The sequence below is a fragment of the Ovis aries genome, chromosome X (assembly GCF_016772045.2).
Source record: "Ovis aries strain OAR_USU_Benz2616 breed Rambouillet chromosome X, ARS-UI_Ramb_v3.0, whole genome shotgun sequence".
Taxonomy (NCBI): Eukaryota; Metazoa; Chordata; class Mammalia; order Artiodactyla; family Bovidae; genus Ovis; species Ovis aries.
The window spans coordinates 29102786-29173962 of NC_056080.1; the positions used below are offsets into that span (position 1 = coordinate 29102786).

A 71177-nucleotide genomic window follows, 5' to 3' on the forward strand; every position below is an offset into this window, starting at 1 on the left:
CAATTCTGGTTTCCTCGCTGTATATACCCAGCAGTGGGATTGCTGGGTCATATGGAGTTCTATTTCCAGTTTTTTAAGGAATCTCCACACTCTTCTCCATAGTGGCTGTACTAGTTTGCATTCCCCCCAACAGTGTAATGGGGTTTCCTTTCTCTACACCCTCTCCAGCATTTGTTGCTTGTAGACATTTGGATTGCAACCACTCTGACTGGCATGACATGGCACCTCATTGTGGTTTTGATTTGCATTTCTCTGATAATGAGTGATGTTGAGCATCCTTGCATGTGTTTGTTAGCCATCTGTATGTCCTCTTTGGAGAAATGTCTGTTTCGTTCTTTGGCTGTTTTTTGATTGGGTCATTTATTTTTCTGGAATTGAGCTGCTGCAGGAATTGCTTGTATATTTTTGAGATTAATTCTTTGTCAGTTGCTTCATTTCCTATTATTTTCTCCCATTCTGAAGTCTATCTTTTCACCTTGCTTAAAATTTCCTTTGTTGTGCAAAAGCTTTTAAGTTTAATTAGGTCCCATTTGTTTATTTTTGCTTTAATTTCCAGTACTCTGGGAGGTGGGTCATAGAGGATCCTCCTGTGATTTATGTCGGAGAGTTTTTTGCCTATGTTTTCCTCTAGCAGTTTTATAGTTTCCAGTCTTATATTTAGACCTTTAATCCATTTTGAGTTTATTTTTGTGTATGGTGTTAGAAAGTGTTTTAGTTTCATTCTTTCACAAATGGTTGACCAGTTTTCCCAGCATTACTTGTTAAAGAGATTGTCTTTTCTCCATTGTATATTCTTGCCTCCTTTGTCAAAGATAAGGTGTCCATAGGTGCATGGATTTATCTCTGGACTTCCTATTTTGTTCCATTGATCTATATTTCTGTCTTTGTGCCAATACCATACTGTCTTGATGACTGTGGCTTTGTAGTAGAGCCCGAAGTCAGGCAGGTTGATTCCTCCAGTTCCATTCTTCTTTCTCAAGATTGCTTTGGCTATTCGAGGTTTTTTGTATTTCCATACAAATTGTGAAATTATTTGTTCTAGTTCTGTGAAAAATACAGTTGGTAGCTTGATAGGGATTGCATTGCCTCTATAGACTGCTTTGGGTAGTATAATCATCGTCACTATATTGATTCTTCCAATCCATGAACATGGTATATTTCTCCATCTGTGCATGTCCTGTTTGATTTCTTTCACCAGCATTTTATAGTTTTCTATCTATAGGTCTTTTGTTTCTTTAGGTAGATATATTCCTAAGTATTATTCTTTTCATTGCAATGGTGAATGGAATTGATTCCTTAATTTCTCTTTCTGTTTTCTCATTGTTAGTGTATAGGAATGCAAGGGATTTCTGTGTGTTAATTCTATATCCTGCATCTTTACTATATTCATTGATTAGCTCTAGTAATTTTCTGGTGGAGTCTTTAGGGTTATCTATGTAGAGGTCTCTTCAAAAAATTAGAGATACCAAGGAACATTTCATGCAAAGATGGGCTCAATAAAGGACAGAAATTGTATGGACCTAACAGAAGCAGAAGATATTAAGAAGAGGTGGCAAGAATACACAGAAGAACTGTACAAAAAAGATCTTCACGACCCAGATAATCATGATGGTGTGATCACTAATCTAGAGCCAGACATTCTGGAATGTGAAGTCAAGTGGGCCTTAGAAAGCATCACTATGAACAAAGCTAATGGAAGTGATGGAATTCCAGTGGAGCTGTTTCAAATCCTGAAAGATGATGCTGTGAAAGTGCTGCACTCAATATGCCAACAAATTTGGAAAACTCAGCAGTGGCCACAGGACTGGAAAAGGTCAGTTTTCATTCCAATCCCAAAGATAGGCAATGCCAAAGAATGCTCAAACTACCGCACAGTTGCACTCATCTCACATGCTAGTAAAGTAATGCTCAAAATTCTCCAAGCCAGCCTTCAGCAATACGTGAACTGTGACCTTCCTGATGTTCAAGCTGGTTTTAGAAAAGGCAGAGGAACCAGAGATCAAATTGCCAACATCTGCTGGATCATAGAAAAAGCAAGAGAGTTCCAGAAAACATTTATTTCTGTTTTATTGACTATGCCAAAGCCTTTGACTGTGTGGATCACAATAAACGGTGGAAAAGTCTGAAAGAGATGGGAATACCAGACCACCTGACCTGCCTCTTGAGAAATCTGTATTCAGGTCAGGAAGCAACAGTTAGAACTGGACATGGAACAACAGACTGGTTCCAGGTAGGAAAAGGAGTACGTCAAGGCTGTATATTGTCACCCAGCTTATTTAACTTCTATGCAGAGTACATCATGAGAAATGCTGGACTGGAAGAAACACAAGCTGGAATCAAGATTGCCAGGAGAAATCTCAATAACCTCAGATATGCAGATGACACCACCCTTATGACAGAATGTAAAGAGGAACTAGAAAGCCTCTTGATGAAAGTGAAAGAGGAGAGTGAAAAGTTGGCTTAAAGCTCAACATTCAGGAAATGAAGATCATGGCATCTGGTCCCATCACTTCATGGGAAATAGTTGGGAAAACAGTGGAAACAGTGTAAGACTTTATTTTTGGGGGCTCAAAAATCACTGCAGATTGTGATTGCAGCCATGAAATTAAAAGACACTTACTTCTTGGAAGAAAAGTTATGAGCAACCTAGATAGCATATTCAAAAGCAGAGACATTACTTTGCCGACTAAGGTCCATCTCGTCAAGGCTATGGTTTTTCCTGTGGTCATATATGGATGTGAGAGTTAGACTGTGAAGAAGGCAGAGCACCGAAGTATTGATGCGTTTGAACTGTGGTGTTGGAGAAGACTCTTGAGAGTCCCTTAGACTGCAAGGAGATCCAACCTGTCCATTCTGAAGGAGATGAGCCCTGAGATTTCTTTGGAAGGAATGATGCTAAAGCTGAAGCTCCAGTACTTTGGCCACCTCATGCAAAGAGTTGACTCATTGGAAAAGGCTCTGATGCTGAGAGGGATTGGGGGCAGGAGTACAAGGGGACAACAGAGGATGAGATGGCTGGATGGCATCACTGACTCGATGGACGTGAGTCTAAGTGAACTCCCAGAGTTGGTGATGGACAGGAGGCCTGGCGTGCTGCAATTCCTGGGGTCGCAAAGAGTCGGACACGACTGAGTGACTAAACTGAACTGATGTAGAAGATCATGTAATTTGCAAACAGTGAGAGTTTTACTTCTTCTTTCCCACTCTGGATTCCTTTGTTTCTTTTTCTGCTCTGATTGCTGTGGCCAAATCTTCTAATACTATGGTGAATAGTAGTGGTGAGAGTGGGCACCCTTCTCTTTCTTCTGACTTTAGGGGAAATGTTTCAATTTTTCGCCATTGAGGATAATGTTTGCTGTGGGTTTGTCATATATAGCTTTTATTATGTTGAGGTATGTTCCTTGTATTCCTGCTTTTTTACTATAAATGGATGTTGAATTTTGTCAAAGGCTTTCTCTGCATCTATTGAGATAATCATATGGCTTTTATCTTTCAATTTGTTAATGTGGTATATTACGTTGATTGATTTGTGGATATTGAAGAATCCTTGCATCCCTGGGATAAAACCCACTTGGTCATGATGTATAATCTTTTTAATATGTTGTTGGATTCTGATTGCTAGAATTTTGTTAAGGATTTTTGCATCTATGTTCATCAGTGATATTGGCCTGTAGTTTTCTTTTTCTGTGGCATCTCTGTCAGGTTTTGGTATTAGGGTGATGGTGGCCTCATAGAATGAGTTTGGAAGTTGACCTTCCTCTGCAATTTTCTGGAAGAGTTTCAGTAGGATAGGTGTTAGCCTTTCTCTAAATTTTTGGTAGATTTCACCTGTAAAGTGGTATGGTCCTGGGCTTTTGTTTGCGGGAAGATTTCTGATTACAGTTTCATTTTTCATGCTTGTGATGAGTCTATTAAGATTTTCTATTCCTTCCTGGTTCAGTTTTGGAAAGTTGTCCTTTTCTAAGAATTTGTCCATTTCTTCCAAGTTGTCCATTTTATTGGCATATAGTTGTTGATAGTAGTCTCTTTTGATCCTTTGTATTTCTGTGTTCTCTGTTGTGATCTCTACATTTTCATTTCTTTTTTTAAAATAAATTTATTCATTTTAATTGGAAGTTAAGTACTTTACAATATTATATTTGTTTCCATTTTCATATCTAATTATGTAGATTTGATTTTTTTCCTTTGTTTCTTGATGAGACTGGCTAATGGTTTGTCCATTTTATTTATCCTCTCAAAGAACCAGCTTTTGGCTTTGTTGATTTTTGCTATGGTCTCTTTTGTTTCTTTAGCATTTATTACTGCCCCAATTTTAAAGATTTCTTCCCTTCTACTAACCATGTGGTTCTTCATTTCTTCCTTTTCTAGTTGCTTTAGGTGTAGAGTTAGGTTATTTGACTTTTTTCTTGTTTCTTGAGGTAAGCATGTATTGCTGTGAACCTTCCCCTTAGCACTGCTTTTGCAGTGTCCCATAGGTTTTGGGGTCCTTGGTGGCTCAGAGATTAAAGCATCTGCCTGGAATGTGGGAGACCCAGGTTCGATCCCTGGGTCAGGAAGATCCCCTGGAGAAGGAAATGGTGGCAACCCACTTCAGTACTCTTGCCTGGAGAATCCCATGGGCTACAGTCCATGGGACATGACTGAGCCACTTCACTTCATTTCACTTCATAGGTTTGGGGTTGTTGTGTTTTCATTTCATTCATTTCTATGCATATTTTGATTTCTTCTGAGATTTTTTGGTTATTCAGCTGCGTGTTGTTCAGTCTCCATATGTTGGAAGTTTTAATAGTTTTTTTTTCCCTGTAATTGACATCTAATCTTATCATATTGTGGTCAGAAAACATGCTTGGAATTATTTCAATTTTTTTTGAATTTACTAAGGCTAGATTTATGGCCCAGTATGTGATCTGTCCTGGAGAAGTGTTCCAAGTGCACTTGAGAAAAAGGTGAAATTCATTGTTTTGGGGTGAAATGTCCTATAGATATCAATCAGGTCTAACTGGTCTATTGTATCCTTTAAAGTTTGTGTTTCCTTGTTAATTTTCTATTTAGTTGATCTATCCATAGGTGCGAGTGGGGTATTAAAGTCTCCCAGTATTACTGTGTTATTGTTAATTTCCCCTTTCATACTTGTTAGCATTTGTCTTACATATTGTGGTGCTCCTATGTTGGGTGCATATATATTTATAATTGTTATATCTTCTTCTTGGATTGATCCTTTGATCATTATATAGTGACCTTCTTTATGTCTTTTCACAGCCTTTATTTTAGTCTATTTTATCTGATATGAGTATTGCTACTCCTGCTTTCTTTTGGTCTCTATTTGTGTGGAATATCTTTTCCAGCCCTTCACTTTCAGTCTGTATGTGTTCCTTGTTTCGAGGTGGGCCTCTTGTAGACAACATATATAGGGGTCTTGTTTTTGTATTCATTCAGCCAGTCTTTGTCTTTTGGTTGGGGCATTCAACCCATTTACATTTAGGGTAATTGCTGATAAGTATGATCCCATTGCCATTTACTTTATTGTTTTGGGTTCGAGTTCATACACCTGTTCTGTGTTTCCTGCCTAGAGAAGATCCTTTAGCATTTGTTGGAGAGCTGATTTGGTGGTGCTTAATTCTCTCAGCTTTTGCTTGTCTGTAAAGCTTTTGATTTCTCCTTCATATTTGAATGAGATCCTTGCTGGGTACAGTAATCTGGGCTGTAGGTTTCTCACTTGCATCACTTTAAGTATGTCCTGCCATTCCCTTCTGGCCTAAAGAGTTTCTCTTGAAAGATCAGTTGTTATCCTTAATGGGAATCCCCTAGTGTGTTTATTTGTTGTTTTTCCCTTACTGCTTTTAATATTTATTCTTTGGGTTTGATCTTTGTTTATGTGATTAATATGTGTCTTGGGGTGTTTTGCCTTGGGTTTATCCTGTTTGGGACTCTCTGGCTTTCTTGGACATGGATGAGTATTTCCTTCCCCATTTTAGGGAAGTTTTCCACTATTTTCTCCTAAAGTATTTTCTTGTGGTCTCTCCTTTTGTCTTCTTCTTGTGGGACGCTTATGATTCGAATGTTGGGGCATTTAACATTGTCCTAGAGGTCTCTGAGGTTGTCCCTATTTCTTTTCATTCTTTTTTCTTTGTGTCTCTCTGTTTCGTTTATTTCTACCATTCTATCTTCTACCTCACTTATCCTATCTTCTGTTTCTGTTATTCTACTGCTGGTTCCCTACAGAGTGTTTTTTATCTCATTTATTGCATTTTGCATCATATATTGGCTCCTTTTTTTAAAAAATTTCTTCTATGTCCTTGTTAAACATTACTTGCATCTTCTCAATCCTTGTCTCCAGTCTATTTATCTATAACTGCATTTTGTTTTCAAACTCTTGGATCATTATCACTATCATTACTCAGAATTCTTTATTAGGGAGATTCTCTATCTCTTCCTATTTTGTTTGGTTTGGTGGGCATTCATCCTGTTCCTTTACCTGCTGAGTATTTCTCTGCTTTTTCATCTTGTTTATATTGCTGTGTTTGGGGTGGCCTTTCTGTATTCTGGCAGTTTGTGGTTCCTCTTTATTGTGGAGGTTCCTCTCTGTGGGTGGGGTTGGATGGGTGGCTTGTCAAGGTTTCCTGGTTAGGGAAGCTTGTGTTGGTGTTCTGGTGGGTGGAGCTGGATTTCTTCTCTCTGGAGTGCAATGAAGTGTCCAGTAGTGAGTTTTGAGATATCTCTGGGTTTAGTGTGACTTTGGGCAGCCTGTATATTGAAGCTCAGGGCTATGTTCGTGTGCTGCTGGAGAATTAGCATGCTATGTCTTGCTCTGGAATTGTTGGCCCTTGGGTGGTGCTCGGTTTCAGTGTAGTTATGGAGGCTTTTGATGAGCTCCTATCGATTAATGTTCCCTGGAGTCAGGAGTTCTCTGGTGTTCTCAGGCTTTGGATTTAAGCCTCCTGCCTCTGGTTTTCAGTCTTATTCTTACAGTAGCCTCAAGACTTCTCCATCTATATGGCACCAATGATAAAACATCTAGGTTAATGATGAAAAGTTTTTCCACAGTGAGGGACACCTGGAGAGGTACACAGAGTTACATGGAAAAGAGAAGAGGGAGGAGGAGATAGAGGTGACCAGGAGGAGAAGAGAAAGGGGAGAGAGCAAGCTAGCCAGTAATCACTTCCCTTTGTTCTCTTCACAGTCTGCAACACTCAGAGAGGTTCATGGAGTTACGCAGAAAAGAGAAGAGGGAGGAAGGAGACAGAGGTGGCCAGGAGGATAAAATGGGGAATCAAACTGAGAGAGACAGATCCAGCCAGTAATCAGCTCTCTTAAGTGTTCTCCACAGCCCAGAACACTCAAAGAGATTCACCTAGTTGGGTAGAGAAGAAAAGGCGGAGAGCGGAGATAGAGGTGACTGGTAGAGAAAAAGGAGAGTCCAAAGGGGCAGAGAGCAGTCAAGCCAGTATTCTCACTCCCAAGTAAACATGGGTTCTGAAGATTGGGTTCTTAAAGGTACAAAATTGATAACAAATACCAAAAAGCCAAGATTAAAAATCTAGAGTAGAAGGTAGAGTCTCAAAACTACAGTATTTAAAAAACAAAACAAAGTCAGAAAAATTATAAAAAATACATATATGTGAAGTTTGTTTTAAAAAGAAGGTCTTTTTGCAAGGTAATTATAGGTTATAAAAATGAAAATTAAAGGAGTAATTGAGGACTTAAAATTTTTTTTAATTAATTGAAAAATTATAATAGTGAAAATATATCTAGGACTTTCTGTCCAGCTTTTGTGGACAGTGTGGAGTCAGTTCATTTTCAGATAGTTCCTTGATCCAGCTTATACTTCTCAAGATCTAAAGGCCCCTTCCTATGTAGTCAGTGCTAACTACAGGGTTTTAATCTGTTGCACCTCTCACTTCCAAAACAGTCCCCTCTGTTTAATTTAGCTTCTTCTGTTCGCTGGTCTCTTCAGTGTCTAATTTCCACAAGACACAAGCGGGCGGTGGTGGTCACTATTTAGGCTCACTTGTTCAGTCGTGCTGTGGGGAGGGAGGAACACTGCAAGCAGATGTTTGCAGGGAGTGCTCGCAGTGTCTCGGCCACACTGGGTTTGCCCCAGCGTGTGTGCTTTCCCAGTCTACACTGCTCAGGCTCTAGGTTGCTCTGCCAGGAACTGTCTGAGGCGGGGCCTGGGTTGCGTGCACTTCCCAGGTCTAAGCCACTCAGGTTCAGGTTCTTGGGTACTCCACAAAGGCGCAGACTTGGTTGGGCCTGCGTTTTGTGCCCGGCCCAGGTCTGAGCAGCTCAGGTGACCAGGTGCTTGGCGAGCACAGTCGCCCTGAGTTGGAGGCTGAATCTTACCGCCTCCCCTGTCCCAGCCGCTCGGTTTTCTGGGTGTACAATGGGCACGTATTCACAGGTGTGCCATGTGTCTCTTCTGGGAAGCTGATCTCTGGCTGTCCTCGCCTGTCTGTCTGCAGCAGGGAATGGGCCAGTCCACAGCCAGCTAGCTCTGCTCAGTCTTTTGCTCTGTGAACAGGCCTGGCAGTGTCTTAGGTTAGGGCTTTTCCCAGGATAGCTATCCCACAGTCTGGGTTGCTATCTCAAGTTAGTTCCTTCAGGGCATTCAGGCCCAGGGTCCTTATCCTAAGCAATGCAGCCCACGCCTCCCAGCCTCTGCTTTCTAGTGGCAGATGCAAGTGTCTGGGCTGTTGCTCTGCTGGGAGTTGCCGTTAGGCACGTAATCTGTGGGTTTTCATTATTTATGTATTTATTTATTTTTCCTCCCAGTTATGTTGCCCTGTGAGATTCCTAGGCTCGCCACAGACCCGCCAGTGAGAGTGTTTCCTGGTGTTCAGAAACTTCTCTCTTTTTTAAGACTCCCTTCCTGGGACGGATCTCCATCCCTACCTCTTTTGTCTCTCTTTTTGTCTTTTATATTCTGTCCTTCCTCCTTTTGCTCAGCATTCAAATGTTCTGTCAATGAATTTGTGGGGGAGAAAGTGGTCTCCTCGTCCTATTCCTCCGCAGTCTTAGGAACGCCCCTTGAAACATGGGATCTTAATTGCACAACCAGGGATTGAACTCATACCCCTTGCACTGGAAGCACAGTTTTGTCTTTTATAATTTGAACTTTTATTTTTTGCTTGGGGGTAACCGATTAACAATATTGTGACAGTTTCAGATGAACAGGGAAGGGATTCACCCTTACATATACATGTATCCACTCTCCCCCAAAACTCTCTTACCATCAATATTGCCACATAGCACATAACCAAAATAATTATAGAGAAAAAGGAGAGAAATAGATAATGCTCTGTAACCATATGGTCATCTGTAGGTGCAAATTCAGACACCCTCAAGTCATCAAGGGCTTACAAGATTATCAGGTGCTATCCTATGTAGAAAGTAAATGCTTAATTTTTTAACTAAAAGTATTTATTTTTGGCTGCTCTGAGTCTTAGCTGTGCCACTCAGGATCTTTGTTGCCACACGCAGGCTCTTTAGTTGTGGCATGTGAAAGTGTTAGTTGTGGCACATGAACTCTTAGTTCTGGTATGTGGGATCCAGTTACCTGACCAGGGATCGAACCTGGGCCTCCTGCATTGCGAGTACACAGGCTTAACCAGTGGACCAACAGGAGGGTCCTGAAAGTAAAGATTTTAGAACTACCCTAAACCTGGTGGCTCAGAAAGTAAAGAATCCACCTGCAATGTGGGAGTCCTGGGTTTGATTCCTGGGTTTGGTACATCCCCTGGAGGGGAGCAACTCACTCCAGGATTCTTGCCTGGAGAATTCCCATGGACAGAGGAGCCTGTCAGGCTACAGTCCATGGGGTTGTAGAGAGTAGGACATGACTAAGCAACTAAGCACACACCCAAAATCTAGCTGAAGAGAAGGAATATATGAGTTCTTTTTCTCTGACAGCATAACATCTGTCCTGAGTTCCTTGATTTCTGCTGCATTTTCCTAATCTTACATCACTTTAGGGACTGAGACCCATTTTCTCCAAGATTTGCTAGAGGATAACTGCTCAAGTGTTTGTAGGAATACGCATTTCCCAGGAAGCCTTTAATCAAGTGACAGAAGCTGATATCGGAACTCCACGAAAGGGGGCTGCAGAGACAGGGACTCCTGATTATAGTGGTCACCCAAAGAGGTATCTTACATCAGTAGAAGGAGCAGTCCCAGGCTGTGGTAGATGTAGTGAGGATGCTGAGCAAGAGGAATCCAGAAGGACTTGAGTTGCATCCCCACTGCCTGTTTTCGGAGGCCCTTATAGACTACGATCACGAGGGTCACCCTGACTTCCAACTTGGAATTCTCAAGGAGACTAGGACCTTGATGTAAGACAAGCTGCTCCATAAAGCAGAGAGTGGAGTTACAGGGTTCGTCACATGTCAATGTGAGGACGTGAAAGTGGACTCACAGTAGCACACACTGCATCAAAGGAGGCCCTGGAAAATCTGTCGCTGTGGTCCCCAGGAAGCTCAGGGCACAGATGGCAGGTTGATTTCAGTCTGGAAATTCTCATTGAGGTGAGGCCTCTGTCTAATAGGATCAGCCTAGTTTTGTGGGTGGATGAACCTGAGCCCAAGCAGGACCTCAGATGACAATGCTGAGTGTTAGAAGGGACCCCTGGAGAGGGAGCCAAACAGCATTCTGTAAATTCTTAGCTCTGAGAGACCTAGAGGACCTACTTCTGAGTGGTCCCTCATTCCACCTGTGTGATCTCAGGGAGGGCATGGCCTTCTCTAGCGGGATAGGGCCCCGGATCTGCAGAGGGGTGTCATCTTGACCATAACCGTACTTAAGGTGAGGAGGATCAGTGCTAATGAGAGGATCTCTCCCCAGAGAGGGAGGCTTACAGAGTGGCTCCTCCTGACAAGCAGAGATTCTCAGAGCAGTGCCCTGATTCCCTCTACTAGGGACTTGGGAAGGCGAGGGCTTTGTTTGGGGGTGTAGGACTTGGGTTCTTAGATGGAGGCGTTCAGGGCTCTGATAAACTGCACCCGGAGGACCCTGAGAGAGAATCCAGGGACGGATGAATATTGAGCTACCGGGGTTCCCGTAGCACGCTGCCCTTGCCGTCGTCCCTGTGCGACCTCACGTAAGACCTTACGCAGCTCCCTCCACTTCCGCTTCGAAGGCGAGAAGCTCGACGCGTAGCCGCAGCGACCGTTTGGCGGAGACTTAGTGTCCAGGACTCGTCCGGAACCAAGGTGAGGACCTAAATGGAGCTGAAGGGACTTCCCAACCCTCCCAGTAATGAGAAGTGACCCATCCACATCCCACCCCTGTGATATGGCTCTTGTGGGCCCTTCAGTGCTATCGGCTGAATGTGGTCTAGAGTGTCTCAGGCTAAGGCGTTGGTCTGTGGGGGTAGGCCCGGATTCTACCCCCGGAGGAGGTCTAGGACCTAGGTAACAGCTCTGAGGGCTGATGAGCAGACTTCGACACCGCAAGGGGCCACACAGTGACTCCCCCTGTACTGGGCGCTAGGAGGCCCGGGGTAGAGCTCGCCAGCTGTGGTGCCCCCTGGTGTCCACTGGAGCTGGTTTGGGGGAGTGAGAGCCTTGCTCTAACAGAATAAAACCAGTTCAACAAAGGGAGCTAGTCCCCAACATGATTCATGGTTGTGACGCTGAGTGAGGATGGGGGCCAGTTCCATAAGAAACGGGGCCGCATAAAGCGCCAGCCCTGTTGTCAGGCCTGGGAGAATCAGGCGTTTGACATGACACTTCCTGGGACATCTCAGGGAAGTGAGCAACCAAGTCAAAGGGGGCAGCCTCAGGTTGGCAAGGGAGGGTTTCAGATTTTCAAGGAGTCATGGTGAGAACCTCGGGGGCTGTGGGGATGTTCCATACCACATCATTCAGACCAAATCCTCCCTTTCATCATCTGTGGCAGACCTCAGGAATACATTTCGGTCCCCACTGTTGGCTAATGAGTGGTCAGCTAAGGGAGTGGTCAGCAGAGGGAGAACTTTTGACCTTGTCATGAGTCAAATATAGACCTTGGTTACTTCCATGTCCTGTCTATTGTAAATAGTACTGCAGTGAACATTTGAGTCCCAGTGTCTTTTTCAGGTGTTTCCTCAGGATATATGCTCCGTAGTGTTACTGTTGGCTCATTTGGTAATTTTATTCCTAGGTGGGTTGTTTTGTTTTGTTTTGTTTTGTTTTTTTTTTTTGGTGCAGAGTGAATTAAATCAGAAGAGCAAAGCCAGTATCATATATTAATGCATATATATATATATGGAATCCAGAAAGATGGTACTGATGAATCTATTTGCAGGGCAGCCTGGATTTGCAGACATAGAGAACACACTCATGGACACAGTGGGGGAAGGAGATGGAGGGGCAGATTGAGAGCAGAACATATTACCATATGGAAAATAGATAACCAGTGGGAATTAGTTTTATAACTCAGGAGCTCAAAGCCAAGGGTCTGACAGCTTCAGAGGTGTGGGATGGGGTGGGAGGTGGGAGAGAGTTTCAAGAGGGAGGGGCATATAGTATACCTATGGCTGATTCACATTGATGTGGGGCAGAAGGTAATACAATATTGTAAAGATATTATCCTTCCATCAAAAATAAATAGATTTGTTTTAAAAAAGACATGTAGAAGAAAAGAGAAGCAAAAAAAAATTTTAACTTTGAATTGGGATCTTGCATGGTACCACAGGGACATCAACCTGCCTGCAACAGCATCCGTTCTTAGGAGACCATGTTTGGTAAGATGAGGTCATCTTCACTTCCTCCTGTTGGGACACAGGGTGATTGGCTTTTACTATCAGACAGGTATCAGTTCCGGAGAAAGAGGAGGTTGTCTACCAGGAGCTCAGTTGAGGAACCTGAGTGAGAACTCAAGAGTGTCTATTCCAACCCTTGGATTTCAGCCCACGAAATCTCAGGTATGGGCTGTGAGTTTGAATATGTCCTTTACTGTTTTATGCCAAGTCTAGGGGAGGGGAAACGTCTAGTCTGAAGGTGCAGCCACCAGTCAGCAAATGGAGAATAGTGCCCAACATTTTAAGGAGCCAAGGTAAGGACCATGAATGATAATCCCAGTGAACTCAGGATAGAAAAGACCCTACTGAGCTCTCCGCACAGAGTATCCCCTGGGAGGGAGGTGGACTGAAGCATCCCTTCACTTGTTTCTGGATCATGTGTAGGTCTAAAATGTCTGCATCAGAGTAGCAGAGAGGAGGGTGCCCAGGCTCCGCCAGGACTTGATGTGATAATACTGAAGATGAGCCGAGAGGACCCCACTGCCAGCACCTGCTGTCACCTCAGTAAATCCAAAGCAGGGCTGAGAGGACCCAGATGAAAAGTAAGGCCTCTGTTCTTCCTCTGTGGGATTGTGTGAGGACAGGCTGACCAGGAAAACAGGGGCCTTGTGGGTTCCTAGGGCAGTGTCCTCAAGGACACCTGCAGAGGCGGCCTTTGATTAAGCCAAGGTAGAATCTCCCAGTTTTAAGGTGGTCATACCACCTCATTCTCCAACCTCCAGGTGCCCCAACCTCCTGTCTATTGGCCCAGACTCCTGCCTGTGGTCCCTGACCACAGCCATCATGCCTTGTGGGCAGAAGAGTAAGCACTGTGCTTGTGACAAATGTCACCAGGCCTGGGCTGAGGCCCAGGGTCTTCATGATCAGGCTGCCACATCTGGGGGAGAAGAGACCACCTCCTAGTCCCCTCCTGATTCAGAGAGCGGTCCCTCAAGCTCATCTGCTGCTGGCACCTCCAAGGGGCCTCAGGGAGCCCAAGGCACCACCAGTGCTGCTTCAGGTGCTGTACGCAAAAGATCTGGTGTTGGGCGCACAGCACGCTCGAGATCTGGTGTAGGTGCCGCAGTACGTTCAAGATGTGTTGTAGGTGCCGAGGGCCAAGTTCAGGAAGGTGAAAATTTCTCCCAGGCCTTGGCTGCTGCTGAGAGCTCTCACACAGATCTTCTGACCAAGGAGGAGAAAGAGCCCCTTATAGGTTGGTTGGGGAGTGTAACATGCCCCAGGCAGTGTTCTCAGCCTGAGCAGTCGCTCACCTAACGTTCAGGATTCTCGAGGACTTGTGACTCCCGCCTAGGAGGGTGCCCAGGTCAGTAGACCTTTATCTGAGGTTGGCCGGCTCAGGTCAGTAGAGAAATATTTCTAAGGTGTGCTTGGAGGAAGGACAGCAGGCATGCCAAGCCCATATCACTAGAGACCTCACGGAATCTTCCCTGTTGCTGTGGAAGATCCTTGTAAATGTCAGAAAGAGTTGGCCTCATGTCCTTCTCAGGGGTAACAGAAAAGTGATGAGCTTGATTTGAGGCGGAGGTCTCAGGTCAGCAGAGGGGAATTCTTAGGCCTTCACCTGAGTCAGATTTAGGGTATGGAGTCAGCACCCCCAGTGGGATCACCATCATATGCGTTCTCAACCTGCCTGATGCAGTTGTCACTCATGGCATGGCAGGTGTGGTCAAGGGATACCACCCTCACATCCTTTTGGATCTCAGGAAATGTTCTCAGACCCTAAAAGAGTGGAGCCCTCAGGCCCTGCCAGCATCCAGATCAAGCAAACTGAATGAGGACTGAGGAGCCCACCCCTTTTGGATAGAGGGGTAAGAGGGCCTGGCCCTGCACTCAAGACTGCAATCCCCAGGGAAGGGAATGGGGCTGAGCCACCATCCCTGCCCCATTAGTTTTTAAGTTTACTTTTTTAAGCAGTCTTAGAGTGACAGCAAAATGGAGCAGAAAGTATGGAGAGTTCCCATATATCTTCCTCCTGGACACATGCACAGCCTCCCCTACTGTCAACATCCCCCAGCAAAATAAGCCATTTGCTACAATCTAGGAAGCTACATTATATATCATTAGCACACAAAGTCCTAGACTAGCCCACTTACTTACATTAGCTTCTTTCTTGGTGTTGTACCCTCTGTGAGTATAGACAAATGGATGATGACTTGTATACAGCCTCATGGGCTTCCCTGGTGAGTCAGTGGTAAAGACTCCACCTGCCCATGCAAGAGACATGGGTTCAATCCCTGGATGGGAAGATCCCCTAGAGCAGACATAGCCATCTCACCAAGTATTCTCGCCTGAGAAATCCCATAAACAGAGGAGTCTGGTGGGGTACAGTCCATGAGGTCGCAAAGAGTCTGGCACAACTGAGTGACTAACAACAGCACCCACCCTTGTAGGGTCACACAGAGCAGTTTCACGACAGTGAAAAGCTCTCTATCCTCTTTCATCCCTGCCTCCATGACCCCCAACCTCTGGCAACCATTGGTCTTTTTACTGTTTCTATAGTTCTGCTTTTTCCAAAAGTCATATACTTGGAATAATGTAGTGTGTAGCTTTTTGAGAATAATTTTTTTTTAGTAATACACATCTAAGGTTCCTCCATGTCTTTTCATGGTTTGAAAACTTATTCATTTTTAGCATTGAACAGTATTCTGTTACTTATCCCATTACCTGCTGAAGGACACCAATGTTGCTTTTTAAGTTTTGGAAAATATGAGATAAGCTGGTATAAACAACTGCATGCAGGTTTTTGTGTTGATGTAAGTTTCCAGCTCATCTGGCTAAACACCAAGGAGCATGACCACTAGATCATAGGGTAAGAGTATATTTACTGTTTAGTCACTCAGTTGGGTCCAACTCTTTGCCACCTCGTGGAATATGGCCCATCAGGCTCCTCTGTCCATGGGATTTCCCAGACAAAATACTGGAGTGGGTTACCATTTCCTCTTCCAGGGAGTCTTCCCAACTCAGGGATCAAACCCATGAGTCTCCTGCATTGTAGTTGGATTCTTTACCACTAGCCCAAGAGTATGTTTCAGTTCAGTTCAGTCACTCAGTCGTGTGCAACTCTTTGCAACCCCATAGACTGTAGCATGCCAGGCCTCCCTGTCCATCACCAACTCCTGGAGTTTACTCAAACTCATGTCCATTGAGTCGGTGATGCCATCCAACCATCTCATCCTCTGTCGTCCCCTTCTCCTCCTGCCCCCAGTCCCTCCCAGCATCAGGGACTTTTCAAATGAGTCAGTTCTTCACGTCAGGTGGCCAAAGTATTGGAGTTTCTGCTTCAGCATCAGTCCTTCCAAAGAATATTCAAAACTGATTTCCTTGAGGATGGACTGGTTGGATCTCCTTGCAGTCCAAGGGACTCTCAGGAGTCTTCTCCAACACCACAGTTCAAACGCATCAATTCTTCAGCGCTCAGCTTTCTTCACAGTCCAACTCTCACATCCATACATGACTACTGGAAAAACCATAGCCTTGACTAGCAGACCTTTGTTGACAAAGTAATGTCTCTGTTTTTTAACATGCTGTATAGGTTGGTCATAACTTTTCTTCCAAGGAGCAACCGTCTTTTAATTTTGTGACTGCGGTCACCAGCTGCAGTGATTTTGGAGCCCCAGAAAATGAAGTATGCCACTATTTCCATTGCTTCCTCATCTATTTAGTTGGTTTAAGAAAATGACAATTTATTAACGTACGATTGACATACAAAAACCTATACATATTTAATTTATTGATGAGTTTGGAGAAAAGTCTACTCTTGTGAAATGACCACCACAGTTTATGCTGTAAGCATATCCATTATCTTCACAATTTTCCTCTCTTCCTTTTTTTTAAGTATATTTTTAATCGAAATATATTTGCTTTACAATATTGTGTTGGTTTCTGCCATACATCAACATGAATCAACAATAGGTATAAATGTGTCCCCTCCCCTTGAACATCCCCCCACCTCCCACTCCTTCCCACCCCTCTAGGTTATCACAGAGCACCTGTTTGAGCTCCCTGCATCACACAGCAAATCCCCATTGGCTGTTGATGTTCCATATGGTAATGTGTATGTTTCAGGATTACTCTCAGTTTGTCCCTCCCTCTCCTCCACCCCTTTGTCACCAAGTCTGTCCTCTATGCCTGCGTCTCCTTCCTGCCCCACAAATACATTAATCAGTGCTGTCTCCTAGATTTCATGTGTATGTGTCAGTATATGATGTTTATATTTTTCTTTCTGACTTTCTTCATTCTGTATAATAGGCCCTAGGTTCACCCACTACATTGGAACTCACTCAAATATGATCTTTGTTATGGCTGAGTAGTATTTCATTGTAGACATGTACCAAAGCTTCTTTATCCATTTGTCGATGGACATCTAGGTTGCTTCTGTGGTCTATCTGTTGTAAATAGTCCTGCAGTGATAATTGGAGTACATGTGTCTTATTCATGCCTGGAAAATCCAATGGACTGAGGAGTCTGGTGGGCTACAATCCATGGGGTCATAAAGAGTCGGACACAACTGACTGATTTCTGTGTGTGTGTGTGTGTGTGTGTGTGTGTGTGTGTGTCTTATTCAGTTATGGTTTCCTAAGGGTTTATGCCCAGTAGTGGGATGGTTGGGTCATGTGGTAGTTTTATTCCTAATTTTTAAGTAAACTTCATACTTTTCTCCATAGAAAGAAAGAAAGTGAAGTCACTCAGTCATGTCCAACTCTTTATGATCCCATGGACTGTAGTCTGCCAGGCTTCTCTGTCCATGGGATTTTCCAGGCAAGAGTACTGGAGTGGGTTGCCATTTCCTTCTCCAGGGGATCTTCCTGACTCAGGGGTCGAACCCAGGTCTCCTGCATTGCTGGCAGACACTTTACCCTCTGAGCCACCAGGGAGGCCCATAGAGGCTGTATCAATTTACATTCCCACCAACAATGCAAGAGAGTTCCCTTTTCTCCACACCCTCTCTAGCATTTATTGTGTATAGATTTTTTGATGATGGCCATTTTGACAGATGCCTTCTCACCCTTTATGTTCTGTATCTGTGATAAGAACACTTACCTTAAGATTTGACCTCTTAGAGAGTGTACAATATAGTATTCTTAACTATAAGCTCTATATTATATAGTAGATCCCTAGACCTTATTCATTTTGTATAATTAAACTTTGTAACTTTTGATTAATACTGAGAATTGGAATACTGCCTGCTGTATCGGTGAATAAACAGTGTCAGTTATCAACAGTTGCAGCCACCACAGATGGTGAACCCTGAGGGAACACAGGATGTAAAAATACAGGATACAGGCCCCAGATTTGTGAAGTTCATATCAAAGGAATGATTTCAGTGAGCTCCGATTCTTGCATTTTTCCATATATGGAAAAGTGCTAAATTCCTTAACCTGGGTTATCTGGTTTTCCTTCACTTATCATAATCTTTTGATATTCAGACTACCTACCCTTTGCTGCAAAACTTCTGTGTAACCTGGCTCCTCCCCTCCCTTCCTTGGAGCAGTTCTCTCAGGGTTACTTGAGATGCTGCCTCCTGGGTTGAAGTACTAAAAGTTTGTACCAAAGAAAACATACCTGTCAACTTTTAAGTTGTGAATGTTTTTCTAAATTTCTTTTAATGTATTTATTTTAATTGGAGGCTAACTACTTTACAGTACTGTAGGGGGTTTTGCTATACCTTGACGTGAATCAGCCATGGGTATACATTGTTCCCTTTCATGAACCCCCCTCCCACCTCCCTCCCCATCCTGTCTCTCAGGGTCATCCCAGTGCACCAGCCCTGAGCACCCTGTCTCATGCATAGGTTGTGAATGTTTTCTAAATCTGCAATTCCTTCTCATTCACCCTCCCATAGACCATGACAACCACCACTCTACTCTCTGTTTTTTTGACTTTGACCATTTTAGATTCTTCATATAAGTGACATGCAGTATTTGTCCTTCTGTCTGGCTTATTTCACTGTAGCAGAAGGTCCTCTAGGTTTATCCACACTGTCATAACTGGAGAGGTTAGCTGTTTTTAGGCTGAATGATATTCCATTGTATGTATATTTTGCATCTTCTTTATCCGTTCATCTGTCGCTGGACACCAGGCTGCTTTCCTTTCTTGGCTATTGTGAGTAGTGCTGCAATGAACATGGGAGTGCAGAGCTCTCTTTGCGGTCCTGATTTCAATTCCTTTGGATAGTAGTGAAATAGCAGAAAGTATTATGTGTTATTTTTGATTTTTTGAGGGACTGCTATACTGTGTTCCCTGTAAATTGGCTGCACCAATTTACATTCCTACCAGCAGTGTTGAATATATATAGTTTACTAAGAAACTTGCAAACTTTCTTCCAAAGTGGCTCTACCATTTTGAATCACCACCACCGAGGAATGAGAGTTCTTGTTGATTCACATCCTTACCAGCATTTGGTGTTGTCAGTCCTTTGAATGCTGGCCATTCTGAAAGGCATGTCGTGGTAGCTGCTTGTTTTTTGTTTTTGTTTTTGTTTTTTTTTTTAATTTGGAGTTCCCTAATGGTATATGATTCCTTGGTGGCTCACATGATAAAGCTTCTGTCCCCAATGCCAAAGACCCGGGTTTGATCCCTGGGTTGGGAAAATCCCCTGGAGAAGGAATTGGCAACCCACTCCAGCATTCTTGCTTGGGAAATCCCATGGACAGAGAAACCTGATGGGCTACAGTCCATGGGATCGCAAAGAGTGGGACACGACTGAGTGACTTCACTTTCACTTCCGATGGTATATGATGTGGAGCATCTTTTCATATGCTTGTTTGCCATCTGTGTATCTTCCTTGGTGAGGTATCTATTCATATCTTTTGTTCATGTTTTATTATGTGTTAGTTTTTTCTTATTAATATTAAGAGTTCTTTGTATATTTTAGATTAGAGCCTTCATCAGATATGTCTTTTGCAAATATTTTCTCCCAGACTATGGCACATCTTCTTGTTCTCTTGGTGTACTTTTATAGAGCAGAAGTTTAAAGGGAATGAAATCTAGATTATCAATTATTTCTTTCATGGAGCCCCATCACTTTTTTCTGTGATGATATTTTATTGATTGGTTTGCTCTGTGGCACATGGGATCTTAATTCCCCAACCAGGGTTTGAACTCACACCCCTTGCACTGGAGGAAGTTTTTGTAAAATTTTAGCTTTTTTATTTTGTATTGGGGGATTGCAAATTAACAATATTGTGACAGATTTCAGGTGAACAGTGAAGGGACTCAGCCATACATATACACGTATCCACTCTCCCCAAACTTCCATCAATATTGCCACATTATGTTAAGCAGAGTTCCTGTGTGATACAGTACATCCTTGTGGCTTATTCATTTTAAATATAGCAGTGTGTACATGTCCATCCCAAATCCCCTAACTATCCCTGTCCCACATCCTTCCCCAGTAGCAACCATAAATTTGTTCTCTGAGACTGAAAGTCTTTCTATTTTGTAGTTAAATTCATTTGTATCATCTCTTTTTAAATTATACATATAAGATATGCCATATAATATTTCTCCTTCTCTGTCTGAATCACCTCAATCAGTATGATAATCTCTAGGTCAATCATGCTGCAGACTGGCGGTTGCCACAAGACGAGGTTGCAGGATGGATGAAATGGGTGTAAGTGACCAAATGGCATAAAGATTCACAACTTTCACTAACAAAATAAAGAAGCCCTAGGGATATAATATACAGCATGGTGACTGCAGTTAATCATTCTTGTTGTTAAGTCGCCAAGTCGTTTCCTATTCTCTGCAACCCCATGGATTGTAGCTTGCCAGCCTCCTCTGTCTTTGGAATTTTCCATGCAAGGATACTGGATTGAGTTGCCATGTCCTCCTCCAGGGGATCTTCCCGACCCAGGAATCAAACCCTCATCTCCTGCATTAACAGGCAAATTCTTTACCACTGAGCCACCAAGGAAGCCCATAGTTAATAGTACTGTATTGTATATGTGAAAGTTCCTGGGAGAATATATATTCCTATTTTTTTTAATTTTTATTTTTACTTTATTTTGCTCTACAATACTGTATTGGTTTTGCCATACATTGACATGAATCAGCCACGGATGTACATGAGTTCCCCATCTTGAACCCCCCTCACACCTCCCACCCCATATCATCTCTCTGGATCATCCCCGTGCACCAGCCCCAAGCATCCTGTATCCTGTATCAAACATAGACTGGTGATGCATTTCTTACATGATAGTATACATGTTTCAATGCCATTCGCTCAAATCATCCCACCCTTTCCCTCTCCCACAGGGTCCAAAAGTCCATTTTAAACATCTGTGTCTCTTTTGCTGTCTTGCATACAGGGTTATCATTACCATCTTTCTAAATTCCATATATATGTGTTAGCATACTGTATTGGTGTTTTTCTTTCTGGCTTACTTCACTCTGTATAATAGGCTCCAGTTTTATCCACCTCATTAGAACTGATTCAAATGTATTCTTTTTAATGGCTGAGTAATACTCCACTGGGTATATGTATCACAGCTTTCTTATCCACTCATCTGCTGATGGACATCTAGGTTGTTTCCGTGTCCTGGCTATTATAAACAGGGCTGTGATGAACATTGGGGTACATGTGTCTCTTTCAATTCTGGTTTCCTTGGTGTGTATGCCCAGAAGTAGGATTGCTGGGTCATAAGGCAGTTCTATTTCCAGTTTTTAAGGAATCCCCACACTTTTCTCCATAGTGGCTGTACTAGTTTGCATTCCCACCAACAGTGTAAGAGGGTTCCCTTTTCTCCACACCCTCTCCAGCATTTATTGCTTGTAGACTTTTGGATCACTGCTATTCTGACTGGTGTGAAATGGTATCTCATTGTGGTCTTGATTTGCATTTCTCTGATAATGAGTGCTGTTGAGCATTTTTTCATGTGTTTGTTAGCCATCTGTATGTCTTCTTTGGAGAAATGTCTATTTATTTCTTTGGCCTATTTTTTGATTGGGTCGTTAATTTTTTCTGGAATTGAGCTGCATAAGTTGCTTGTATATTTTTGAGATTAGTTGTTTGTCAATTGCTTCATTTGCTATTATTTTCTCCCATTCTGAATGCTGTCTTTTCACCTTGCTTAAAGTTTCCTTTGTTGTGCAAAAGCTTTTAATTTTAATTAGGTCCCATTTGTTTATTTTTGCTTTTATTTCCAGTATTCTGGGAGGCGGATCATAGAGGATCCGCTGTGATTTATGTCAGAGAGTGTTTTGCCTATGTTCTCCTCTAGCAGTTTTATAGTTTCTGGTCTTACATTTAGATCTTTAATCCATTTTGAGTTTATTTTTGTGTATGGTGTTAGAAAGTGATCTAGTTTCATTCTTTTATAAGTGATTGACCAGTTTTCCCAGCACCACTTTTTAAAAGTGAGTTATAGTTGTTGTGGGCTTCCTGGTGGCTCAGATGGCAAAGAATCTGCCTGCAATGTAGGAGACCAGGGTTTGATCACTTAGTCAGGAAGATCCCCTGGAAAAGGGAATGGATACCCATTCCAGTGGGTAATTCTTACTTGGAGAATTCCATTGATAGAGGAGCCTGGTGGGCTACCGTCCTTAGGGTCAGAAAGAGTGGACCAAGACTGAGCAACTAATACTTTCACTTCATTTTCATAGTTGATGTATAATATTTTATGTTTCAGGTACACAACAAAGTGATTCACAATTTATAAAGGTTATGTTCCATTTACATAAAGTATAAAATATTGGGTTATTATAAAATATTGGATATATCCCCTTTATTGCAATATATCCTTGTAGCTTATCTATTTTATACATGTTAGTTTGCACCACTTAATCTTCTATCCCTGCCCTTACCCTCCCCCTTGCTGCTCTCCACTGGTAACCACTACTAGCTTGTTCTCTGTATCTGTGAGTCTGCTTCATCTCCTTAGTCTGTTTTATTTTTTAATTCTCCAAATAAATGGTATTATACAGCATTTGTCTTCCTCTATCTCACATATTTCAGTTAACATAATACTTTCCAATCAATCCACGTTCTTGAAAATGGCAAAAGTTCATTCTTTTTATGACTGAGTAATATTCCATTGTGTGTGTGTGGATCTTTTAGAATTTGTGGGATTTTTTTTTCATTTTTAGCAGTAATTTAAGTTGAGCGCTGAAGAATTGATGCTTTTGAACTGTAGTGTTGGAGAAGACTCTTGAGAGTCCTTTGGACTGCAAGGAGATCCAACCAGTCCATCCTAAAGGAGATCATCTTGGGTGTTCTTTGGAAGGAATGATGCTAAAGCTGAAACTCCTGTACTTTGGCCACCTCATGCGAAGAGTTGACTCATTGGAAAAGACTCTGATGCTGGGAGGGATTGGGGGCAGGAGGAGAAGGGGACAACAGAGGATGAGATCGCTGGATGGCATCAACAACTCGATGAACATGAGTTTGAGTGAACTTCAGGAGTTGGTGATGGACAGGAAGGCCTGGCGTGCTGCGATTCATGGGGTTGCAAAGAGTTGAACACAACTGAGCAACTGAACTGAACTGAACTGAAAGTTTATTCACGTGTTAATGCAGGTTATTCTAACTTTTAAGGTAGCATCACATGGTATACTTCTGAGTACATTCCTGAAATATTATTTTGTACTTATTTCTGTTTTATAGATCTATGCAACCTCTGGTACTGGGGAGGCTATCATCTGGGTTCTGATTGCATAGCAGGGGACAAATGGACACCAGAACTCTAGAAATCATGAAAGCAAGAGACCACAGTGATCTTAGAGTAGCAAACCAAGTGCCGCCATTAGTGTTCATGTCTGGACAATAAATTCTGTTGCAAAAGCAACCTTAGGTAGTGTGAATGGGTAGTCTTTAGGGAAGGAATTGTCAGAGAGAATACACTGCTTCGATATGGGCTGCCGTTCTTTTTCGTAATTGTGCTTTGCCAGTGAAATGTATCATCCCCAACTGGACCTGCAGAATATTGTGCTGGAGGGTCACTGGCCACATCACTAAGTTCCTTATTAATCCATTTCAGTGCCACAGTCTGTGCTTTTTGTCTGACTCCTCACTGTCTCAGTGTGCGCTCAAACGTCCGGCTAAACCTCCTGATTATCTGGTGGCTGGGAAGGACTATCTCTTCATCTCACACTGGCTCTGCCAGACACAGGTGCCTTCTTAATAACCAGGGAGGTTGGACTGGGGAGGGCTCCCTGGCAGAGGGTAGATGAGGCTGGAGGGGAAGGGGACACGAGCAGTGGAAACACTTAGACTCAGACAAGCATCGAGTACCTGACAGAGACCATCCAAATTAGTGGGTTATTTTTTTTCAGATATACACCCAGGAGTGGGATTGCAGGGTCATTTGTTTGGTCTGTTTTTAGATTTTGAGGACCCTCCTTACTGTTATCCATGGTGGCTGCACCAATTGACATTCGCACCAACAGTGTACAGATCTTGTCCACATGCTCACCAGCATTTGTGACTTCTCTTCCTTTGGGATGATAGCCTTCTGATAGGTGTAAGATAATACCTCATTGTGGGTTTAATTTGTATTCATATGATGATTAATAATGTTGAACATCTTTTCATGTGCCTCTTGGCCATTTGTATGTCTTCTTTGGAAAAATGTGTATTTACGTCTTCTGCCCATGGACGGAGGAACCTGGTGGGCTGCAGTCCATGGGGTCGCTAAGAGTCAGACAGGACTGAGTAACGTCACTTTCACTTTTCACTTTCATGCATTGGAGAAGGAAATGACAACCCACTCCAGTGTTCTTGCCTGGAGAATCCCAGGGACGGGGGAGCCTGGTGTGCTGCCGTCTATGGGGTCGCACAGAGTTGGACATGACTGAAGCGACTTAGCAGCAGCAGCAGCCCATCTTTTTCTTGATTTTTTTAACTGTTGTATAAACTGTTTATATATTTTGGATATTAACCCCTTATTGGTGATATCATTGGCAAATATTTTCTCCCATATAGTAGGTTGGCTTTTCATTTTGTTGGTGGTTTCCTTTGCTGTGCAAAAGCTTTTAACTTTAATTACCACCCATTTATTTATTTTTGCTTTTATTTCCCTAGCTTTAGGAGAAAGATCCAAAAAGAATATTGTTATGATTTATGTCAAAGAGTGTTCTGCTCATATTATCTTTTAAGAGTTTTACGGTTTCCATTCTTATAGCTAGGCCTTTAGTCCATTTTCCATTTACTTTTGTATATGGTGTTAGAGAATATACTGATCTCATTCTTTGAGAGCTATATGTCTAAGGATGAGATTACAGCATAAATACAATTTAGTAATGTAAAATTAAATATGCTTTTACATTTGAGCCAGTAATTCAGTGTTTTCAGAAATTAACCCTGAAGAGACATCCACAACCATATGAAAATACGTAAATGTCCATGCACATGTTAATTGAGGCAACACGATATATCCACAGAGTGGAGTACTACGAAGCTATTAAAAGGGATGAGTACAATTTTGTAAACTAATAAGGGATGCTTCCATGATAGATATAGATATATAAAAGAATGTGGGAGTTTGGGGCTAATGTCAATGATACCAAGTCCAGCGCCTTCCCGTTCTGGTATGAAGAGGCTTTGAGAGCTGAAAGAGAGAGCCAGAGCCGGAGCTGCAGCCAGGCTCCTATGGTGCCAGGGCCAGTGCGCTTTCCCGAGCATGTCCAAAGCTCCTCCCACCCCTAGTGAAGTCTGAGCAGATACTTCACATTATATTTCCAGAAAGCAGGCAATCTTCCAACTAGCAGAGGACCAAGGTGGGGCTCATGGAAATTCAGCATAAAACATAATTGTTTTCCTATACAATATGCACAAATTGCAGATTTTTCTTATTTTTCTGTGTTTAAATGTTGTTCCTTTTAGTTAAAGATGTGTTTAGATTCAGAGTCCAAGTATACTAATGGCACAGTTCCCACATGTACCGCAGATTATCAAGTTGAAAAATAAGAATTTTCATAGTACATAGCACAGACTGAAATCCTTGAATCGTTTCTTGTCATTTGGAATAAGACAACATGATATTAGAATATGGATTTTTTCCTGAAAATGGAAATTTTTCCACAGTGAGGTCTGTGTGATCATCAGATATAGAAAAAAATCCTAAGAGGTAATCACTTCTTGGTTTGTTTTATTTGTTTTAGTCTTTCTTTGTAAAATTGAAGTTTATTTACCTGGATTGGCTTAGCTTATTTAAGAATATGAGAGAAGTGAAATCCCAGTAAAATTGCTTTCTTGCACACTTGCACTATAGTTGTTCAAATATGAACTTAGCATCTGCTCTTTGGAAGCCTTCTGGGTAGTTTTGAGGATGCTAAGAAAACTAAATTCAACCCCTTCTTATAGAATTCTAGAGTCTAAGAGCAGCATTCATATAAAGTAGCTGGTGACCTGAGATCTAGCGGCCCAATAAAAATGAGGTGTAAGGAGGTGAGGGGATTTAGGGCTTCCTCATGAGGCACCTAGTGTAAATACACTGAGGCAAGGCACTTGGAGACTTTAGGGCAATAAAAGTCTGGTGGTGGAAGGTAGTTTTAAGTTAGGCTACATGGCGAGCCCACCAGGGAGGCTGTGGAAACACTGAATAGGGGTCAGACCCTCAGATGCTGGGTCTCAAACTTGAGAGGCTTAAGCCTGGAATGGAAAACTACCCTGAATGAACTACCCTTCATTGTTTTCCATGTAGCTGCCCAATTTTCACAGTAGCACTTACTGAAGAGACTGGCATTTTGGTTTGCAAGTATTCTGTTCAGGATTTTTACATCTATGTTCTTTAGTGACATTGGCCTGTAATTTCCTTTTTGGTGAATCTTTGTCTGATTTTGCTATCAGGGTGATGGTGGCCTCATAGAACAAGTTTGGGAGTGTTCCTTCCTCTGCCATTTTTTGGAAGACTTTGAGATTGATAGGTAATAACTCTTCTCTGTTTGATAGAATTCATCTGTGAAACCATGTGGTCCTGGACTTTTGGATATTGGAAATTGTTAAATCACTGTTTCAGTACTTGTAATTGGTCTGCTTACATTCTCTATTTCTTCCTTGTTCAGTCTTGGAAGGTTGTACCTCTCTAAGAAACTATTTCTTCTAGGTTATCCATTTTATTTGCATATAGTTGTCTGTAGTAGTCTTTTATGATCCTTTGAATTTCACACAAGTACATTCTTAATGAAATCAGCCCTGATTACCTTGGTGTGGTGAGAGCATAGAGGTAAAATGAGGGAGTGTAAAACAGGAAAATGTGGCCCCCTGCCATAAGAACATACCCTGAGCCCTGGTTAAAGGAATTTCATACAATTGGACACATTCTGGTATTTCCTCACTAAAAAGTCTAGTCCTCTTCTGTATGAGCCAGAATAGCGGGGAGATAGCATTGAACTGCTTATAAATGTGTGTGCGTGATGTTAAAAATGAAATTTTACCAGGAGAAATAACCATTGGTTCTGGTCTTAAAGGTAATGGGCTACATAGAGGCCTTGGGTTGAATGTGTTTCCCCAGGAAATTGCCCAGACATCTAGATTTGCTTGTCTGTGTGTGATCTCTGCTGGAGTGGTAAAATGTTTTGGTCATCTACCAGAAAGATTAAACCCCAGCATGCTCAGAAAGGAAGTGAGGAAATCATTGTTTAAACATGTGTGGCCCTGAATTGTTCTCTCAAACTCAGCCAGAGTTTAAGACAGCTTCCTCTTTCACTTTCTTCAACATGTTGCAATCACTCTTTCACCTTCTGCCTCACTAGGTAAGTTTTTCAAGGTAGAGGGTGAGACAGAGTCTAAGCGTGCATATGCCCATCTTCAGTAGACAAGCATGCCTTCAGCACATGGCAGGGTGGAAATATTAGGAGCCTCTGACCAAATGGGCTCCAGTCTTGAAAATGGTGGGACAGATTCCTTGGAAGCTGGGTAGCGCACTTGGCTCTCAAGCTACAGTTTGACAGCCACATATAATGGAAAAATTTTCAGGGTTCTTTAAGTGAACCCTCAGATCCAAGCTAGTCACCTTCAGACTGTCGATTCTTCTCAGTGGTTTCTCCAGGGAATTCATACAGCCAACTCTTCCCAGAAACCAAACTAGGAGATGGAATTGGGTCCTAAATTAAGGGGTGATGCCTCTAGTTTGCCCATTTTCTCCCTAGAAAGGAACAAAGCACTCTGAGCCACAGATAGACAAGCCCTGAAGGCTTTCCTACAGCTCCCATGAATGCAGGGGTTTTCCAGGGGAAGCCAACATTTCTGCCTCATCCAGAGACCTCAAGCTCCTGATAAGAGTGCTGGTTGAGGTCGACTGCAATCCATGAAGGCTGGGAAGAAGCATCAAGCATTGGTTAAAGGCAGTTGGTCCAGGCTCTGTTTGCTGGCCAAAATGTAAACTATTTTGAGCACTACAGTGGAAGTGCAGTCTATGGAGTTGCAAATAGTCGAACATGACTGACTGACTGAACTGAACCGAACTGAACAGTGGAAGAAATTGGTCATTCAACTGCAGAGCTCAGTTTGGGCTGATGAGTGGCCAGGAAGAGCCAGGACAGCTAACCCAACAGTCATATAAGTCCATCCAGGCACCAAAACTCCAAACTTTATAGCATATAAAGAGACATGTGAAGGAAGTTAAATCTCTGATAATTACCTTACTTAAATACCCATGAATCCAACCTTGTCAGTGCTTATATAATACTCCAGTCTGGTGGGTACAAAGATTTGAGACCTGGGATTATCATTTTGTACAATATTTGAGAATCATTAACCAAATTGAGGATGATTTCCCATAAGATTGAAGAATGTACAAAGAGAGATGGGTGGGGGGATTGAAACATAAAACATCAACCAACTTAAACTTGTTTTGCTTCCTTAAAACAGGTTGCTGGTTAATGAAACCTCGAGTTATTTTTAGAGGCAGCACCAGGCAGATGCAAAAAGGAGCCCCTGTTTTCAGGATGACCCCTGACCCAAGAGGGCTCAGTCTGTGAAACTCTGAGAGTAGGAATGTTGCCATGGGAGAACTGTATGACGTCCTTCAGTACGGAAAATCTGACTTCTAGCAGCATGAATAGCTTACATGAACTAATTCAAGACTAGCCAATTCGCTTCCAAGTTTGCAGTTCCCTAAACCCTTTAATTTTACCTCAAACTCTAGATTGAGGAGACAGATTTGAGAGCCCTGCGTCGTGTCTTCTTGCTACTCCATGTTGGATTAGTTTTTCTCTCAAAAGCCTGTTCCATAGTATTGGCTTCTATGTGCATCAGGCAGAGAGCCCTTGCTGGGGACACTAGTGACTGATAGGCCTGGAGTTAGATTCCTCTCTGAATTCCTCTAGATCCCACACTGTTACACTCCTCTTGACCCTAAGCAGAGCTTGTGTTGTTTAACACTCAAATGTATATTGGGATAAAAGTAAGGACTCTGGATATATTCCAGTACACTTCTTTAGGCACAAAGCCTTGAAGGCTACCTCAGTAAATGACAGCAGTGAGGAGGAGAAACAGATGATAGTGACAATAAGATTATCTCTCTATGCATTGTCAGATAAGCTCAATTAGAATAGCTCAAAGCCATCTGGCTCCTTTCCTTTAGAAGTGTGCGTATATCTCAGATATGGTGGGTTGGGTTATAGATCACTGCAATAAAGTGAATATGACCATAAAGTAAATCACAGGAATTTGGGGGATTCCCATGTTTATAAACGTTGTTAATCCTATTGTATACACTTACTAGAAAATCTCTAAAAAATGTATATAGCTTAATTTACATATATAAGAGAGTTACTTAGTAAGAAAGACAACTGATCAGAGCTCCATAAGAAATAAGGAAAGAGTTTAAAATATTTAAAGAATTAACAATATGTGAAACAGGGACCCCAAGTGAACACTCGGTTTTGGAAAAATGGTGCCGTGGATATGTTCAATGCAGGGTTACGCAAACTTTAAGTTTGTAACGAAGCACAATACCATGAAGCATGATTAAATGAAGTACAATGTTTTAAAAGTATGCCTGTAAATCAATTAAAACAAGTCTCAAAAGTCTCTGGCTTTTGAAAAGGATGGAACAGCATTTTTCTCTGAGAGCGCACCCTATCCTGCCCCGTGCTTTCTGTGTTATTTTCCCCATCTCAGGTCCAGTCTGGAACATGAAACTGTAAGTTTGCATTACGGACACTGTTCAAGAGTTTGCCGGGATGTGGTGTTCCCCAAGAATCGTTTAATAAAAGAGATAGACAAAAAGAGGGCCTCCATGAGTGAGGACTGGAGAGATAACAACTCTAAAATACAGGTCATTCAGAGACCTGCCCAAACTTGCTCTCAGGCCTAGAATGCCCAGACAGGACATTCCCTCTTATAAGCCTTATAGTTCTCTGTGAGGTCAAAGTCTCAGTCTAAGAAGAATGGCCTCAGTTCAGCAGAGGGAGAATCTCAGGTTGGAGGGTCAAGTCCTAGGACTGACCAGGACCATGGTGAGGTCCCTGAGTGAAGAAAGAAGTGTCACTAGACCCACAAATGAGGAGGCTTTACACACCCCTACCCCTATTCTTAACCCCAGAGGCTCCAGGCAGAGTTATAGGGATGGGAAGCCTCCTCATTTCTGTCTGGTCTCAGGGAGGGAAGGGCTTCTCTGTCAGGGTCAAACTCCAGTTCTGCAGAGGTGGGTGCCTTGGCCATCACCACAGTGAAGGTGAGGACCATCGGTGCTAATGAGAGGGTCTCTCCCACCAAGGAGGAAGGCTCACCGAGTGGTGCCCCTCCTGTCAAGGAGAGATGCTCAGAGACGTGACCTGACTCCCCTCTAGGGATTTGGGGAGGCTAGGGCTTTGAGGGCAAGAGGACTCAAGTCCATAGAGCAAGGGTTCCTGGGCCCTGATAGATGGTACATGGAGGACCCTAAGCGATGACCCACGGACAGCTGAACACTGAACAATGGGGTCCCCACAGAGCCCTGCCCCTGCCATCATCCCTCAGAGATCCTGCACAGGGCAGCCTTAGCTGGAAGTGGCTCCCCCCACAATTCGTGCTGGTGGCGGGGAGCTCGGACTTCTGTTCAGGGTGTTCCTTTGGAAGAGAGTGGATTCCCAGGACTGACCTGTAGGCAAGGTGAGGACCTGAATGTGGAGTCAAGGGACCATTACCCCTCCTGTAACAAAACGAAATCCACAAAGTCTCGCCTCTGTGGTTGGCAGGGGACGGTTCCTACAACACTGTTAGGCTTACTTCTTTGGTAAATCTTGATCTAAGAGATTCTTTAAGATCTAAGAGATTACTTGATTTTGGGAATGAAGGAAACCTAGGCCCTAACTCTAGTCACTGGGAGAGCCCCAAGTGCTAACGGGGTACTGGGTAGTTAAGATGGTGACACAAAGCGGTACTGAGGTGCTCAATTCCCGGACTTCTCCCCTGCCGAACTCTAGGAGGTGAAGCTTTGTTTGGAGGCTTGTGGACACATTTTAGGTGATGGAGGTGTGTCCGGTCTGATAGATGAAGAAGGGGACTCCGAATGAGGACCGTAAAAACATACCTCCCACCCCTGCCCCTCGGCCTTCACACATCTCCCCTGCTAGCAGCTATCTGAGACCCTGAGCGTCATGGCCGGATATGAGTCATCCTCACTTCCCATCTACAGTTTCCAGGAAGTAAGGACTTAAGTTTGAGGGCCTGGCCTCTGGCCGGTGGAGGGTGGATTCCCAGCGCTGGTCCAGAGTTGAGGTGAAGACTGAATTGGAATTGAGCCAGGGGCCACTCAGCCCATAACAAAGAGGGCTGCTGCTGCTGTAGGCCCTGGGAAGCCCCAGCAGAGCCATCAAATTGAATTTGGCCCAGGAAGCCTCAGGGATGGGATGGCTTTGGTCAGGAGTAGCCCCTGCTTGCAGATGGAGGATACCTCGGTCCTGACTGCAGTGATGTGAGTGCCCTAAGTACTGATTGGGGGCCCCTCCCCATTTAAGGGTGGTATCACAAAGCAGAGTGCTTATGTATCTGGGATGCTCCAGCGAGGGGGTAGTCACGTATGTAGCACCCTGACTTTGCCCCTCCAGGGACTTGGGGAATTCAGGACTTTGCTCTGAGACTGAGCTACGCAGGTTATTGGGAGGAGTCCTGAGTTCTACCCAGACCTGAGCAAGGACTAAGGCGGACACTGACTGAACTTAAGTTCTCATAAATTTTGGCCCTTTTCCATGTAGAAACCTAGAGTATCTGTGAAGATAAGCAGTCTTCTAACTTCTGTCTGGAGAGTTCAGAGAAGTGAGGGTGTTGGACTAAGTGAATGACCTCAATTATGCCAAGGTAGGAGGCCCAGGGCTTCAAAGGAGTCAGGATGAGGACCCTGAAAGAACTGATGATTGCACTCACCCACCAACAGGGGAATCAATAGAGAGTACCCTCTGCACCACCCCCACCTGCCGTGCAGCACTGAGAAGCCCAGGCATGGAAGTCAGGTGTATGGGAACCCTCACTTCTGATGGTATGGGATTGGTGAGAGCCTTTGTCTGAGAGGAGGTACACCAGGGCAGCAGACACGGGTGTCCCAGGCTCTACCTAGAGCCAAGGAAAGACCCTGAAAGAGGACGGAAAACCCCAGTGAGCCCAGGACAGAGTTCCCTAGAGCTGACTGCTGTGGGTGCCCCCTGCCAGGGACACTGGGCTGAGGTACCTCTTCACTTCTTCAGGTATCACAGGAAGATGAGGACCAGGCTCTGGGGTATAAGCTTAGAGCCGCACAGAGGAGGGGGCCCTGTGCCTGCCAAAAGTTGGTGCGATTGTCCTGAATATGAACTGAGAGGACCCCCCACCCTCCAGAATGGAGGGAGCTGTCCAGAAGGACTAGACTGGCCACTGCTCCTCAGCCTCAGGAGGCAGCAGGCAGGGCTGGCAGGCTGAAGCCTGAGTCTCACCTTAATTATTTTGACAGAGTTTTCAGAGGACAGAGCGATCAGAAAAGAAGTCCTCTGGGTTTGCAGAGCAGTGCCCGCGTGGAAACCTGCAGAGTGGGCCTTCTTAAAAGTAAATTGGTGCCTCCCTGCCACAGCCGCTCACACCCTTTCACCCTCTCTCCTCTCTGCCCAGATCACGTGCTGTTCTACCTGCACTCCTGCCTGTTGTCCCTGACGACAGTCACCATGCCTCGGGGTAAGAAGAGTAAGCTCCACACCTGTGACAAACGCCGCCAGGCTGAGCATGGCACCCAGGATCTGAGGGGCGCTCAGGTCACTGCCACCACGATGGAAGCACTCTCTTCTTCCTCCAATCCTGGTCCCGGGGTTGATGCTAAGGGAAGGTCCGGTGCTAGGTCTGGTAACCATCTCAAGCGTCCTCGGGGGGCCCTGACCACCACCCCTGTGCCTGCAAGTGTTTCTCCCACAAGATCATCCAAAAGAGCCATTGGGGAAACTGGGAAAACACACAATTCCTCTCTTGCCCCCATCTCCAATGTGCGGTCTGGAAAACACTCACTAACCAGGCCGACAAATCTGTTGGTGCAGTTCCTGTTACGCATGTATAAGACAAGAAAGCCCATTAGGAAAGTGAATATGCTGAAGATTATCGATAAAAAGTACCACAATCGATTCCTCAGGATCCTCAAAAGAGCTTCTGACAGCATGGAGGTGGTATTTGGTATTGACGTGAAGAAAGACAACACTGCCAAGCATTCTTATGTCCTTGTCAGCAAGATGAGTCTCCCCGCAATGGGATCGTGCACCGTGGCAGGGGTTTTCCCAAGACAGGTCTCCTGATGAATCTCCTGGGTGTGATCTTCATGAAGGGCAACTGCGCCACAGAGGAATACATCTGGGATTTCCTGAGTAAGATGAATATCTATGCTGGGAAGAGGCACTTCATATTTGGGGAGCCCAAGAAGCTCATCACCCAAGATTTGGTGCAGCTGAAGTATTTGGAATATCGGCAAGTGCCGGGCAGCGATCCAGCATGCTATGAGTTCCTGTGGGGTCCGAGAGCACACGCTGAAACAAGCAAGATGAGAGTCCTGGAGTTCCTGGCCAGGATTAACCGTTTGGATCCCAGTGCCTTCCACTTTTGGTATGAAGAGGCCTTGAAAGATGAGGAAGAGAGGGCCCAAGCCAACGGATGTCCCAGTGTTCCTCCAGCAGTTCCTTCCACACCTAGTGAAGCTGAGGCAAATTCTGCACTTTGTGGCTCAAGAGAGTAGTCAGTGTTCCAAGAAGTATAGGACTGGACCTCACCGAGGGTTCACAGTGTAAAATACCTTGGTGTTCCTGTTCTGTATGGGGAATTGAGATATAAACCTGTGTTTTTATGTTCTTGCTACTTTTCAAATGTTGCTCCTAAATGAAAGCTTATCTAGCATATGTTTACAGATTCATCAGTCACACTTAACCATTTTTTGTTGGTCTTAAGGATAAGAGTTTTTCTGTTGTGTAAAGCAAATGGGGAAGCCTCCATCTTATTTTGTAAGCCAGTGAAAGATAACATGGCATTGCAATATGTTATTTCCTTGAAAATACAAAAACTAGTAAAATATGTGGGATCAAGAACTAGAGGAAAAGGAAGATGGTTGGTATATGCCTGGTTAATTCAAAGTGCTGAAATAAATTCTAATAATTTCAACCTCATGCTCACAGGCTCATTTATTCCCCAAACATGAACTGAGCCTCTGCTCATACTATGCTCCATGCTAGTACTTGGAGAGCTGAGAAAAGATCTAGCCACTGACCATAAAGTTACAGAGTCGAGAGGCAGCTGTCATGTAGAGGAAATGGTGACATGACAGCAGTCAAATGTGAATTCCCTGATGCAAGGTAGCGGTGGGCCTTGGGAAAATGGAAGTCCTTCAGTGGGAAGGATTATAAGTTGCGTGCATGGCGGGCTGGATGAGGCTGCGGTAATCGTGACCAGGGACCAGGTTCTCATGTGGTGGGCTGCATAGTTTAAAGACAAAACCTGGGATAGGGAACTGCCTTTAACAGAGGCACACTTCACTCTGTTGCACTTTGCTTTATTGCATTCACAGGTACTGCTTTTCTTTTCTTTTTTCTTTTCTTGACCAAATTGAAAGTTTGTGTTAGTCAACCTTGCTTCCAGCAAGTGTTTCGGCTCCATCTTTCCAATACCATTTGCTCACTTCATGTCTGTGTGTCCATTTTGATAACTCTTGCAATGTTGACACCCTCAGCAGCAAAAAAGATGGACTCACAGAAGTCTCAAGATAATGATTAGCATTTTTTCTTAGCAAAGAGGTGTTTTTAATTAAGATATATATATTGTTCTGAGACATAATGCTATGCACACTTAATAGCCTACAGTATAGTGTAAACATAAATTTTATGAAAACACTGGGAAATCAAACATTTCTTGACTCAATTGTGATATTGACTTTCTTTTGGGGGTTGGAAACCAAACTTGCAGTATTTTCTGAGTCTGCCTGTGCTTTGGGATTGTGAGTAAATCAAACAGAAATCATGTGAAGCCGGCATGGAATGTGTCCTGTGCCCATGTTCCAGTACAGGTAAACACTGTGCAGATTAGATGTTTTTTCATGTTGTTCTCTGTCTATGGAGTTTCCCAGAAATCAGGGTGGCACTCCCCTGAGTTGGGATATGCCTTGAAGCTACTGGACTGGTGCACTCTGCCCTCGGTGGGGGAGCCAGAGCCCATGCCACCAAAAACAATATTAATAATAATAATAATTCAAATCAAATTATCTTGACTGTAATTTGGCAAACAGTAGGGAAGGAATAGACACGTCTGGTTAATGAATGAAAGTGGGAGTGGTTTATAAAAAAAAGGCAAGTGAGAGATAGGTAAGTTTGGGGCCCTTGAAACATTTTGGAGCTTTGTGTTACATCCACTGAGGATGTCTACCTCATGGTGACCTTCAGTGGCATACTCTTAACTGGAATATGCTAGTTTTCCTTGCTAACCAGGATTTTTCTGATAGAGGGTTCTTTGCCCTAGATCCCTACTTATTCTTTGACATCTCCTGGGTTGAAAATTGAATCACAGTGTAGTGGGTTGAATCTCTGGGGACAACTTGATCCCAGTAAGGACTGACATCCTTGACAGTCTCAGGACAGGACAGGCAATGGGCCAGGCATTTTACAGGGATTATTCTCAGTCCCCAAGACAGACCATCTGAAACCCATTTCACAGATGAAGAAGTTGAGGCTTGCAGAGTTTGGTAAGGTATTCAGTTTCACAGAGTTCTTAAATGACGGGGTTGGAAGTAGACTCCTGGCCTAAATAAGTCTGATGCCCACACTTTGCCATTCCTCCTAGCCTGAGGCCAACTTTGTGTTCTTTCATTTGCCTTATGTCTGATCGACTGGTCCAACATGTATGTCAGGTGATAAAAAGGAGAACTCTGTGCCCAAAACACTGGATGGAAATATGTAACCACAGCAATAAGCATATCAAAATAATTGAGAAGTCTGAATAAAGCAGAGAAAGGTAATATTTAGTGACAATATAATCATCTACATATCCAAAGTCAGAGAACCCAAATGATCAGGGGCCCAGAAAATCATGCTGGATAGCCCCTTGCATTTGGAAGTTAAAACGGTTCAAAGAGAAGTCACATAAAAGGTGAAGTGTGGCTAGTAAAGAGAAGGGGTAGTTTAAGGTGTTTTATCCTTTGTCAAGACATCCATCCTGCCTTGCCTTACAACTTCCCTGTTTCACATCACTCCTGGTACGGGAACCCAGTCTCTGAAAGGCTTTCAATAGGCTAATGGGTCAAGAGGTTGCCAGGATGTGGCCTTGCCCAGGAAGACTTTTAATAAAGAAACAGGAGCCAGGAGGAAGAGGCCCTTACAGGTGGGCTGGGGAGGGCAACATGCCCCAGGCCAAGTTCTCAGCCCAAGCAATCGCTCACTTAACATTCAGGGTTCTCGGGGACTTGTGACTCCCACCTCGGAGGGTGCCCAGGTCAGCAGACCTTTATCTGAGGTTGGCTGGCTCAGGTCAGTAGAGAGAAATATTTCTAAGATGTGCCCGGAGGAAGGAGAGCAGCCCTGCCAAGCCCATATCAGCAGAGACCTCACCGAATCCTCCCTGTTGCCGTGGAGGAGCCTTGTAAAGTCAGAAAGAGATGGCCTCATGTCCTTCTCAGGGGTAACAGAAAAGTGATGAGCTTGATTTGAGGCGGAGGTCTCAGGTCAGCAGAGGGGGAACTCTTAGGCCTTCACCCGAGTCAGATTTAGGGTATGGAGTCAGCACCCCCAGTGGGATCACCATCATATGCTTTCTCAACCTGCCTGATGCAGTTGTCACTCATGGCATGGCAGGTGTGGTCAAGGGATACCACCCTCACATCCTTTTGGATCTCTGGAAATGAGAGCCTTTCTCTGAAGAAATGTTCTCAGATCCACAAAGAGGGGAGCCTCCGGTCCTTCCAGCATCCAAATCAGGCTAACTGAGGATTGAGGGGCCCACCCCCTTTGGATAGAGGGGTAAGAGGGCCTGGCCCTGCACTCACGAATAAGATCCTGAGAGAAGGGTGTGGGATTGAGCCACCACCGCAAGCCCAAAAGTTTTTTTTAAGTTTACTTGTTTAAAGCAGTTTTAGATTCACAGAACAATGGAGCAGAAAGTACAGACAGTTCCCATATGTGTTCTTCCTGGACATGTGTACAGCCTGCCCCACTGTCAGTATGCCCCAGTAGAGTGGGCTGTTCGCTACAATCTAGGAAGCTACTTTAGCAAACAAAGTCCTAACCTAGCACACTTACTTGCGTTAGCTTCATTCTTGGTATTGTACCCACTGTGAATATAGACAAATGGATGATGACTTGTATCCAGCCTTATGGGCTTCCCTGGTGAATCAGCGGTAAAGAGTCTACCTGGCCATACAGGAGACACGGGTTCAATCCTTGGATGGGAAAATCCGCTGGAGAAGACAGAGGCAACCTCATGGACTATAGCCCACCAGGCTCCTCTACCCATGGGATTTCCCAGGCACGAATACTGGAATGGGTTACCGTTTCCTTTCCAGGGGATCTTCCTAACTCAGGGATCAAACCCATGTCTCCTGCAATGCAGATGGATTCTTTACCATTGAGCCACCTTGGAAGCCCAAGAATTTGTTTGGTTTGTTTTAAAAAAGCAATATATTAAGGTATGATTGACATACAATAACCTGTATATATTTAATGTATATAAATGGATGAGTTTGGAGTTAAGTCTGCTGTGAAACTACCACTGCAGTTTATGCTATAAACATATCCATTACCTCCAAAATTACCCTCTCACCCTTGTTAAAGTTTATTTTTCATTGCTTTACAATATTGTGATGGTTTCTGCCATACATCAACACGAATCAACCATAGGTATACATATTTCCCCTTCCACTGGAACCTCCCTCCCACCTCCCACTCCTTCCCACCCCCTTGGTTATCACAGAGCAGTGGTTTGAGCTCTACGTCTGCATCCCCATTCCTGACCTGCAAATACATTCATCAGTACCATCTCTCAAGATTCCATAGGTATGCGTCAGTATACGATGTTTACATTTCTCCTTCTGACTTACTTCACTCTGTATAATTGGCTCTAGGTTCATCCAGCACGTTAGAACTGACTCAAATGTGTTCCTTTTTATTGCTTAGTAGTTTTCTGTTGTTTATATATGCACCACAGCTTCTTTATCCATTCATCTATCAATGGACATGTAAGTGGCTTCCACGTCCTAGCTGTTGTAAATAGTGCTGCAGTTAACATTGGAGTACACGTGTCTTATTCAGCTATGGCTTCTGAAGGGTATATGCCCAATAGTAGGATTGTTAGATCATGTGGTAGTTTTATTCCTAACTTTTAAGGAATTTCTATACTGTTCTCCATAGTGGCTGTATCAATTTACATTCCCACCAACAAAGCAAGAATGTTCTCTTTTCTGTACACCTTCGCCAGCATTTATTGTTCATAGATTTTTTGATCGTGGCCATTCTAACAGTTGCCTTCTCACCTTTTATGTGTTGTGTGTGTGATAAGAACACTTACCATAGTATTTGCCCTCTTAGAGAGTGTACAATATAGTATTCTTAAGTATAAGCTCTATATTATATAGTAGTTTCCCAGAACTTACTCATTTTGTATAATTAAACTTTGTAACTTTTGATTAATACTAAGAATTGGAATACTGCCTGCCATATCAGTGAATAAACATTGTCAGTTTTCAACAGCTGCAGCCCCCACAGATGGTGAGCCTTGAGGGAACACAAGATGTAAAACTACAGGATACAGATAGGTGAGGTGGATATCAAAAAATGATTTCAGTGGCCCAGATTCTTGCATCTTCCCATACAAGCAGAAGCGCTAAACTCCTTAACTTGGGTTATCTGGTTTTCCTTCATTTATGATAATCTTTGACATTCACACTACCTGCCCTTTGTTGCAAACCTCTATATGACCTGGTTCCTCCCCTCCCTTCCCCAGAGCAGTTCGAACCCTCAGGGTTACTCGAGATGCTGCCTCCTGGGTAGAAGTCCTAAACGTTTCTACCAAATAGAACAAAACTGTTAACTTTTAGGTTGTGAATGTTTTCTAAGTCTACAGGTCCTTCCCATCCACCCTCCCATAGCCTCCGGCAACCACCATTCTATTCTCTGCTTCTTTGACATTGACCATTATAGATTGCTCCTATAAATGACATGTAGTATTTGTCCTTCTGTGTCTGGCTTATTTCACTGTAGCATAAAGTCCTCTAGTTATATCCATGCTGTCGTAACTGGAGAGGTTAGCTTCTTTTTAAGGCTGAATGATATTCCATTGTATGTATATTTACATCTTCTTTATCCATTCATCTGTCCCTGGACACTTCGGCTTCTTCCCTCTCTTGGCTATTGTGAGTAGTGCTGCAATGAACATGGGAGTGCAGAGTTCTCTTCAAGGTCCTGATTTCAACTCCTTTAGATAGTAGTGGAATTGCAGAGAATATTATGTGTTATTTTTTTTATTTTCTGAGGAACCTCAATACTGTTTTCCATAGTGGGTGTACCAATTTACATTCCTACCAGCAGTGTTGAATATGTATAGTTTCCTAAGAAACTTGCAGACTGTCTTCCAAAGTGGTTCTCCCATTTTGCATCACCACCACCAAGGAATGATAATTCTTGTTGACTCACATACTTACCACCATTTGGTGTTGTCAGTCCTTTGGATGATGGCCATTCTAAAAAGCACGTCGAGATATCTGCTTTTTTTTTTTTTTTTTTTTTTTTTTAATTTGCCGTTCCCTAATGGTATATGTCCATTCTAAAGGAGATCAGTCCTGGGTGTTCTTTGGAAGGAATAGTGCTAAAGCTGAAACTCCAGTACTTTGGCCACCTCATGCGAAGAGTTGACTCATTGAAAAAGACTCTGATGATGGAGGGGATTGGGGACAGGAGGAGAAGGGGATGACAGAGGATGAGATGGCTGGATGGCATCACCGACAGTATGGGCATGAGTTTTAGTGAACTCTGGGAGTTTGTGATGGACAGGGAGGCCTGACGTGCTGCAATTCATGGGGTTGCAAAAAGTTGGACAAGACTGAGTGACTGAACTGAACTGAATGGTGTATGACATGGAGCATCTTTTCATATGTTTGTTGCCATTTGTGTATCTTCCTTGGGGAGGTCTATTCATATCTTTTGTCCATATTTTATTAGATGTTGGTTTTCTTCTTATTAATTTTAAGGGTTCTTTGCATATTTTAGGTGAGAGTCTTCATCCGATACATCTTTTATAATATTTTCTTCAAGACTATGGCTCGTCTTCTTGTTCTCTTGATGCTATATTTTTACAGAGCAGAAGTTTAAAGGGAATGAAATCTAGCTCATCAATTTTTTCTTTCATGGATCCCCAACACTTTTTCCTATGATGGTAGTTTGTGATTGATTGATTGCTATGTGAAACAGGATCTTTTTTTAATATAAATTTATTTATTTTAATTGGAGGCTAATTACTTTACAATATTGTAGTGGTTTTGCCATACATTGACATGGATAAGCCATGGGTGTACATGTGTTCCCCATCCTGAACACCCCCTCCCACGTCCCTCCCCATCCCGTCCCTCTGGGTTATCCCTATGCACCAGTCCTGAGCACCGTCTCATGCATAGAACCTGGACTGGCAATCTGTTTCACATATGATAATATACATTTTTCAATGCCATTCTCCCAAATCATCCCACCCTCGCCCTTTCCCACAGAGTCCAAAAGACTGTTCTATACATCTGTGTCTCTTTTGCTGTCTCACATATAGGATTATCGTTACCATCTTTCTAAATTCCATATATATGCGTTAGTATACTGTATTGGTGAAGGCAATGGCAACTCACTCCAGTACTCTTGCCTGGAAAATCCCATGGATGGAGGAGCCTGGTAGGCTGCAGTCCATGGGGTCACTAAAAGTTGGAAACGACTTCACTTTCACTTTTCACTTTCATGCATTGGAGAAGGAAATGGCAACCCACTCCAGTGTTCATGCCTGGAGAATCCCAGGGATGGGGGAGCCTGGTGGGCTGCCGTCTATGGGGTCACCCAGATTCGGACATGACTGAAGCGACTTAGCAGCAGCAGCAGCATACTGTATTGGTGTTTTTCTTTCTGGCTTACTTCACTCTGTATAATAGGCCCAAGTTTCATCCACCTCATTAGAACTGATTCAAATGTATTCTTTTTAATGGCTGAGTAACATTCCAATGTGTATATGTACCACAGCTTTCTTATCCATTTGTCTGCTGATGGACATCTAGGTTGCTTCCATGTCCTGGCTATTGTAAACAGTGCTACAGTGAACATTGCGGTACACCTGTCTCTTTCAATTCTGGTTTCCTTGCTGTATATACCCAGCAGTGGGATTGCTGGGTCATATGGAGTTCTATTTCCAGTTTTTTAAGGAATCTCCACACTCTTCTCCATAGTGGCTATACTAGTTTGCATTCCCCCCAACAGTGTAATGGGGTTTCCTTTCTCCATACCCTCTCCAACATTTGTTGCTTGTAGACATTTGGATTGCAACCACTCTGACTGGCATGACATGGCACCTCATTGTGGTTTTGATTTGCATTTCTCTGATAATGAGTGATGTTGAGCATCCTTGCATGTGTTTGTTAGCCATCTGTATGTCCTCTTTGGAGAAATGTCTGTTTCGTTCTTTGGCCATTTTTTGATTGGGTCATTTATTTTTCTGGAATTGAGCTGCTGCAGGAATTGCTTGTATATTTTTGAGATTAATTCTTTGTCAGTTGCTTCATTTCCTATTATTTTCTCCCATTCTGAAGGCTGTCTTTTCACCTTGCTTAAAGTTTCCTTTGTTGTGCAAAAGCTTTTAAGTTTAATTAGGTCCCATTTGTTTATTTTTACTTTAATTTCCAATACTCTGGGAGGTGGGTCATAGAGGATCCTGCTGTGATTTACGTTGGAGAGTGTTTTGCCTATGTTTTCCTCTAGGAGTTTTATAGTTTCCAGTCTTACATTTAGATCTTTAATCCGTTTTGAGTTTATTTTTGTGTATGGTGTTAGAAAGTGTTTTAGTTTCATTCTTTCACAAATGGTTGACCAGTTTTCCCAGCATTACTTGTTAAAGAGATTGTCTTTTCTCCATTGTATATTCTTGCCTCCTTTGTCAAAGATAAGGTGTCCATAGGTGCATGGATTTATCTCTGGGCTTCCTATTTTGTTCCATTGATCTATATTTCTGTCTTTGTGCCAGTACCATACTGTCTTGATGACTGTGGCTTTGTAGTAGAGCCTGAAGTCAGGCAGGTTGATTCCTCTAGTTCCATTCTTCTTTCTCAAGATTGCTTTGGCTATTCGAGGTTTTTGTATTTCCATACAAATTGTGAAATTATTTGTTCTAGTTCTTTGAAAAATACAGTTGGTAGCTTGATAGGGATTGCATTGCATCTATAGACTGCTTTGGGTAGTATAATCATCGTCACTATATTGATTCTTCCAATCCATGAACATGGTATATTTCTCCATCTGTGCATGTCTTGTTTGATTTCTTGCACCAGCGTTTTATAGTTTTCTATCTATAGGTCTTTTGTTTCTTTAGGTAGATATATTCCTAAGTATTTTATTCTTTTCATTGCAATGGTGAATGGAATTGATTCCTTAATTTCTCTTTCTGTTTTCTCATCGTTAGTGTATAGGAGTGCAGGGGATTTCTGTGTGTTAATTCTATATTCTGAAACTTTACTATATTCATTGATTAGCTCTAGTAATTTTCTGGTGGAGTCCTTAGGGTTATCTATGTAGAGGATCACGTCATCTGCAAACAGTGAGAGTTTTACTTCTTCTTTCCCACTCTGGATTCCTTTTGTTTCTTTTTCTGCTCTGATTGCTGTGGCCAAAACTTTTAAAACTATGTTGAATAGTAGTGGTGAGACTGGGCACCCTTGTCTTGTTCCTGACTTTAGGGGAAATGCTTTCAATTTTTCACCATTGAGGATAATGTTTGCTGTAGGTTTGTCATATATAGCTTTTACTATGTTGAGGTATGTTCTTTCTATTCCTGCTTTTTTTTTTATCATAAATGGATGTTGAATTTTGTCAAAGGCTTTCTCTGCATCTATTGAGATAATCATATGGCTTTTATCTTTCAATTTGTTAATGTGGTGTATTACGTTGATTGATTTGCAGATATTGAAGAATCCTGCATCCCTGGGATAAAGCCCACTTGGTCATGATATATGATCTTTTTAATATGATGTTGGATTCTGTTTGCTAGAATTTTGTTAAGGATTTTGCATCTGTGTTCATCAGTGATATTGGCCTGTAGTTTTCTTTTTCTGTGGCATCTCTGTCAGGTTTTGGTATTAGGGTGATGGTGGCCTCATAGAATGAGTTTGGAAGTTGACCTTCCTCTGCAATTTTCTGGAAGAGTTTCAGTAGGATAGGTGTTAGCCTTTCTCTAAATTTTTGGTAGAATTCACCTGTGAAGTGGTCTGGTCCTGGGCTTTTGTTTGCAGGAAGATTTCTGATTACAGTTTCATTTTTCATGCTTGTGATGGGTCTATTAAGATTTTCTATTCCTTCCTGGTTCAGTTTTGGAAAGTTGTCCTTTTCTAAGAATTTGTCCATTTCTTCCAAGTTGTGCATTTTATTGGCATATAGTTGTTGATAGTAGTCTCTTTTGATCCTTTGTATTTATGTGTTCTCTGTTGTGATCTCTCCATTTTCATTTCTTTTTTTTAAAATAAATTTATTTATTTTTTGGAGGTTACTTTATAATATTGTATTGGTTTCTATTTTCATTTCTAATTTTGTTGATTTGATTTTTCTCCCTTTGTTTCTTGATTTGTCTGGCTAATGGTTTGTCCATTTTATTTATCTTCTCAAAGAACCAGCTTTTGGCTTTGTTGATTTTTGCTATGGTCTCTTTTGTTTCTTTAGCATTTATTACTGCCCCAATTTTAAAGATTTCTTCCCTTCTACTAACCATGCGGTTCTTCATTTCTTCCTTTTCTAGTTGCTTTAGGTGTAGAGTTAGGTTATTTGACTTTTTTCTTGTTTCTTGAGGTAAGCCTGTATTGCTGTGAACCTTCCCCTTAGCACTGCTTTTGCAGTGTCCCATAGGTTTTGGGGTCCTTGGTGGCTCAGAGGTTAAAGCGTCTGCCTGGAATGCGGGAGACCCAGGTTCGATCCCTGGGTCAGGAAGATCCCCTGGAGAAGGAAATGGTGGCAGCCCACTCCAGTACTCTTGCCTGGAAAATCCCATGGAGGGAGGAGCCTGGTAGGCTACAGTCCATGGGACACGACTGAGCCACTTCACTTCACTTCACTTCATAGGTTTGGGGTTGTTGTGTTTTCATTTTCATTCATTTCTATGCATATTTTGATTTCTTCTGAGATTTTTTGGTTATTCAGCTGCGTGTTGTTCAGTCTCCATATGTTGGAAGTTTTAATAGATTTTTTTTTTCCTGTAATTGACATCTAATCTTATCACATTGTGGTCAGAAAACATGCTTGGAATTATTTCAATTTTTTTTGAATTTACTAAGGCTAGATTTATGGCCCAATATGTGATCTATCCTGGAGAAGTGTTCCAAGTGCACTTGAGAAAAAGGTGAAATTCATTGTTTTGGGGTGAAATGTCCTATAGATATCAGTCAGGTCTAACTGGTCTATTATATCCTTTAAAGTTTGTGTTTCCTTGTTAATTTTCTATTTAGTTGATCTATCCATAAGTGCGAGTGGGGTATTAAAGTCTCCCAGTATTACTGTGTTATTGTTAATTTCCCCTTTCATACTTGTTAGCATTTGTCTTACATATTGTGGTGCTCCTATGTTGGGTGCATATGTATTTATAATTGTTATATCTTCTTCTTGGATTGATCCTTTGATCATTATATAGTGACCTTCTTTATGTCTTTTCACAGCCTTTATTTTAAAGTCTATTTTATCTGATATGAGTATTGCTACTCCTGCTTTCTTTTGGTCTCTATTTGTGTGGAATATCTTTTTCCAGCCCTTCACTTTCAGTCTGTATGTGTTCCTTGTTTCGTGGTGGGCCTCTTGTAGACAACATATATAGGGGTCTTGATTTTGTATCCATTCAGCCAATCTTTGTCTTTTGGTTGGGGCATTCAGCCTATTTACATTTAAGGTAATTATTTATAAGTATGATCCCATTGCCATTTACTTTATTGTTTTGGGTTGAAGTTCATACACCCGTTCTGTGTTTGCTGCCTAGAGAAGATCCTTTAGCATTTGGTGGAGAGCTGATTTGATGGTGCTTAATTCTCTCAGCTTTTGCTTGTCTGTAAAGCTTTTGATTTCTCCTTCATATTTGAATGATATCCTTGCTGGGTACAGTAATCTGGGCTGTAGGTTTCTCACTTGCATCACTTTAAGTATGTCCTGCCATTCCCTTCTGGCCTAAAGAGTTTCTCTTGAAAGATCAGTTGTTATCCTTAATGGGAATCCCCTAGTGTGTTTATTTGTTGTTTTTCCCTTACTGCTTTTAATATTTATTCTTTGGGTTTGATCTTTGTTTATGTGATTAATATGTGTCTTGGGGTGTTTTGCCTTGGGTTTATCCTGTTTGGGACTCTCTGGCTTTCTTGGACATGGATGAGTATTTCCTTCTCCATTTTAGGGAAGTTTTCGACTATTTTCTCTTCAAGTATTTTCTCCTGGTCTCTCCTTTTGTCTTCTTCTTGTGGGACACTTATGATTCGAATGTCGGGGCATTTAACATTGTCCTAGAGGTCTCTGAGGTTGTCCCTATTTCTTTTCATTCTTTTTTCTTTGTGTCTCTCTGTTTCGTTTATTTCTACCATTCTATCTTCTACCTCACTTATCCTATCTTCTGTTTCTGTTATTCTACTGCTGGTTCCCTACAGAGTGTTTTTTATCTCATTTATTGCATTTTGCATTATATTATGGCTCCTTTTTTTTTTAATTTCTTCTACATCCTTGTTGAATATTTCTTGCATCTTCTTAATCCTTGTCTACAGTCTATTTATCTGTAACTGCATTTTGTTTTTCAAACTCTTGGATCATTATCACTATCATTACTCAGAATTCTTTATTAGGGAGATTCTCTATCTCTTCCTATTTTGTTTGGTTTGGTGGGCATTCATCCTGTTCCTTTACCTGCTGAGTATTTCTCTGCTTTTTCATCTTGTTTATATTGCTGTGTTTGGCGTGGCCTTTCTGTATTCTGGCAGTTTGTGGAGTTCTCTTTATTGTGGAGGTTCCTCTCTGTGGGTGGGGTTGGATGGGTGGCTTGTCAAGGTTTCCTGGTTAGGGAAGCTTGTGTTGGTGTTCTGGTGGGTGGAGCTGGATTTCTTCTCTCTGGAGTGCAATGAAGTGTCCAGTAGTGAGTTTTGAGATATCTCTGGGTTTAGTGTGACTTTGGGCAGCCTGTATATTGAAGCTCAGGGCTATGTTCGTGTGCTGCTGGAGAATTAGCATGCTATGTCTTGCTCTGGAATTGTTGGCCCTTGGGTGGTGCTCGGTTTCAGTGTAGTTATGGAGGCTTTTGATGAGCTCCTATCGATTAATGTTCCCTGGAGTCAGGAGTTCTCTGGTGTTCTCAGGCTTTGGATTTAAGCCTCCTGCCTCTGGTTTTCAGTCTTATTCTTACAGTAGCCTCAAGACTTCTCCATCTATATGGCACCAATGATAAAACATCTAGGTTAATGATGAAAGTTTTTCCACAGTGAGGGACACCTGGAGAGGTACACAGAGTTACATGGAAAAGAGAAGAGGGAGGAGGAGATAGAGGTGACCAGGAGGAGAAGAGAAAGGGGAGAGAGCAAGCTAGCCAGTAATCACTTCCCTTTGTTCTCTTCACAGTCTGCAACACTCAGAGAGGTTCATGGAGTTACGCAGAAAAGAGAAGAGGGAGGAAGGAGACAGAGGTGGCCAGGAGGATAAAATGGGGAATCAAACTGAGAGAGACAGATCCAGCCAGTAATCAGCTCTCTTAAGTGTTCTCCACAGCCCAGAACACTCAAAGAGATTCACCTAGTTGGGTAGAGAAGAAAAGGCGGAGAGCGGAGATAGAGGTGACTGGTAGAGAAAAAGGAGAGTCCAAAGGGGCAGAGAGCAGTCAAGCCAGTATTCTCACTCCCAAGTAAACATGGGTTCTGAAGATTGGGTTCTTAAAGGTACAAAATTGATAACAAATACCAAAAAGCCAAGATTAAAAATCTAGAGTAGAAGGTAGAGTCTCAAAACTACAGTATTTAAAAAACAAAACAAAGTCACAAAAATTATAAAATATATATATGAAGTTTGCTTTCAAAAGAAGGTCTTTTTTTTGCAAGGTAGTGGTAGGTTATAAAAATGAAAATAAAGTAGTAATAGAGGACTTAAATTTTTTTTTAAATTAATTGAAAAATTATAATAGTGAAAATATATCTAGGACTTTCTGTCCAGCTGTTGTGGACAGTGTGGAGTCAGTTCATTTTCAGATAGTTCCTTGATCCAGCTTATACTTCTCAAGATCTAAAGGCCCCTTCCTATGTAGTCAGTGCTAACTACAGGGTTTTAATCTGTTGCACCTCTCACTTCCAAAGCAGTCCCCTGTTTATTTTAGCTTCTTCTGTTTGCTGGTCTCTTCAGTGTCTAATTTCCACCCTGACACAAGGGGGGCGGTGGTGGTCACTTATTTTAGGCTCACTTGTTCAGTCGTGCTGTGGGGAGGGAGGAACACTGCAAGCAGATGTTTGCAGGGAGTGCTCGCAGTGTCTCGGCCACACTGGGTTTGCCCCCACTCACAGCGTGTGTGCTTTCCCAGTCTACACTGCTCAGGCTCTAGGTTGCTCTGCCAGGAACTGTCTGAGGCGGGGCCTGGGTTGCCTGCACTTCCCAGGTCTAAGCCTCTCAGGTTCAGGTTCTTGGGTACTCCACAAAGGTGCAGACTTGGTTGGGCCTGCGTTTTGTGCCCGTCCCAGGTCCAAGCAGCTCAGGTGACCAGGTGCTTGGTGAGCACAGTCGCCCCCAGTTGGAGGCTGCATCTTACTGCCTCCCCTGTCCCAGCCGCTCGGTTTTCTGGGTGTACAATGGGTGCATCTTGTCAGGTGTGCCATGTGTCTCTTTTAGGAAGCTGATCTCTGGCTGTGACCCTCCCAGCGGATGTCAGCCATCCAAAATCCAAAGAAATCTTGGTTAACAATGAAGCCTCCTTGCAGTTTGGTAAAGGATGCTTCTCTGATGCTTCAGTTTCCCTCTTCTGGGTCTGGGTGCCCTCGGCTGCCTGTCTCCAACGGGGGATGGGCCAGTCCACAGCCGGCTAGCTCTGCTCAGTCTTTTGCTCTGTGAGCGGGCCTCGCAATGTCTTAGGTTAGGGCTTTTCCCAGGATAGCTATCCCACAGTCTGGGTTGCTATCTCAAGTTAGTTCCCTCAGATGGCCCTCGGGGCATTCAGGCCCAGGGTCCTTACCCTAAGCAATGCAGCCTGTGCCTCCCTGCCCAGCCCCTGCTTGGTAGTGGCAGCTGCAAGTGTCTGAGCTGCTGGTCCGCTGGGAGTTGCCGTTAGGCATGTAATCTGTGGGTTTTAATTATTTATGTATTTATTTAGTTATTCATTCATTTATTTTTCCACCCAGTTATGTTGCCCTCTGTGATTCCAAGGCTTGCCACAGACCCGCCAATGAGAGTGTTTCCTGGTGTTTGAAAACTTCTCTCTTTTTTCACAATCCCTTCCCGGGACAGATCTCTGTCCCTACCTCTTATGCGTCTCTTTTTATCTTTTATATTTTGTCCAACCTCTTTTCGGAGACAATAGGCTGCGTTTCTAGGTGCATGATGTCCTCTGCCAAAATTCAGAAGTTGTTTTGTGGAATTTTCTCAGCATTCAAATGCTCTTTCGATGAATTTGTGGGGGAGAAAGTGGTCTCCTCATCCTATTCCTCTGCCATCTTAGGAATGCCACTTGAAACAGGGGATCTTAATTCCACAACCAGGGTTTGAACTCATATCCCTTGCAATTGAAGCACAGTTTTGTTTTTTATAATTTGAACATTTATTTTTTGCTTGGGGATAGCTGTTTAACAATATTGTGACAGTTTCAGATGAACAGGGAAGGGATTCACCCTTACATATACATGTATCCACTCTCCCCCAAAACTCTCTTACCATCAATATTGCCACATAACACATAACCAAAATAATTAAGAGAGAGAAAGGAGAGAAAGAGATAATGCTCTGTAACCATATGGTCATCTGTAGGTGCAAATTCAGACACCCTCAAGTCATCAAGGGCTTACAAGATTATCAGGTACTATCCTTCTATGTAGAAAGTAAATACTTATTTTTTTAATTAAAAATATTATTTTTATTTAATTTGGCTGCTCTGAGTCTTAGCTGTGCCACTCAGGATCTTTGTTGCCACATGCAGGCTCTTTAGTTATGCCATGTGAAAGTGTTAGTTGTGGCACATGAACTCTTAGTTCTGGTATGTGGGATCCAGTTACCAGACCAGGGATCGAACCTGGGCCCCCTGCATTGGGAGTACAGAGTCTTAACCACTCGACCAACAGGAGGATCCTGAAAGTAAAGATTTTAGAACTACCCTAAATCTGGTGGCTCAGAAAGTAAAGAATCAACCTGCAATGTGGGAGTCCTGGGTTTGATTCCTGGGTTTGGTACATTACCTTGAGGAGACAAACTCACTCCAGGATTCTTGCCTGGAGAATTCCCATGGACAGAGGAGCCTGTCAGGCTACAGTCCATGGGGTTGTAGAGAGTAGGACATGACTAAGCAACTAAGCACACACCCAAAATCTAGCTGAAGAGAAGGAATATATGAGCTCTTTTTCTCTGACAGCATAACATCTGTCCTGAGTTCCTTGATTTCTGCTGCATTTTCCTAATCTTACATCACTTTAGGGACTGAGACCCATTTTCTCCAAGATTTGCTAGAGGATAACTGCTCAAGTGTTTGTAGGAATATGCATTTCCCAGGAAGCCTTTAATCAAGCGACAGAAGCTGATATCGGAACTCCATGAAAGAGGACTGCAGAGACAATGACTCCTGATTACAGTAGTCACCCAAAGAGGTATCTTACATCAGTAGAAAGAGCAGTCCCAGGCTGTGGTAGATGTAGTGAGGATGCTGAGCAAGAGGAATCCAGAAGGACTCGAGTTGCATCCCCACTGCCTCTTTTCAGAGGCCCTTATGGATTATGATCACATGAGGGTCACCCTGACTTCCAACTTGGAATTCTCAAGGAGACTAGGACCTTGATGTAAGACAAGCTGCTCCATAAAGCAGAGTGGAGTTACAGGGTTCGTCACATGTCAATGTGAGGACGTGAAAGTGGACTCACAGTAGCACACACTGCATCAAAGGAGGCCCTGGAAAATCTGTCGCTGTGGTCCCCAGGAAGCTCAGGGCACAGATGGCAGGTTGATTTCAGTCTGGAAATTCTCATTGAGGTGAGGCCTCCATCTGTCTAATAGGATCAGCCTAGTTTTGTGGGTGGATGAACCTGAGCCCAAGCAGGACCTCAGATGACAATGCTGAGTGTTAGAAGGGACCCCTGGAGAGGGAGCCAAACAGCATTGTGTAAATTCTTAGCTCTGAGAGACCTAGAGGACCTACTTCTGAGTGGTCCCCTCATTCCACCTGTGTGATCTCAGGGAGGGCATGGCCTTCTCTAGCGGGATAGGGCCCCAGATCTGCAGAGGGGTGTCATCTTGACCATAACCGGACTTAAGGTGAGGAGGGTCAGTGCTAATGAGAGGATCTCTCCCCAAAGAGTGAGGCTTACAGAGTGGCTCCCCTCCTGACAAGCAGAGATTCTCAGAGCAGTGCCCTGATTCCCTCTACTAGGGACTTGGGAAGGCGAGGGCTTTGTTTGGGGGTGTAGGACTTGGGTTCTTAGATGGAGGCGTTCAGGGCTCTGATAAACTGCACCCGGAGGACCCTGAGAGAGAATCCAGGGACGGATGAATATTGAGCTACCGGGGTTCCCGTAGCACGCTGCCCTTGCCGTCGTCCCTGTGCGACCTCACGTAGGACCTTACGCAGCTCCCCTCCACTTCCGCTTCGAAGGCGAGAAGCTCGACGCGTAGCCGCAGCGACCGTTTGGCGGAGACTTAGTGTCCAGGACTCGTCCGGAACCAAGGTGAGGACCTAAATGGAGCTGAAGGGACTTCCCAACCCTCCCAGTAATGAAAGTGACCCATCCACATCCCACCCCTGTGATATGGCTCTTGTGGGCCCCTCAGTGCTATCGGCTGAATGTGGTTTAGAGTGTCTCAGGCTAAGGCGTTGGTCTGTGGGGAGGTTGCAGCTGCTGCTGCTAAGTCGCCTCAGTCGTGTCCGACTCTGTGCGACCCCATAGACGGCAGCCCACCAGGCTCCGCCGTCCTGGGATTTTCCAGGCAAGAGTACTGGAGTGAGTTGCCATTGTGGGGAGGTCTAGGACCTAGAATAAGGTCCTGAGAACTGATGAGCTGACATCGACACCGCAAGGGGGCCGCACTGAGCTACTCCCCTCAGTGTGGGACTGAGCGACTCCCCTCCCTGGGCTCTAGGAGGCCCCAGGTAGAGCTGGCCAACTGTGGTGCCCCCTGGTGTCCACTGGAGCTGGTTTTGGGGGAGTGAGAGCCTTGCTCTAACAGAATAAAACCAGTTCAACAGAGGGAGCTAGTCCCAACATGATTCATGGTTGTGATGCTGAGTGAGGATAGGGGCCAGTTCCTTAAGAAACGGGGCCACATAAAGCGCCAGCCCTGTTTTCAGGCCTGGGAGAATCGGGCGTTTGACATGACACTTCCTGGGACATCTAAGAGAGGTGAGCGACCAGGTCAAAGGGCGCACCCTCAGGTTGACAAGGGAGGGTTTCAGATTTGCGAAGGGTCATGGTGAGAACCTCGGGGGCTGTGGGGATGTTCCACACCACATCATTCAGACCAAATCATCCCTGTCGTCATCCCTGGCAGACCTCAAGAATATATGTCGGTCCCCACTGTGGGCTAGGGAGTGGTCAGCAGAGGGAGAACTCTTACACCCTGTCATGAGTCAAATGTAGACCTTGGTTATTTCTATGTCCTGTCTATTGTAAATAGTGATGCAGTGAACATTTGAGTACAAGTGTCTTTTTCAATTACCGTTTCCTCAGGGTATATGCCCAGTAGTGGGATTGTTGACTCATGTGGTAGTCTTATTCCTAGTTTTTTATGCAAAGTGAATTAAGTCAGAAAGAGGAAAGCCAATATCATATATTAATGTATATATATGGAATCTAGAAAGTTAGTACTGATGAACCTATTTGCAGGGCAGCCTGGAGATGCAGACCTAGAGAACACACTCGTGGACACAGTGGGGGAAGGAGAGGGAGGGGCATGAGAGAGTAACAATGAAAACGTACATATTACCATATGGAATATAGATAACCAGTGGGAATTAGTTTTATGACTCAGGGAGCTCAAAGCCAGTGCTCTGACAGCTTCAGAGGGGTGGGATGTGGTGGGAGGTGGGAGAGAGTTTCAAGAGGGAGGGGACATACAGTATACCTATGGCTGATTCATACTGATTTGGGACAGAAGAAAACACAATATTGTAAAGATACTATCCTTTCATTAAAAATAAATAAATTTGTTTTAAAAAGACACAGAGAAGAAAAGAGGAACAAAAAGAAAATTAACTTTGAATTGAGATCTTGGATGAGACCACAGGGACATCAACCCGCCTGCAACAGCTTCCATTCTTAGGAGACCGGGTTTGGTAAGATGAGGTCATCTTCACTTCCTCCTGTTGGGACACAGGGTGATTGGCTTTTACTATCAGACAGGTATCAGTTCCAGAGAAAGAATAAGTTATCTACCAGGAGCTCAGTTGAGGAACCTGAGTGAGGACTCAGAGCATCCATCCCAACCCTTGGATTTCAACCCAGGAAATCTCAGGGATGGGCTGTGAGTTTGAATACCTGCTTTACTGTTTTATGCCAAGTCTAGGGGAGGGGAAATGTCTAGTCTGAAGGTGCAGCCACCAGTCAGAAAATGGAAAGTAGTACCCAATGTTTGAAGGAGCCAAGGTAAGGACCATGAATGATGATCCCAGTGAACACAGGATAAAAAAGACCCTACTGAGTTCTCAGCACTGGGTATCCCCTGGGAGGGAGGTGAACTGAAGCAGCCCTTCACTTGTTTCTGGATCATGTGGAGGTCTAAAATGTCTGTATCAGAGTATCAGAGGGAAGGGTGCCCAGGCTCCGCCAGGACTTGATGTGATAATACTGAAGATCAGCTGAGAGGACCCCACTGCCAGCACCTGCTGTCACGTCAGTAAATCCAAAGCAGGGCTGAGAGGTCGCAGAGGAAAAGTAAGGCTTCTATTCTTCCTCTGTGGGATTCTCAGGGGACAGGCTGACCTGGAAAACAGAAGCCTTGTGGGTTCCTAGGGCAGTGTCCTCAAGGACACCTGCAGAGGCAGCCTTTGATTAAACCAAGGTGAAATCTCCCTGTTTTAAGGTGCTCATACCACCTCATTCTCCAACCTCCAGGTGCCCCAACCTCCTGTCTATTGGCCCAGACTCCTGCCTGCGGTCCCTGACCACAGCCATCATGCCTCGTGGGCAGAAGAGTAAGCACCGTGCTCATGAGAAACATCGCCAGGCTCAGGCTGAGACCCAGGGTCTTCATGATCAGGCTACCACATCTGGGGAAGAAGAGACCACCTCCTCTTCCCCTCCTGATTCAGAGAGCAGTCCCTCAACCTTGTCTGCTGCTGGCATCTCCAAGGGGCCTCAAGGAGCCCAAGGCACCACCAGCGCTGCTGCAGGTGCTATACGCAAAAGATCTGGTGTCAGGCGCGCAGCACGCTCGAGATCTGTTGTTGGTGTTGGTGCCGAGGGCCAAGTTCAGGAAGGGGAAAATTCTTCCCAGGCCTCAGCTGCTGCTGAGAGCTCTCATACAGATCTTCTGACCTGGAAGGCAGAGATGTTGGTGCAGTACATGCTGTGTAAGTATAAGGCGAGGGAGCTCATTAAGAGGTCAGAAATGCTGAAGGCAGTCACTAGAAGGTACAGGGAGCAATTCCCTGAGATCCTTAGCAGGGCCTCTGAACACATGGAGATGGTGTTTGGCCTGGTGCTGAAGGAAGTCAGGCCCAACAGTCACTGCTATACCCTGGTGAGCAACCTAGATCTCAGTGACAGTGAGTCTATGAGAGGTGACTGGGGGCTGCTGAAGAATGGTCTTCTGATGCCTCTGCTGGGTGTCATCTACCTAAATGGCCACCGTGCCTCTGAGGAGGAGATCTGGAAGTTCCTGAATATTCTGGGCATCTATGATGGAAGAAGGCACTTCATCTTTGGAGACACCAGAAAGCTCATCACAGAAGATCTGGTGCGGGAAGGGTACCTGGAGTACCGCCAGGTGCCCGGCAGCGATCCCCCTCGCTATGAGTTCCTGTGGGGTCCTAAAGCGCTCTCAGAAACCAGCAAGACAAAAGTCCTGCAGATTTTGGCCAAGGTCAAGGATTTGGTCCCCGACGCCTTACTGCCGCATTATGAGGAGGCTTGGAGAGAGGAGGTAGAGAGCTCCAGAACCAGAGCTGTAGCCGGGACCAGCCCTTCTGCCTTGGCCAGTGTTGGCCCTTCTGCCTCGGCCAGTGTTGGCCCTTCTGCCTCAGCCAGTGCTGGGCCTTCTGCTCGGCCAGTGCTGGCCCTTCTGCCTCGGCCACACCTGGCACTTCTGTTGCAGCCAGGGCTGACATGTCTGCCATGGCAAGGCCCAGCCCTTCTGCCTCAGCCAGTGCCGACCATCCTGCCTCGGCCAGACCTGGCACATCGGCCTTGGCCAGGGGTGACATGTCTGCCAGGGCCAGGCCTGGCCCTCCTGCCTCAGCCAGTGCTGGCCCTTCTGCTTTGGCCAGTGCTGGCCATCCTGCCTTACCCAGACCTGGCAAATCGGCCTTGGCCAGGGCTGACATGTCTGCCAGGGCCACGCCTGGCCCTTCTGCCTCTGCCAGTGTTGGCCCTTCTGCCTTGGCCAGACCTGGCACTTCTGCTGCCAGCAGGTCTGGCATTTTGGCCTCGGCCAATGCTGACATATCTGCCATGGCAAGGCCCAGCCCTTCTGCCTCAGCCAGTGCCGACCATCCTGCCTCGGCCAGACCTGGCACATCGGCCTCGGCCAGGGGTGACATGTCTGCCAGGGCCAAGCCTGGCCCTTCTGCCTTGGCCAGTGCTGGCACTTCTGCCTTGGCCAGACCTAGCACATCTGCTGCAGCCAGGGCTGGCACTTCGGCCTCAGCCAATGCTGACATATCTGCCAGGGCCAGGCCTGGCCCTCCTGCCTCTGCCAGTGCTGGCCCTTCTGCCTTGGCCAGTTCTGGCCCTTCTGCCTTGGCCATACCTAGCACATCTTCTGCAGCCAGGGCTGGCACTTTGGCCTCAGCCAGTGCTGACATGTCTGCGAGGGCCAGGCCTGGCCCTCCTGCCTTGGCCAGACCTGGCACTTCTCCTGCCAGCAGGGCTGGCACTTCGGCCTCGGCCAGGGCTGACATGTCTGCCAGGGCCAAGCCTGGCCCTTCTGCCTTGGCCAGACCTGGCCCTTCTGCCTCAGCCAGTGCTGGCCCTTCTGCCTCGGCCAGACTTGGCATTTCTGCTGCAGCCAGGGCTGACATGTCTGCCAGGGCCAGGCCTGGCCCTTCTGCCTCAGCCAGTGCTGGCACTTCTGCCTTGGCCAGTGCTGGCCCTTCGGCCTTGGCCAGACCTAGCACATCTTCTGCAGCCAGGGCTGGCACTTGGGCCTCAGCCAGTGCTGACATATCTGCCAGGGCCAGGCCTGGCCCTCCTGCCTTTGCCAGTGCTGGCCCTTCTGCCTTGGCCAGACCTAGCGCATCTGCTGCAGCCAGGGCTGGCACTTAGGCCTCAGCCTGTGCTGACATATCTGCCAGGGCCAGGCCTGGCCCTCCTGCCTTTGCCAGTGCTGGCCCTTCTGCCTCGGCCAGACTTGGCATTTCTGCTGCAGCCAGGGCTGACATGCCTGCCAGGGCCAGGCCTGGCCCTTCTGCCTCAGCCAGTGCTGGCACTTCTGCCTTGGCCAGACCTGGCCCTTCTGCCTCAGCCAGACTTGGCATTTCTGCTGCAGCCAGGGATGACATGTCTGCCAGGGCCAGGCCTGGCCCTTCTGCCTCAGCCAGTGCTGGCACTTCTGCCTTGGCCAGTGCTGGCCTTTCTGCCTTGGCCAGACCTAGCGCATCTGCTGCAGCCAGGGTTGGCACTTCGGCCTCAGCCAGTGTTGACTTATCTGCCAGGCCCAGGCCTGGCCCTTCTGCCTCTGCCAGTGCTGGCCCTTCTGCCTTGGCCAGACCTGGCCCTTCTGCCTCAGCCGGACTTGGCATTTCTGCTGCAGCCAGGGCTAACATGCCTGCCAGGGCCAGGCCTGGCCCTTCTGCCTCAGCCAGTGCTGGCACTTCTGCCTTGGCCAGACCTGGCCCTTCTGCCTCAGCCAGACTTGGCATTTCTGCTGCAACCAGGGATGACATGTCTGCCAGGGCCAGGCCTGGCCCTTCTGCCTTGGCCAGTGCTGGCCCTTCTGCCTTGGCCAGACCTGGCACTTCTGCTGCCAGCAGGGCTGTCACTTTGGCCTCGGCCAGGGCTAAAGTGTCTGCCAGGGCCAGGCCTGGCCATTCTGCCTCAGCCAGACCTGGCACTTCTGCTGCAGCCAGGGCTGGCCCTTCTGCCTTGGCCAGGGCTGACATGTCTGCCAGGGCCAGGCCTGGCCCTTCTGCCTCAGCCAGTGGTAGCCCTTCTGCCTTGGCCAGACCTGGCCCTTCTGCCTCAGCCAGTGGTAGCCCTTCTGCCTCAGCCAGTGGTAGCCCTTCTGCCTTGGCCAGGCCTGGCCCTTCTGCCTCAGCCAGTGGCAGCCCTTCTGCCTTGGCCAGACCTGGCCCTTCTGCTGAATCCAATGCTGGCACTTCATGCTCGGCCAGGGCTGACACGTCTGCCAGGGCCAGGCCTGGCCCTTCTGCCTCAGCCAGTGGTAGCCCTTCTGCCTCAGCCAAGCCTGGCCCTTCTGCCTCAGCCAGCGGTAGCCCTTTTGCCTCAGCCAGGCCTGGCCCTTCTGCCTCAGCCAGGCCTAGCCCTTCTGCCTCAGCCAGTGGTAGCCCTTCTGCCTTGGCCAGGCCTGGCCCTTCTGCCTCAGCCAGGCCTAGCCCTTCTGCCTCAGCCAGGCCTAGCCCTTCTTCCTCAGCCAGGCCTAGCCCTTCTGCCTCAGCCAGTGGTAGCCCTTCTGCCTTGGCCAGGCCTGGCCCTTCTGCCTCAGCCAGGCCTAGCCCTTCTGCCTCAGCCAGGCCTAGCCCTTCTGCCTCAGCCAGTGGTAGCCCTTCTGCCTTGGCCAGGCCTGGCCCTTCTGCCTCAGCCAGGCCTAGCCCTTCTGCCTCAGCCAGTGGTAGCCCTCTGCCTTGGCCAGGCCTGGCCCTACTGCCTCAGCCAGTGGTAGCCCTTCTGCCTTGGCCAGACCTGGCCCTTCTGCTGCATCCAGTGCTGGTACTTCATCCTCGGCCAGGGCTGACACGTATGCCAGGGCCAGGCCTGGCCCTTCTGCCTCAGCCAGTGTTAGCCCTTCTGCTTTGGCCAGTGCCCACTCCAGGTCCACATCCAGCTGCTCATCTCGCCCTAGTGTGGTCTGAAGCCCACTCTTCACTTTGTGGTTGGCAAAGCCTGTCAACTTGTGTTCCTCATATGCATCAATAACTTGTTGACTACCCCCCCAAATTTTCAGTATTACTTTTTTCAACAAAAACTTTATTTAGTTTAATGATAGAAGTATATTATTTACATGGGTACACATTGTTTGCTATTTGTTAGATTCAGGAGTAAGAGTTTTGTTTTTTGAAATACATATTGGAAATCTTTAAATCACTTGTGATTCAGGATGAGAATAACATCACTTTAGGATGAGAATATGCTTAGAAATGTGAAAGACACCACGCTAAGAGAGGCTCAGAACATTGATACATAAATAGAGATATAGCTGAAAGCTAGTCAGTTTTTGGTTTACTTTCCTCTCTGTTTAGTCTCCCTTTTTGTAAAGGTAAAAGTTATATATTATATACCTGAATATGCTTATGTTTTTCAAGAATGTTTGAGATTATAAATTATTGCAAATGATTTATTCGTGGTTCTTCTTTTATACAAACATTAATTGAGCATCTGCTTTTAAGAAGTCTTCATGCTTATACTGGTGATATTTAGTCAAAAATGTCTCAGCCTCTTCCCATTCAATTATAGTCTCTCAGAGAGAGAGGATCAGAATGTGTAGCCAGAGCAGTAAGAATACCAAATATATTTAACCAAAAATACATATCCCTTATTCATTACTCACAGATTAATGAGACAATATTTGGTGCTCTCTACCTCAAGAAAAAGAAAAAAGGGTAAAGTGGGGTTGGAAACAGCATATTACTTTGTTTTCATTGCTAGGAAGAATTTTTGCTAGATTCAGGAGGTTGGGTATTTTTTTTTCCCTTCAGTTAGAATGCTGCATAGTACCTGATATCTCTTAGATGCAAAAAAAAAGAAAAAAAAAACCAGCTGATGTAATCCCAGCTAATTATCTGAGGTCAAGATAATCATAGTAATAACTGCCATTGCCCCTAATGTCTCAGTAGAGTCAAGCACCATGACAGATGCTTTCTGTAAATACATATATTCCACCAGTCCAACAAGACAGGGCCTATCAAACACAGTTCATGATGGAGAGCCCAAGGCTCATAGAGATAGTGTTTGATTTTTGCTGAAGTACTTCAGGCTAGTAAATGACAGAGTTGGGACTAGACTTCTCTATAAACTACTGTAGCACTCATACTATTTCCACCCACCACCCCTTGTCTTTTTTTTTTTAACAAGTACTTTTAACATTTGATATTTCATTTCCTTTTTCTTATTTATTTGGCTGTGCTGGCTCTTAGTTGCAGCACGTGGGGTCTACTTCCCTGACCAGGGATCAAACCTGGGCCCCCTGCATTGGGAGCCTGGAGTCCTAGTCCCTGGACCACCAGGAAAGTCCCCACCCTGTATCTTTTATTTCAGGGTTTTTCTTAATACTTCAAAATTTGTTCTAGGTGATTAAAAAGAATGCCCTTGTGCTCAAGCTCCTGGATCAGAATGTGTAGCCAGAGCAGTAAGAATACCAAATACATTTAACCAAAAATACATATCCCTTATTCATTACTCACAGATTAATGAGACAATATTTGGTGCCAGTATAAGCATGTACGTTGGCCATATTAGATAACCTCTGAAGACCAAGGGCTCTCCATATCATGCTTACAGTCTCTTGCTGGTAGAAAGTGTATCAGAAATAACATGAGAATCTTCACCTGGCAGATGAGGAGATAGATTGATGTACTTTTTTTCCCTAATGGGTGACCACCTGTCCTGGGACTCCTGCCTTGGGCTATAGCTTCTCCATCTCCCATCACTCCTAGGACAGGGACCCATTCTCTGTAGCACTGCAGAGCAAATACGGCTCAAGAGTTTGCAGAGATGTATAATTTCCCCAGAAGCCTTTAATCCAAGACACAGAAAGCAAGATGAGGACCCCATGTAGGAGGATTAAGGAGAGCAACACACCAGAAAAGGAGGGAGTGGTCACTGGAACAGCATTCCCGACTGCTCTCAGACACAGAGGATTTCAGAACTGTTAGGCAAAGCATAGCCTCGCTTATTCTTCAGGCTTCTCAGAGACCTAAGAAACTTGGTGTTGGGGCAGAGTTCTGAGGTTGGATAGGAGTGAGGATCAATCTCTCAGAATTGACGGTGATTAACTTGAATGAGGGTGATAGAAAGACCCAGCCACAACAGTAGCAACCCATAAAGACCTGTCCTCATTGGCAAGCCCATAAAGTCCAGAAAAATACAGGCTGCTGTGGTTAATGCTTTCAGCTCAGGTCCCAGGAAGGTGGGGACATTGGGAATCAGCAGAGTCCTCAGCCTCAGATCAGCAGAGAATAGAGCCCCAGGAAGGGTGCAAATTGAAGACCCAGAGTGTGGATATGGAAGCCCCTCAACCCCAGCTGACAAGGCTACACTTAGTCCCTCCTCTCCAGTTAGCCCTGGGAAACATAGGTAAGTGCTGGCCAGCTCAAGGGCCCCCTGCCCTGCCTGGAGGGTGTCAAGGAGATGTGGACATTGATTTATAGGCTGGCTCTTCATCAGAGAGTGGAAATCCCAGACATGACATTTGCACAGTCCTGTATGAGGAGTGTGGCAGCCAGCTACCCCATTACAGATAAATTCTTAGACAGTCCTACAAATGTAATGAGCCCTAGGAGGGAACAGGCAGGGCTTTCAGACTAGGTTTATCCCTTATTTTCTGAAGGCGAATGGCTTCAGCACCTTAAGTCCTTGGGCTAATGGAGGGAGCCTGTATCAGCTGAGGAAGGGTACCCAGTTCCTAATAGGAATCAACTGATGATACAGACTGACAGCGAAGGATCCCTCCCAGAAAGAAGGGGGCTACAGAGGGCACTGTCCCTGTTAGGCCTTAGACTGTGCCACTAGGCCTGGTGACGTGGTGAGTCCTACTCACTTCCTCCCAGAGGATCACATGGAAGTAAGGAACCTCATCCTGATCAAAGGGAGCAGCCGAAGCTCAGTAGAAGGATGATTTTCAGCTTGTGCCAGAAGTCAAGGTAAGGACCCTGAAGACTGAAAAGACCACCTGCCTCAAAACAGTGGGGGCAGAACATATTCCTTCCACTACTGTTAGCCTTGGAAGACCACAGACTGGGTGGCCCATGAGACAAATTCCACCTACCATGAGAGTCTCAGGGAATTGGGGGCCTGATTGGAGAAGCGTTAAGGCAATTCAGGGAGCATTTCCAGGTTATTTCCAAGTCAGATTGAAGATGGTAAAGAATGTGAGAATACATATACCAGGATGTCCACACAGAATCCTCCCTACTGTCAGGCTACAAGGCCCCAGGCAAAGTTGTCAGGCCAAGGGGCCGTTCAGTTCTGACCGAGGAGTAGCAGGAAAGTTAGGGGTTTGGGTCCCATGTTAACAAGGGGGAATCTTGGGCTTGGCTGAGAGTCAAATTTGAGACCCTGATTTGGGACCCTGAGAGGAACCATCTGTCATCCTCAACCAGCTTCCAGAGCTTTCATCCTTATGAGACTATCGGCAGGCATGGCTAGTTAAGGCCACCCTTATTTCTTTCTCCAGGCTCACAGGGAGGTATCGGTCTTACTATGAGGAGTTCAAGAAGGAGGGGATTCCCCAGGCCCCACCAAAATTCAAATTGTGGAGCCTGAGTGGAGACTGAGGGGTCTATCCATCGTTGAATAGAGGGGACAAAAGAGAGTCATGCCCTATCCTTTGATGTCAGTTCTAGAAGATCAAGGCATGGCTGTCAGCACTCTCCCTAACTTCTTTATATCACACCTTTTTGTTATTGAATTGCTAAGTCATGTCTGACACTTTTGTGACGCCATGGACTGTAGCCCACGAGGCCCCTCTGTCCATGAAATTTTCCAGGGAAGAATTTTGAAGTGGGTTGCCATTACTTTTTTTAAATTTTTTGACATTACTTTGCCAACAAAGATCTGTCTAGTCAAGGCTATGGTTTTTCCAGTAGTCATGTATGGATGTGAGAGTTGGACTGTGAAGAAAGCTGAGCGCTGAAGAATTGATGCTTTTGAACTGTGGTGTTGGAGAAGACTCTTGAGAGTCCCTTGGACTGCAAGGAGATCCAACCAGTCCATTCTAAAGGAGATCAGCCCTGGGTGTTCTTTGGAAGGAATGATGCTAAAGCTGAAACTCCAGTACTTTGGCCACCTCATGTGAAGAGTTGACTCATTGGAAAAGACCCTGATGCTGGGAGGGATTGAGGGCAGGAGGAAAAGGGGATGACAGAGGATGAGATGGCTGGATGGCATCACCGACTCGATGGATGTGAGTTTGAGTGAACTCCGGGAGATGGTGATGGACAGGGAGGCCTGTCGTGATGCAATTCATGGAGTCACAAACAGTCGAACACGACTGAGTGACTGAAGTGAACTGAACTGAACTGAATGGTATATGAGGCTGAGCATCTTTTCATATGCTTGTTTGCTATCTTTGTATCTTCGTTGGTGAGGTATCTGATCATATGTTTTGTCCACTTTTGTTAGATGTTAGTTTTCTTCTTATTAAGAGTTCTTTGTATGTTTTAGATTAGAGCCTTCATCAGATATGTCTGGCAAATATTTTCTCCCAGACGATGGCTCATCTTCTTGTTCTCTTGGTTTATTTTTATAAAGCAGAAGTTTAAAGGGAATGAAATCTAGCTTATCAATTACTTCTTTCATGGATCTCTATCACTTTTTTCTATGATGATATTTTATTGATTGATTGATTGATTGGTATATGGCACATGGGGTCTCAGTTCCCCAACCAGGGTTTGAACTCACACTCCTTGCACTGGAAGCACCATTTTTCTTTAATTTTAACTTTTTATTTTGTGTTGGGGTATAGCAAATTAACAATATTGTGACAGGTTCAGGTGAACGGTGAAGGACTCAGCCATCCATATACATGTATCCATTCGTTCCCAAACTCCTGTCTCATCAATACTGCCACATAACACATAATTAACCAAATAATTAAGAGTGATAAATAAAGGAGACAGAGATAATGCTCAGTAACAGTATGATCATCTGCTTGTGCAAAATTAAACACCCTCAAGTCATCAAGGCTTACAAGATTATCTGCCACTATCCCTCTCTGTAGAAAGTAAATATTTATTTAATTAAAATATTTATTTTTATTTTTTGACTGCTCTGGGTCTTAGTTGTGACACTCGAATCTTTTTTGCCATGGGCAGGCTCTTTAGTTGTGGCATTCGAGATTTTTAGTTGTGGCAAATGAACACTTAGTTGTGGCATGTGGGATCCAGGTACCTGACCAGGGATCAAACCCAGGCAGGGAGCACAGAGTCTTAACCACTGGATTAACAAGGCAGTCCCAAAATAAAGATTTTAGAACTGACCTAAATCTGATGGCTCAGATGGTAAAGAATGTGCCTGCAATGCAGGAGACCTGGATTTGATCCCTGGGTTGGGAACATGCCCTGGAGGAGGCAACCCACTCCAGGTTTCTTGCGTGGAGAACCCACATGGACAGAGGAGCCTGGCAGGCTACAGTCCATGGGGTTGTAAAGAGTTGGACATGACTGAGTGAATAAACACACACCGTAAATCTGACTGAAGAGAAGGAATATATCAACTCCTTTTCTCTGACAGCATAACATGTATCTTGGATTCCTTGATTTGTGCTGCATTTTCCTAATCTTATATCACTTTGGGGACAGAGACCCATTTTCCCCAAGATTTGCTGGAGGGTAGCTGCTCAAATGTTGTAGGAACATGATTTCCGAGGAAGCCTTTAATCAAGCGACAGAAGCTAATATAGGAACCTCCATGAAAGAGGACCGAGGAGACAGTCATCCCTGAATGTAAGGGTCACCCAAAGACTAAGAAGAAGAATCTCAGATCAGTAGAAAGAGCAGTCCCAGGCTGTGGTAGGTGTAGTGAGGATGATGCTGCGTAAGAGGAGTCCAGAAGGACTCGAGTTGCATCCCCACTCGGAGGCTCCAATGGACTACGATGTAACGAGGATCACCCTGACTTCCAACTTGGAATTCTGAAGGAGACTAGGACCTTGATGTAAGACAAGCAGCTTCATACAGCAGAGAATGGAGTTACGGGATTCGTCAAGTGTCGATGTGAGGACGTGAAAGTGGACTCACAGTAGCACACACTGCATCAAAGGAGGCCCTGGAAAATCTCTGACACTGTGGTCCCCAGGAAGCTCAGGGCACAGATGTCAGGTTGATTTCAGTCTAGAAAGGCTCAGCGAGGTGAGACCTCTGTCTAATACGATCAGCCTCATTTTCACAGAGGGAGGGACCTGAGTCCAAGGAGAACCTCATGTAATAATGCTGAGCGTTAGAGGGGACCCCTGGAGAGGGAGCTAAACAGAATTCTGTAAATTCTTAGCCCTAAGAGACCCAGAAGAGCTACTTCTGAGTGGTCCCCTCATTCCACCTGTGTGATCTCAGGGAGGGCAGGGCCTCCTCTAGCGGAATTGGACCCCAGATCCGCAGAAAGAGGCATCTTGACCATAACGGGACTTAAAGTGAGGACCGTCGGTACTAGTGAGAGGGCCTCCCCCAAAAGAGGGAGGCTTACAGAGTGGCGCTCCTCCTGACAAGCAGAGGTGCTCAGAGCAGTGCCCTGACTCCCCCGACTAGGGACTTCAGGAAGCAAGGGCTTTGTTTGGAGGCTGGAGGACTCAAATTCATAGATGGAGGCGTCCCGAGTTCTGATAGGTTGCACAGGGTCGACTGTGAGACAGGATCCAAGGACGGGTGAATATTGAGCTACCAGGGTTTCCGTAGGTCCTTGCCCCTGCCATCATCCCTGGGAGACCCCACGTAGGGCCGTATACCCCGCCTCTCCACTTCCGCTTCTGAAGCGAGGCGCTCCGCCGCTTGCTGTGGCGTCTGTTCTGCAGAGATTGTCCAGAACTCGTCTGGAGCCAAGGTGAGGACCTGAATGTAGCTGAAGGGAATTTCCCAACTTCTCCCAGTAATAAAAGTGACCCAGCCCCATCCCACCCCTGCAATACACAGTTTCACTGGCCCTGTCCTGAATTACAGGGCCGAGGAGCCATCTTGTAGTTGCCATGTGGAGGGCCACAGCGGGTCAGGCGGCTTTGTTTAAAGAGGGCGGCCTCTTTAGGCGAAGGGAGTAGTCTTGTTCTCAAAAGGTGAAAAGATGGGGCCGTGAGAGCTCACAGGGGTATCTCTTTCCAAAGAGGTGACTGCACAGAGGCCCCTCCTGCTGCCACTGCTGCAGGGACCTGGAGTAGCAGCCCCCAGTCTTTTTGGCACCTGGGACTGGTTTCTTGGACGACAGTTTTTGCATGGGGTGGGGTGAGCTGGTGGGATGGGGTGCGACGGGGTGGACAAGGAAGGGTGGGGAGGCATGGGAGTAGGGTGGGTTAGGGTAAAGGGATGGTTTTGGGATGCACATTACATTGTTACTTTATTTCTGTTTTTATTACATCTACTCCAGTTTAGATCATTAGGCATTAGATTGGGAAGGTTTGGACTCCTACCATAGGGGTCCAAATTACCATAGAGTAATTCAGGCTGAGAGAACCCGTCATTTTTGTGGTGGGGGTGGTGGCAAGCATTGGGGGTAAGGGACGTTCAGGTAGAGAAAGGCATTTATATAAAAAGGTATGGACCTAGAGAGTATTATGTATGTTAGGTGAAATAAGTTAGAGAAAAAGAAACTATATGATTGTACTTCTATGAGAAATCTGTAAAACAGAAACAGTTGTGATGCAGAGAAAAAAAAGGAGGTGGTAATTGATGGGAGTTAGGGTTGAGAGTGTGGGGGAGGAGAGAAATAGATGAGGAAGATTAAGATGTACAAACTACCAGTTACGTAATAAAATCAATGGGTGTGAAAGGTAAATAAAGAGAAAGATAGGTAAGGTAACCCCATTAGGCATAGGAAGGAGTCTCAGCCTTAGAAGGAGTCAAGCCAGGACCTTCAGTGCTAGTCAGCAGGCCTGGCATCCAAGCGGATTGCTGCACTAAGGAGCAGCCCCGCTCTCAGATCTGGGCATCCCCAAACAAGGTAGCTGGATATGGAGCCCCCAGCATCTCCTCTAGCCACTCAGGGAGGTGAGAGCTTTGCTCTGGGGCATGTAGACTCGGGTCAGCAGAGGGAAGACTCCCAAACTGGAGGCCAGAATCCTAAGTGAGGACTGAGGGAGCCCCTGACTCCAGAACTGGGGCAGGGGGTGGAGGTCAAGAGTCCTGCCCTTGTGGTTAGCAGCATAGCCCCAAATCAGTTTTGGCAGGATGTGACTCACTCTGTCACCTCTGGTCCCAGAAAGGTGAAGACCTTTTTGCAGGGTTTTGGGCTCAGATTGACAGAGGGCAGAGTCCCAGGAAGGATGCGGAGTCGAGGGGAAGATCCATACACGGTAGAGAGAGCTACATCTGATGCCGCCTCTGCTGTCAGCCCCTGGGGTCCCAGGGCAGAGCTGGCCAGTTCTGGTGCCCCTGACTTCTGCCTGTGGGGTCCAAGGGAGATGAGGGCCTTGGTTTCAGACCTGGCTGCCCAAGTCAGCAGAAAACAATGAGTCCCAGGCCATGACAGAAGTTGAGGCACCAATTCTATGTGAGGAAGGAGACAACTGACTCCCCCAGAACAGAGGAGCCCACACAGAGTGCCACCTCTGCCGTCACCCTGGGAAGCCGGGTTAGAGCTCTCAGGCTGAGATACCCTCTCATTTCCTCCAAGGATGGTCTCAGGGACATTGGGGTTTCAGTGTGATGGGTGAGGCCTCATTCAACATAGGGAGGAAGCCCGGTTCCTAAAAGGAGTCACAGTGGTAACACTGAATGAACATGCGAGAACCCCACCCAGAAGGAAGTGAACCACATAGTCACATCACTCCTCTCAGACCTGGGAGACCCAGGCATGGGGACCAGATGACCCCCACTTGCTTCTGCCCAGAGCCTTGCAGGGAGGTGAGGAACCTCGTTGATGGGGGTATGGGTTCAGGTCCACCACTGGAGCATTTGCAGCTAGTACCAGGAGCCCAGAAGAGGACCTAAGAATTGAGGGGACCATCCAGCTACCCTGCGACAACAGAGGGCAGTGCAGAATCTCTTCCTGACTGTCCACATCAGGAGTCCACACACAGCTGTAGCTAGAGATTGGGAAAATGTTGCTGCTTTCTAGTGGGTCTCAGGGAGATGGGGGCCTTAGTAGGAGGGGAGAGATCTCAAGTCGAGATAGAGATTTCCTGGTCTTGCCAGGAGTCACAGAGTCACAGTAAGGACCCAGAGAGATGACTTAGATGAGCACCTACCCAGAGCAGTGGGGGCCCGCAAAGTCCCAGCCCCTGTCAGCCCTGGGGCACCCCAGGCAGAGGTCGCCAGATGTCACCCCTCACTTCCAGCCCCAGGAACTCAGGGAGATGTGGGCCTTGATCTGAGGACAGGAGACTCAGGGTGGACTAAGAGAGGAGCATAGATCCCATCCAGGTGAGGATGAAAGGGGCCAGCAATGATGGAACAGTGGAGTCCCAGAGAGTCCAGCCCCTGCTGCCATCCCAGGGAGGTCAGGGACAGGGGTGACAGGAGGTGGCTCACACTTTCTTTCACCTTGGGAACCTCAGTGTGCTCAGGTCAGCAGAGGGAGAGTTTCTAACATTTGCCAGGACTCACGGAGAAGATGCTGAGGACTGTGGGAAACTCCCAGAATTCCTCTCACTGTCACTCCTTGGTGCCCCCAGGCATACATGGCAGGCAGAAGTGTGCCTCACTCACAGCTAACAGGGAAGTGAGTGCCTTAGTCTAATGGGTCAGCAGAGGAAGGAATCTTACTCTTTGAGTAAAATCTGGGGACGCATTACAGGGCCTCAACCTCCTGCTGCAGCTCTTCAGGCCCCAGAGACCATGGGCGGGAGGGCCAGGTAGGGCCACCCTGGCTTTCCCCATTCGATCTCAGGGAGCTGTTGGCCTTGCTGTGAGGAAAGGTCCTCAAGCCAGGAGAAAAAGGAGCCCCCAGATCCTCCCAGGAGTCAAAGTGGGGACTGTTAATTTGGACTGAAGGTAGCACACTCCCCCTTCCAGCTAATCAAACGAACGCTAGAGTCTTGCCTGATCCTCCTCATTTCTTTGTGTCATTTCTAAGGGAGCTGAGGTTCTTCACCTGAAGGGGTGGCACCAGAGGCAGGAGGGAGGGGCCCACACCCTTGGTGTTGACAAGATGAGGACCCTGAATGGTGCAGAACTGAGTTCAGGACAGAGCAGGCCCCAGAACTGCCAGTGCCATCCACCCCTAGTGTCCATGACTCAGTTCCTTCTCATGGGTCCCAGGGAGCTTTGAGGCATTACCTTTCAAGTGGCACATGGCAGGGGTCCCGGCCCCACTAAGAGCTGATGTGACAGTTGTGTGTGTGAATGAAGGGACCCAGAGAGGGCCCCACTCCCAGGATCTGCTGTCACTGGAGGCAGCCACAGGCAGGCTGAGGCTGGCGCATGCTCACTTCTTACACCGGGTTCTCAGGGGATAGGCTGACCAAGAACAAGAGGCCAGCAGTTCCTGGAGCAGGGCTCTCCAGGAAACGGGCAGAGCAGCCTTCCCTCCGTGCTGAAGGAGCTCATCCACTCATCTTCCCTTCTCCAGGTGCCAGCATCACCTACTTGCCTGCCTGCTCCCCTGCCTGCTGTGCCTGCTGATAGTCATGCCTCGGGGGCAGAAGAGCAAGCGCCGTGCGCGTGAGAAACGCCGCCAGGCACGCATGGAGACCAAGGATCTCGGGGATGCTCAGGCTGCTGCCTCCCCCGCCTCTACTTCTGGGAGTGTGCCCCCGGGCCCCCCCACTGCTGATGCAGGCCAGAAGCCTCAGGGAGCTGAAGCCACTACCTCTCCTGTTGCAGAGGCTTCACCCCCAAGATCTAAAGCACGTGGCAGGCGCCAAGTTAAGGAACATAAAAATTCTTCCCAGGCCTCAACCTCTGCTAAGACCGCTCCTCCAGATCCTCTGACCAAGAAGGCAGCGGTGTTGATACATTTCCTGCTTGAGAAGTTTAAAATGAAAGAGCCCATTAGGAGGATAGATATGCTGAAGCTTTTTCACAAAAGGTACAAGACACGCTTCCCCGAGATCCTCAGGAGAGCAGCTGAGTGCATGGAGCTGGCCTTTGGCCTTGAATTGAAGGAAGTCAAGCCAAATGGTTACTCCTATACCCTGGTCAGCAAGATAGGCCTTGTTAGTGATGAGGTGCTGAGCAGCAGCTGTGAGCTGCCGAAGAATGGGCTTTTGATGCCTCTGCTGAGTGTGATCTACCTGAATGGCAACCGCGCCTCTGAGGCTGATGTCTGGGAGTTCCTGAATGTTCTGGGCATCTATGATGGAAAGCAGCATGTAATCTTTGGGGATCCCAGGAAGCTCATCACGGAAGAGTGGGTGCAGCAGAATTACCTGGTGTATCGTCAGATTCCCGACAGTGATCCCCTGAGCTATGAGTTCTTGTGGGGCTCAAGAGCCTACACTGAAACCAGCAAGATGAAGGTGCTGGAGTTTTTGGCCAAGATCAATAGTACCATCCCCAGTGCTTTCCCATTTCATTATGCGGAAGCTTTGAGAGAAGAGGAAAAGAGATCCCGAGGCAGATCTCTAGTTAGATCTCGTGCTGTTGCCAGGGCCACTGCCTGCTCCAAGTTCCCACCCAGAGATCCGTCCAGTGCCCAGTGAGTTCTCAGGCAGCTTCTTCACTTTGTTTGACCAATACTGCCAACCTTTTAAGAAGTGAGAGGCTAAAGTAGGCCTGGAAAAGTCATAATATATATCTTCTTTGTGTTCCTGTTTTACCCTGTTACCTTTCAAATGTTATTTCGTTTCCTAGAATGTTTGTTTAGATTCAGAATCCAAGTTTACAAATGACAGTTTTGTTGTTATCTGTCAGATCTAAGAGTAAGAGTTTTGGCACTGTGTAGTAGAATTCAGAAAATTCTTCATCTTTTTTGGATCCAGAACAAGATAACATAGCTTTGGAATAGGAATTTTCTTGGAAATGTGAAAGAATGTTGTTGTTTTAAAACAGATGAAAATCAAGTAAGCTGTAGTCAAGTTTTGATTTATGTTATTCACCTTTGTCTTTCTCTTTATAACATTCAGTAGTACCTTTAGCGATACACTTAGATGTTGTTAGTTTATTCAAGAATGCCAATAAAAATAGACAATAAGAAACTACATTCCTTGCTTGGTGGCTCCTTTATGCCCATCTTTACTTGAGCATCTGCTCTTCAGAAGGTTCTGTGCTGGTGAGGGTGATGCAAAGATAAAGGAGACCCTGCACCTGCCTGTAGATGTCTTGAGTATATGAGCAGTGATTCTATAAGGAAGGTGACAAAAAGCAGGGAGGATGCTGGGGAGGGAGTTGGGATGAGAGCAGTGAGGTATAAGTTCTCTCAGCCTTTATTCTCTTAAACCAAAACTTTGAGGTTTGGTATTTTGGCCAAGGTCAATGGTAACATCCCCAGTGCCTTCCCACCCCATTATGAAGAGGCTCTGAGAGATGATGACGAGAGAGCCCGAGCTGCAGTCAGGGTTTGTAGTCCTGCCAAGGCCAGTGTGTGCTCCAAAGTCACGTCTAGCAGTCCCTCCAGCCCCTAGTAAGGTCTGAGGCAACTGTTTCACTGTGTTCCACCAACACTCCAAACCTTTTAAGTTGTGAGAGGCTAAGGTGGGGCTGGAAAGCTAATCATAATATCCCATCTTTGTGTTCTTGTTCCTTCTTGGGAGGTCATTTTAAGTTGGCTGCGTGGTGGGCTGGATGAATCTGTGATAATGGTGAGCTGGGCCCAGACCCCTAGATGGTGGGTGGGCCTCAGATTTGGGAGGCTGAGACTGAAATGAGAAGCTGCCCTGAACAGTTACCCTGAGATTGTGAGTCAACCAGAGGGAATCTCCGCCTGTGGGAAAGAACAGAAGGTGTCCAGTGCTCCTGCCCCAGTGCAGGTGGACACAGTCCACAAACCAGGTGTTTGATGTGTATTATTGTCACCTTTGTGATAGGATGTTGAGACGTCACTGTGCTGGCACTCTGGGCCCTGAACAGAAGGAGCCCCAGCACACTCCAAACATGAGGGTATCTAGAGTGTAATCTAGTAGACCTGCTGAGCGGGGCTAGATTTTAGTGGTGGTGAAATACATGAAAATCAGGGTGTTTTGTCGGGAGGGCTTTGGGAGGCAGGGGAGTTACTGGTCCTTGACATAAATTCTATAAGGTTTTGCGTTGCATCCTGGTAAAATGCTTGCCTCTAAATTTACTTAGGGTTACTTGTTTAGTTGCTAAGTCATGTCTGACTCATTGTGGCCCCATGGAGTAGCCTGGCAGGCTCCTGTGTCCATGGAACTTTCCAGGCAAGAATACTGGAGTGGACTGCCAGTTCACAACCCAGATTGCCAGTCTTCACAACCCAGGGATTGAACTGACATCTCCTGATTGTCA

The 71177-nt window shown here is 45.3% G+C and overlaps 2 protein-coding genes, 1 non-coding gene and 1 pseudogene across 3 annotated transcripts; all 4 read left to right on the forward strand.

Moving 5' to 3' along the window:
• Positions 1–32786: 32786 nt before the first annotated feature.
• LOC114111408 (melanoma-associated antigen B3-like) lies at positions 32787–34140 on the forward strand (annotated as a pseudogene).
• A 10117-nt stretch (positions 34141–44257) lies between these two features.
• Positions 44258–44330, forward strand: TRNAS-GGA (transfer RNA serine (anticodon GGA)). Its single transcript has one exon. It is a non-coding gene; the product is annotated as a tRNA-Ser (tRNA).
• Positions 44331–53698: 9368 nt separating this feature from the next.
• Positions 53699–57815, forward strand: LOC101102464 (melanoma-associated antigen B2-like). The gene is made up of 2 exons (XM_042241876.1): positions 53699–54777; positions 57584–57815. The coding sequence occupies exons 1-2, from the start codon at positions 53699–53701 to the stop codon at positions 57771–57773; spliced, it is 1269 nt and encodes a 422-aa protein (XP_042097810.1). The 3' UTR covers positions 57774–57815.
• A 10547-nt stretch (positions 57816–68362) lies between these two features.
• LOC101102215 (melanoma-associated antigen B1-like) lies at positions 68363–69657 on the forward strand. Its single transcript, XM_015105284.3, has one exon. It carries the CDS (start codon positions 68405–68407, stop codon positions 69416–69418), a length of 1014 nt encoding a protein of 337 aa, XP_014960770.3. The 5' UTR covers positions 68363–68404; the 3' UTR covers positions 69419–69657.
• The last annotated feature ends 1520 nt before the right edge of the window (positions 69658–71177 follow it).

Bases quoted from the DNA above. Each gene is read 5' to 3' on its own strand.
- LOC101102464 (XM_042241876.1), top strand. From the start codon at position 53,699: ATGCCTCGTGGGCAGAAGAGTAAGCACCGTGCTCATGAGAAACATCGC. The intron at 54,778-57,583 runs GCCTTCTGCTCG...AGCCAGTGGTAG, and splicing joins TCTGCCTCAGCCAGTGCTGG to CCCTTCTGCCTTGGCCAGAC.
- LOC101102215 (XM_015105284.3), top strand. From the start codon at position 68,405: ATGCCTCGGGGGCAGAAGAGCAAGCGCCGTGCGCGTGAGAAACGCCGC.